The sequence below is a fragment of the Peromyscus eremicus genome, chromosome 5 (assembly GCF_949786415.1).
Source record: "Peromyscus eremicus chromosome 5, PerEre_H2_v1, whole genome shotgun sequence".
In the NCBI taxonomy this organism is placed as follows: Eukaryota; Metazoa; Chordata; class Mammalia; order Rodentia; family Cricetidae; genus Peromyscus; species Peromyscus eremicus.
Window position 1 is genome coordinate 13,415,177 of NC_081420.1, and position 56,427 is coordinate 13,471,603.

At 43.6% G+C, this 56,427-nt stretch overlaps 1 protein-coding gene across 2 annotated transcripts; it reads right to left on the reverse strand.

The window, feature by feature from the left end:
• Nucleotides 1–1,490: 1,490 nt before the first annotated feature.
• Spin1 (spindlin 1) lies at nt 1,491–51,163 on the reverse strand. 2 transcript variants are annotated; one of them, XM_059262952.1, is made up of 6 exons: nt 51,061–51,163; nt 28,185–28,396; nt 22,973–23,021; nt 10,771–11,024; nt 6,436–6,669; nt 1,491–1,768 (listed from the first exon to the last, which is right to left on the reverse strand). In XM_059262952.1, exons 2-6 carry the CDS (start codon nt 28,234–28,236, stop codon nt 1,569–1,571), a joined length of 789 nt encoding a protein of 262 aa, XP_059118935.1. In that variant the 5' UTR covers nt 28,237–28,396; nt 51,061–51,163; the 3' UTR covers nt 1,491–1,568. The 2 variants fall into 2 exon arrangements, with proteins under 2 accessions (XP_059118935.1, XP_059118936.1); XM_059262953.1 differs by lacking the exon at nt 51,061–51,163 and adding an exon at nt 50,544–50,673.
• Nucleotides 51,164–56,427: the final 5,264 nt, after the last annotated feature.

Sequence of the window (56,427 nt, forward strand, 5' to 3'; positions counted from 1 at the left end):
AGCTGACAGGCTGCCAGGGCTCTTCCAAAACCAAGCAGATGTTTGGCTAGTCAACCAAGCACATTTTCAGTTCCATCTTAGCTTTAAACAACCTTACAGAACAAACCACAGCTGCACCCAGTGGCCAAGAGCTGCTAGTCACCCACAAGCCAGACAGCATGACAGCCTTCCACAGTGACACATAATGTACATGCAAAGCCCAGGGCCACGGAGGGAATAAACCCGCATGAACAGCACAGCTGGAGCAAGAACACACTGCCACATCAGGGTCAAGGCAAGAAGCCCTATTTGTTCAACATTCACTGTGGGGGAAAAAGCCAGGAGGAGAGGGAGCAGGTAGGGAAGGGGAGAAGAGGCCTTCTGACCATAATCATTTATCAACAATAATAGTAATAAAAATTAAAAGCCCCAGAGAACATAATCGAAGGCAACAATGCCATACTTAAAACTTACATTTCTAATACCAATGCACTGTTCTTGCAGGAATTTACCACATATACAAACCACTGATATATTGTTGCCTTTTAAATCCATGTACTAAAATCCTGATGACTGGATGCATAAAAATGGACCAATGTGCCATCCAAAAGCACATCTACATTATTCCATGTGAACCAAGGACCTGGGCTTTATTTTAAAAGTACTTAAGATTAAAGAGTAAACAACAACAACCATCAAAAAGAAGAAGAAGAAGAAGAAGAAGAAGAAGAAGAAGAAGAAGAAGAAGAAGAAGAAGAAGAAGAAGAAGAAACAAACAAAACACAGAAAACAAAGCTTAGAATTGAAGGCAGCCTTTTACCCAGATTTCTCAACAGTTTACTAAATTCTACTGTGGGTCGTTGACTGTTTATGGCTAATTTATACCTGGACTCATAACTAAAAGCCTCCAGATTGAAACGGTACTCTGAATTCTGACCTTTGAAACAACCTAAATGTCCCTGTGTGCTTCCCGTGCCCAAATTTAATTTTAAACAAAGAGCAGGCATATTATAAATATGACTGACTTGGGTCAAGCACTCCTGTTGAACTGGAGAAAACATTATTACCCCCCACCCCACTCCATAAGGAAAGGAGTGCCAGTGGTGAGTGCCTGTGTGTGTGTATAATATATACATAGGCACACAGATGCAGATCTAGACAGGTAGCTATAGATACATAATCTCTCAAAAAAGGCAGTAACAAAAATAACAAACTATGCTTGCATTGTGGCAGCAGAATAAGACAGTGTGTCAAAGTGATGGGGAAAATGGTTACAACTTATCCAGATTTAAACGACTATGATACTAGCTTAACTTTTACCACCTTGCTTGTAACCCCCAACAGACAGCCTTCTTGTAAGAGGGAGGACCCCCCCTCACACAGATGCTTTGAAGAGGGAGGACTCCCCTCACAGGTGCCTTGTGTTCGAATCAGTCTGCACTATTCAGAACAACACCAGCTCCGCTGGTGGAGATTGTGGGTTCGCAGGGACATCTAAGCTTTCATTAAACTGGAAAGCAATCAAGTCTTTATGTCTACAAATTATACATTTAACAGTTCCACAAATTTGGCAAAGTTTGTGATGACATCTAGGATGTTTTCACCAAATCGTAGACGTAAATATGGAAGTCATCATCAAACTTGATGAAATAGACAGAGGGTTTGGCCTCTACTTGGTGGATGACCATGCCAGTCCTTTTCGAGCCATCTTCTTTGGCATATTCCACTTGTTTGCCTACCAGGCTGTCCACAACTTCTCCTGGTTCCCTTTCTGCTGGAGGAGAATCATCTGTATTTAAAAGAAAAAAGAAAAAGAAAAAAAAATTAATAAGTCAATATTGAGATATATCACTATCACATTTAGCAGCAAATACAAAGACTTTAAGATATCTTGAGTTGATCATGATCTGGTCAACACTTTCTTAAAGGGCCACTCTAAATATTTCAGACACATGGTCAATGTCCCAATTAGTCATCTATGAGAATGCAGCACCAAAATAGCCAAGGGCAATCCAGAAATTAATAGTCGAGATGTACTTCAGCAAAACAGCACTCACGTGGTTTGCCGAACCTCATCCAGACAGATGTATGAATGACTTAAAAATTATAACCTGAACTTCTAGGGATCACATTAAATTCTAACTGCAATGATCTAAAATTAAGTTTAAATGCCTCTGAAATACTCTTCCTACAGGGCTTCCCGAGAACATGCTGCTCACTTAAAATGCTGAGGCATCACTGGGGTTTACCTGTGAGTCTGAGAGCTCCTCCTCCTCAACTGCAATGTATTCCAACCATCTTCTACCCAGTTTCAGAATAAAAGAAATAAATTCCTCACACTTTACAAGTAAGCACTAGGTGAACTCCACCCAGACCAGGAAACAGATCCCTGAGGAGAGCCCAGGTATCTGTACCATCCATCCACAAGAGCCTCAGGTTGCAGTTACCTCTGGGAAAACACAGAATGACAACAAGCCACCACTAACCAAAACAAAACTAAGTGGGGTGGGGGCACGAAGCAGTCACAAGACTATTTTAAAGCATTCCTTGGAGGTTCAGAAGAGCGCCAAGCTTTAGAGGAACAGATGGCTTCAGGCTGGCCAGATGTCTCAGGTGTACGAACAGCCTCTGTGACCACAGCGTAACTGGAAGCACAGGAGTTTACTAGCACAGCTTCCTAGTGTGGCTCATGTAACATGTCTACATGAACATGTTTGCTCCCAACTATAGCAAGCCTCTAACTGAATGACAATCGGAGACCCACTATAGCGATCTCTGGTACAAACACACAACAGAAACTGAACCCCTGCACATGATCAGTTCTTTTAAACCAGAAAGTGAAAAAAGTACTACTTCTTCCTCAAAAATTCTCTTCCTTCAGGCAGCACTGTCCTATTACACACACTTCCACAGAAACTTCCAAGTTTATCAAGGAATTCCAAAGCATCATGCCAGCTGGTGACAAACTCTGTGAGTCTAAATGTCTACTGGGGCTTAGTCAGCCAGCAAAGGCTCTGGACTCAAACCACAAGTGATGGGGCTGCTTCAGAACGTACCAGAATGCCAGCACTATTCTAATGGGAGATCAACTTCCACACAACTGACAGGAAATTAAGAAGCTTGGAAAGGCATGAGAAGATCAAGGAGTGGCTGGAAAAGTTGCAGCGTTACGTGTGAAGGACTTGCACGTCTATTCTTAGCTCAACAGCACTTGCTTTGATGGACCTTTACCTACAGTTGGGGAATGCTTTTAAAGAATACTCTTTGGAACATAAGCCCTAGAGTATACAAATAATTTTCTTTGTAAAAAATGAACACAAACTTTAAAAAAAAAATTAAGTAGTCATTCCAGGCCAGATAAGCTTATCAGTAAGTTCCTTAACTGGCTTCTTCATAGGAAGAACTTTTAAAAAAAGGTTTTTTAAAAGAAAAAGAAACGACCATCACACCATTAACAGTGTTTGCTAGCCACAATGTCTCAGGCCAGTGTGTTAAATAGCAACACACTGTTTCAAAACAAAACAAAAACTACTTAGCAAATGATTAGGCTTATCCAAAAGTCACACTAAGAAAACAATTCCATTTATAGGAGCTTAAATATTCTTAGGGGCAAAAGAAAGGAAATGTTTACACTCTTAAAATTATAAAACTTGATTGAAAACCATCACAGAGCTCAAAGTTTTAAAAAGCATCCTCACTCACAGACTGGAAGGCTTGCTACTTATTGCGAACATGAGAGGGCAGTATATTCTGCAGACACAACACCAATGCTGTCAGAATCCCAGCAGACACCCAGAACAGCCAGGACATCCTGGGATGCACAAGGGAATGCCTCATACTTCTGATTTCAATACTTCCTACAAAGCAACGGAATGAAGACAGTGTGGGAGCTGCAAGGACAGACACAGAATCGGGTCAACAGAACCGGGGTCCAGACACGTGCACAGATCCACGGCCAACTGACTTCAACAAGGCCAAAACCATTCTAGGGAGCAAAGACCAGTCTTTTCAACAAACGGTGCTTAGTGCAAGCGGGGCTACATGAAAAAGAGTGAGCTGACTCTTCTACACTTACTTCACGCTATACCTTAGCATGTTAATAATAATAAAAAAATCCAATATAAAACCGTAATTCTTAAGACACCAAAAGCACAAGAAACAAAAAAACAGATGAATTGAGTTTAAAACTCAGGTGTCAAAACTCAAAGAAGTGAAAAGACGGATGAAATGGCAGCGCACACCTGTAATCCTAACACCCCAGGGGCCAATGTAGAAAGATGGGAGTTTGAGACCTGTTTGGACTATATAGTAAACTGCAGGTCAGCCTAAGCAAAAAAGCAAGAGTCTGCCGCAACCCCGGCACACTGCCAAGTGAAAAGACAGCCCAGAGAAGAACACCAGTAAATCTGATTTCTAATAAAAGATTAGTATCTAGAATGCTAACTCTAAACAATCACTTCACCAGAGATACACAAATGTCCGGTAGGCACACAAAAAGATCCCTGTGACATCAACAGTCACCAGGGAAACAAAGCAAACCACATGGGAAACTACCTCATCCACACTAGAAGAACTGTAAGACTAAATTTTAAAAACAAGAGAGTGCTGGTGAGGATGTTAGGAAAGCAGAGCCTCACCCATTGCTGAAGGCAATGTAAAGAGGTACAGCAGAACAATACAACCTGGAGTTGCCACCAAGACCCGGCAATTCCACTTCAAGGTACACACCAAGAAAAAAATGAAAACAAACACCCACAGAGAATCTCAGATACATATGCTTATAAAGCATCAATATCCATAGTAACCAAAACATAGTAACAACCCAAATGTGAATAAACAGCTAAACAAATGAAATATGGTATAATCTATACAATGAATTATACCTGAACATTATTTATAAAGGATAAAATCTTAAAGCATGTTCCAACAAGAGGAAACACTGAAATCATGTGAAGCAAAAAGTCACAAAAGGCCCCATGAAATACATTCACATGTAAGTCTACAACAGGAAGATGTATACAGGAAGTAAAATTATTGACTGCTTAGGGCTGTGAGTAAAGGATAGGGAGATCAGAAAAAAAGCTGGGCACAGTAGAAGCAGGGAGATCAGGAATTCAAGGTCATCTTGCAATTAAGAAAAATCAAGATGTACCTCTCAAAAAGCAGGGGTAGGGGTGAGGGGTGGTAAGCAGCATGGGCCTTTCTGATGTAACAGTACTCTGAAGCTAAGTGCCTCAATGAGTACTCATATCTATGAATACAGTAAAGAGCACTGGGTTGACTTTCGGGTACAAAAATGACAGCAAAATGAAACCGCTTTGTTTAAAGCAAAACCTGCCTGGGCACAGGGGTGTACTCCTGTTAATCCCAGAACTCTGGAGCTTGAGGCAGAAGGATTAAGTTCAAGGCCAGTCTGAGTTATAAAGTAAGTTCTGGGCCAACCTCTGCTACATGAGACTTTCTCAAAGAACAAAACCCAAGCTTCATAAAACCAGGTCATGCCCTGCACCACCACCACCATTTTCAACTTTGTGATCTAGCTGCTACTCAAAGATCTCTCCTCAGTTCAGTTGTCTTGTTTGTGGGGCTAGGGATTCAACTCAGGCCCATTCGTGCTCGGCAAGTCCCATCTCTAGCACTGAGTTGTATCTCAAGCTTCCAATTAAGTTTTCTGAAACTAGTATTCTTTGAAGTCCAATTCACAGATTAAATTATCACCATAGATGACCAGCTTCAAAATAAATCAGGAAAAAGTAGGTAAAAGTGTGGTGACATATTGTGTACCCTAGTAAAATCTGCCTGAACATCAGAGAACTCAACAAGCCACTAGATTAAACATAGAGGCCAGGCAGTGGTGGCACACACCTTTAATATCAGTACTGGGAAGTACACATGCCTTTAATCCCAGGAAGTGATATGGTGGGCAGAGAAAGCTATAGAAGGTGTGAGGAGACAGGAACTGAAGTAGGCTGAGGAAGCTCTTTCGGCTGGAGCTCTTTCAGGCTGAGAAGTTGGTGAGGTAAGAAGTGGTGGCTGTGGCTTGCTCTGCTTCTCTGATCTTCAGGCAAATTTTATTAGGGTATACAATATATCACCATATAAAAGCAGACTGACAATGAGAAAACAGCTGCTAAAAACAATGGAATGGACTTACTTTATTCCCTACACAATCACACACTTCCATTTATAAAAAATTCCATTGTAGTATTTCTAAAAATTTAAAATAACCTTTCCTAACCTTTCCAAGTAATCTAACATTTTATCATCTAAAATTCACAAGGAAAAGTTTGACTATGTTTGTACACACACACACACACACACACACACACACACACACACACACACACACACAATACCCCAAAACACACCTGCAAACCCATTACTCAAATACTTTAGTTAAAATACTAATTCCTTTCAAATCACCAAAACCAAAAGCTGCTGATGGGTTAGACTTACTGGAATCGGGCATGATGCGGAGGTCGCCTTCTTTGTAGTCATCTAGGAGCTGGTACATGTACAAGACAGGGTCTTTCTCATAGGTGATGTAAAACCATGTGTTCATGACAGGTGCCCGTGCCAAGACCATGCCCCTCCACTCATCTTTAGAGCCATCCTCTGTTTCAAACATGTGCTCCACTGCTTTGCCAATCATGGTGTCCGCTAAGTGTGCATCGCTGATCCGAGATGTGGCTGGAATTAAAAGAGCAAAGCACTTGAACAAGTGTTTACTAACAGAGACAAGCTTTGCCCATGCAATACATTAGGGAACATGAGAGTGACCAAGAGATCTAAGGCGATCAACTACCAAACCAAATGCCAAGGCTGGCACAGAGGTGAGCTAAAAAGGAAGAAATCCGGCCCAAGGTGAGTAACAATCTGTTTTGTTCTTGTTTTCTAGACTCAGTTGCTCAGTATTACACCTAAACACAGGTCTTCAGTGGTTTTGTTATTGCTTATTTAGCAGTTACTTTAAGCTAAGAGTAGGTATTAGACTCACAAACAGGAAAGAACAGCAGAGTTCTCGCACACAGCACATGGTGCCAGCCCCTTCCTAGTAACATCTGGTGAAGTCCTATGACTCTCCATGAGCCCACCCACCCTCACATAAATAATGCAAAGAAAATAACCTTAACATATGTCTTGTTACTATTTTAAGAGAAACTAGAGTTTTACTTCTCATTCTTTTCATGTTCTGAGAACAATTTTTTTACTCTTATGCCTGCAATCTATTCTCCGAGTGATCACTATCCTATCTTAGAGAAAACTATCATTTAAAATATTCCCACCTCGTCACCATCCTTCAGCCCCATCCCCAACCCCAAGTCCCTCCTCTCTTCAAAGCATGCCCCACCTGCCCAGACAAACTTCCTTCCCTCTGCAGGGGACAGGCTATTTCCACAAGTTCCCCAGAGAGCGCCAGGATAATGGCACCACCAGCCTCATCATGTGCTGTTCTGTTCTTAGTTAACAGTCCTTGTTACCTAAAGCTGTCTTATTTTATGGATTTGAGGACCTTTCCCTGTTTCTAGAACTTAGAGCAGTTTCAGGCTGCCTGTGTGGTGTCAAGAGGCAGCCCATTCGTATAAAAAAAAAAAAACGGGTGAAGAATTGCCAGCCTTTCTGTGTGCTGTGTTTAATACTAGACAGGTTATAAGGAGTCCTACTGACGTTAAGGTCTCTCCAGTCCTCACATTCTAGACAACTGTCTTTCAAAATAATCAGATCTCTTTCTGGTCACTCATCCAGTTTCTCTAGTAATATCAAAAGGAAAAGAAATATAGATTTTCCAGGCAAGTATACTGTTATTCAATTTAATTAGGACACACAACCTGTCTGTGGTGTTACATATGCAACGGCAATCAGAAACAGCACAAAATCTCCCCTGCAGGACACTTAAAACATATAGGAGCACATACTTCTTCAAGCCAGAAATCAACAAAAATTTATTAGAAGTAAAAAAATTTCACATTTTTGCACACCTTAATATCTAGTTCAAATGTTTTTAAAGACATTATATGTGAGCACAAGTATGTTTGAGTATGTACAGAGGCCAGAGAAGGGTGACCCCTTGGAGCTGTTGTGATGGGCATTTGCTGGATGCCTGTCCTGTTCAATGGCTGTGGTCTCTTGAATGCTCAGCAAGCATTCTAAGTGCTAAGCCATCTCCTCTCTAGTTTCCTTAATGTATAGTTTTTAAAAACAATTTCATTCACACTATTGTGTTTCCAGTTATGGGAGATCCAGCCTCACAATGATGTGACAGAGTTTCCCCCCAGATAATTCTAGATACTCCCCTAACACTACAAAGTATACAAGTAGTAGCTCCCTAAAGGTCAGTTGCAACACAGTCTGAAACACTTACCATTAAGTTCTTCAAAGTGTCACACTACAGCAACTCAACAACAACTACCCCACAACCAAACTCTTCCGACTAAAAAATGAAACTTGAAGGAACATTTCTCCAAAGATGACACACAAATGGCAACCAGCATGCAGGGACACACAGCCTTGGTAACTGTCATCCTTACACCTACAGATGGTTACTACCAAAACAGAAATCACCAGGTAATGCTGGCAGAGTTGGAGCGCTGAAGCCCCTGGGCACTGCGGCGGGGACTGTAAGACCTCAACAACACAGGGAACACGGTGGCAGTGCCATTAAGAAAGCGTGAATTAGAAGACCCCAGGGTCAGACAAAACCATTTCGGGGATATCACCCACCATTTCGGGGAGATCACCCAGAAGAACAGGAAGGTTTCAGAGAAGCCACAGACAGCCACATCCACAGCAGCTTCCAACATGAAAGGGGTCATGGATAAACAAAATGGAGTACATATGTATGTACCAGAGTATGACTTCCAGTATTCAAAGGAAAGCACTCTGCTACTCTGTTGAGTACATGACACTAGATGAAATAAGTCACAGAAAAACCAATTCTCTACAACTCCATTTACGGAGTATGTATCCAAAATAGACAAATCCCCAAAGACAGGAAAGGAGATTCCCATGTACAAAATGATCCAGACAATAAATTCTGCAGTCTTTTTCTGTAATGTTTCACACTGTCCATCTTGCCCTCTGAGTGGATCTTTATCTAACTTGGTTCATGTGTGTTTGTGTGTGTGCATGCTGAGTTATGCAGACTTTTCCAATAGAAGAGGGAACTCCACACAGTACTGTGAATAAATGAGGGTGAGGGGAACAAATCTTATCTAAATGTTAGGAAACTAACAGGCGTGGGGACCTTAAGGGTCCACAGACCTTGCCTTGAGAACCACTGACATCACAGGCTCTTCAGCTGGTTTTTTCTCCATTCCCAGATCGCTATAACTAACATTCAATGTACACGCTGAAGTGGGCTAGAAGACTTTCCTCCTACACAGAACACAAAAAGTAAGTAACTTTCTAGATTCTACTCTCATAGTGAACACTAAAGTTAAGAGTTACATGTCTAGCCAAGTATGGCTATCCGTACCTATAATCCCAGCCCTCCAGAGCCTGAGGCAGGACAATGGCAGTGAGCTCCGGGTCAGCCAAAATAAAGAGCACTGAACTACTTACTAAGCATACTGGACGCACAATATCTTGCTGATCTGAACCATCATTTGGACTCCTCTCTTCAAAGTGCTTTAGTTTACAACTATAATCCATGTCCTCTGATGAACTAGACCACACAAAACTATAAAGAACACACGCCACCCTTGATGACGTACTCATGGTGCTTACGAGGTTTGCTCCTGTCCTATGAATATTCAGGTGAGAAGCCTTTGCCCTGGAGAGCAGACAGACTGCAATCCTGATCAGAAGATGCATCCACCATGTTAACACAACGGAAGCATGCAGTTAACTGCTTTCTATGGTGCCAATAAGACATTTAACATCCACATTTCCAGTAGGAGGCCTGACCACAGTCACACTAGGAAGAGTCATCGGCCAGATGTGTGGTACATCCGCCATCCCAGCTAGTTAGTCAGGAGGCCGAGATAGGAGGATTCACTTGAGCTCATGCATTGGAGACCATCCTGGGTAAGGCTCAAGTGAGGTAGTACTTCTGCTCTAGGTGTTATAGCCTTAGATCCTGTCTCAAAAAGTTGAAAACAGAGGATTAAAATGTAAAACTCCGTGAAAATGGAACGGTGCGTCACAGGAATCAGAACACTTTCCATATCTGTGGGGCCTAATTTTCAAATGACGCAAAGCCTTAAAGGCAACTTTGAAAGAATATACATCAGTATTTTAAGACGTGGCAGCAAAACATTTTGAAACATATATTTTAAGTAACATTAACTCGTGAATGTCTGACTTAAAACTGCCATCAATAATCATTACCTTTTTTAAGGGACATTTACAAGGAGAAACTTCAGGACATAGTATCAAAGCTTTCCACTTGCAAAATGTCCTGAAGAATGGACAGAGCGTCATCCTAGATGTTTCCACTACAGTTCCAAGTACAATTACCATTTGTAATAGACAACAAGCTGAAACCACCTATAATCCTGAGGTGTCAATATGCCATGTCAGTGAGCTAATGACAATCACAGACAACAACAAGCAACTGGAAGACCGGAAACCTCTAGAACAAAGATCCATCTTTATATCCTTCATAAGGCCCTCAACTGTGGTTTCAGAACATCTTCTCTGGGTCAGCTTTTGTGTTTGTAAGTGGTAAATGTTTCAGAGGTGCTTGAGGTGTGATATAAGTAAAAAACACTAATAACGAGAATCAAAAAGTATTCAATCCCCACTTTTTAAAATAATAAGGCTTTAAAAATAATAAGTTTAAAAACTTACCAACTCTATCAGGGAGAACTTCAAGTGCAGAAACTCTTTCATCTTTATTAAGTTCTAGTCCATAAACACAGTCAAATCCATCATACTTTATAAGATACAGGGAAGGATTCACAGGCACCTGGTCCAGGACAGTCCCCTTCCACTGGGTGACAGGGCCGTTGCCCTCTCTCCACCCATGCTGAATCCTGCAGCCTACGATGTTCCGCCGGGGCTGGGACACAGGCTTGCTTGGTCCCACACTGGTCCGATGTTTTCTGTATTCACACATACAATGTATTATTCTCACAATTATGCATATCTGGACCCAATACAGTCACTAGCTTGCATATTCTTCATTACACATGACCCTAAGGCATGGGCAAATTCCTACTGATAAGCCAGAATGACTGCAAGTTTTAGGCCAGCCTGGGCTGCATAACAAAATCTGCTTCAAAAACAGAGTAATCTTACAGATGACCTGTTAGCTTTCCAGGACCCATATGGTATTTTGTAACTGCCTGAACTCAGTTAAAACACCCTCTTCTGGACTCCTCAGGCATCAGGCACGCATGGAGTGCACATACATACATGGAGGCACTCACAAACACACGCCTTTAATCCCAGCACTCCGGAGGCAGAGAGAGGCAGGCAGATCTCTCTGAGTTCCAGGACAGGCACCAAACGTACACAGAGAAACCCTGTCTCGATAAAAACCAAAAAAACAAAAAACAAAAAACAAAACCCCCCACAACTTGACATTTTACTCCTCTTTATGCCCTGGTAACCCTGAAAATAAACTAACCTTAAACGAGTTGAACTGTGTGTGTGCATGCAATAGAGTTCTCTCAGAAGCACAATTTCATCACACACTTGAATAACTCACAAGCACTTTTTAACAGTTTGACAAATAATGTAATATTAAAAATATTGTAGCAACATCAAACTAGTGATTTAAATATTTACATGAAATGCTAATACTCTACCTATTCGTGTGTGCACACACATGTACATACAAGAATATACGTGTCCATGTAGAGGCTAGAAGTTGCTATCAAGTGTCTTCCTCTACTGCTCTCCACCTTATTTTCCAAAACAGTCTCTCACTGAATCTAGAACTTGCCATTTAGGCTAGACTAGCTGACCAATGAGTTCCCAGGATCCACCTATCTCTGCCCTGCCCCCAAATACTGGGGTTACAGACATATGCACAACCTGGGGACCCAAACTTAGCTCGTTATGCTTATTCACACAAGCATTTCACACACACAGTCATCTCCCTAGTGCCCATCCTGGCTCCTGATATGGGGGGTGGGAGCAGCCATGACACTCTGAAGTACCAAGACAAAGGACAGACTTGGCTTGGGTGCAACCGGGTCTAAACCAACTTGACAGATGCTGCTGTGTGCCAAGAGCAAAACAGGGCTGAAGAGGTTTCCTTTCCACTTTAAGAGTATACAGGGCATTTCATAATTTCTTAAAAAAGTCCTGTAGCTACAATAGCTAAAGCTGTAATTATATATACATATATAGTATAAATAGAAGGACATTCATTATTTACATGCACTTAGCCTTGTCAGAGGTCCTAGAAACAATGGTCTCTCGCAAACATGAGGAAGGACAGACAGCAAAGCCAGTAAGCACTCAGCTGGGGGGGGGGGGGGGGGGGGACTAAAAGCTGAGGCCAAGTGGTGGAGCAAATGCGGAACCTCAAAGCCAGGTATTCCCACACGCTCCTCAACAGTCTTCTGACCTCAGAACCTTTGGGAAAGCAGCACACCTTCCTCCCAGGGAGGGACAGCCACGTCCCCAGGCCGCTAGAGTACAAAAGCCTAACTAAGCAGGTCTGACTAGAGCCAGCAAATGAAAGCCCAGAGGCAGACAGGGAACAACAGATAGAGGTGGCTAAAGGGAGTCTTGTTTTAAATAAGACACACAGCAGAGCTAAGGAAGCTCGGGAACTCTGAGGTCACCTCCTGTCCAGCCCTGGGATCCTGCTGGACAATATACAAAAGTAGCTTAAAGAGAAAAGAAAGAAATGTTCTTGAGTTTTGATAGGTAGTAGAGGCTGGCCAGGAAAATACATCCACGTAGTAGATAAAATTGTGACTGGCATTAAGCAAATTACACAAGCCAAGTAAGAGAAACTGTCCAGTTGATTGTGCCAAGGGGTGCCCAGATCAGATGCTTGTTTCTGGGTGTTGTCTGAGAATGCTCTGGAGAGAGATCAGTATGTGAACTGCTGGGTGAGGAAAAAGGATGTGTCCTCAGCAATGCAAACAGGCTTCACTCAATCTGCTGAGGCTGAATACAACAGAAGGGCAGGACCATGGCTTTCTCCCACTCCTGGACTAATCTTCCACTAGCGGCTCCTGGTTCTCTGACTTTGCATCAGAACTGTACCAACAGCTACCCTAGGTCTCCAGCTCACAGACTGCAAGTTGAGGGGACTTCCTGTCTCAATACTCAACTTTTCATAATCTTGATGTTCTTCTATCTCCTGCTGGTTCTCTTGCTCCAGACAATCCTAACGAAGGACCATGTATCACAGAATGGAAAAGCTAAGAATGAGACAATGTGAAAAAAGCTAGGCGAGGTCAGAAACAAGACACCCTGAAGGTTTTGGTCACGTAGACAACCACAGAGGATTCTGAGGACACGGCAGCATGGAGCGTACAGCGAAGTGAGCGGTGAAAGGCGGCGGGGTGCAAAGCCTGAGGACTCAGCACATGCTAACAGGGGAGGGACTGCACCACAAGTGGTCTACAGCCTGCAGTCAAAGGCCACGGTACCAAAACCGAAACTCAGAAACTGTCCTAAATCAAAACACCTCAAAAACTATACCCCTGGGGGGTCAGAGAAAGAACGGCTCCTGCTGAGACATACCCCAGTAAAACAGTCTTTGCGCATCCAGGCGAAGGGACCAAACCACGTATAAGGTGAAACAGTTAAATCTGGACAGCAACATGCTAAACCAGAAGACAACATGACAATGAGCTTGGGGATCTTCTGGAAAACAAACCATGAGCCAGAAGGGCAAGCTGACTTCCAAGCAAAAAGACCACAACTGAAAGTTGTAAGCATGTCCAAAGGCAGGGAACACTCTTCTCATATGTATGTGTCCCTTAGATATAGCTCCCAAAGTGTCAAGTCAGCAAAGGCTGACACACAGCTCAACTCAGGACTGACAGGGAGTAGTAGATAGTCACTGTAGAGCAAATGCAGAGGAAGAGACAAACCAGGACCACAGGAGATCCTTGAACAATGAAGGGATGCACATACCAACCATGGCACAGCTGACAATCCCAAAGTCTCACCAACCTTTAATCCTAGCACTCAAAGAAGCTGAGACAGGAGAGTCAGGAGTTCTGGGATAGCCTGGACTCCACAGTGAGATCCTGTCACCAAAAGAACCTTAGCCAGGAATGAAGGCACCCACCTGTAATCCTAGCATCCAGGAGGCCGAGACAGAGGAAGCCAAATCTGAGGCTAGTTTGGAGTACACATGGAGCTCCAGGCTACCCTGGGAGCTAGGCAAAGAAACTCCCACTGACTATGTTTCTAATAACACCAAAATAAACAGCATACATGCACACAAGCATGTGCATACCACAATACATTTATGGAGGTCAGAGCTGCTTCTGTCCTTACACATTACATGGGTTTAGGGACTTGAACTCAGACCACCAGGCTTTCATGGTAAGCCCTTGTTCCCTCTGAGCTACCTTACTAAGAAGTTCCCACAAGATCACTTTTTTACTGATATTGCTAACTCAGTGGAGACAACTACTCTCCCAGGGGTGAGCAGCAACGGACTGTGGTGATTCTAGGAGAACTCACAAGACCTGAGCTCACGCCAAGAGCAAGAGGAAGGAGCTGAGATGACTGCAAGTGGCACTGCAGCTGGTTCCAATGCCATTACGATACGGTGCTGCACCTGCTATGTGTTTACGTCTGTCTGAAAACAGCAATCCTGAAGTCCTTCTGTGCAGTTTTAGTGCTGTAAGATTCATCCACAACCCCACCCCACCCCACCTCATCACCGCCCCAAAAGTTTCCAGCTCAACTTCAGGTGTGACCCACGGGTCAGTCTCAGTATTTGAGAAGACATCAAAACGTGCAACTGTCATCTATTCTGACACAGATTTGGCACAATTCTCAATCTCTCTCTCACAACCAGCACAACAGAAGAGAAGAAAAGCTTCAATAAAGCTATCAAAAGCTTGTAACTACTAAACAACACTCAGACCCAAAAGAGGACCAGTCTAAACATGTGCAGTTTCTAGGAACAAACATCTGTCCCATCCCACTCAATCACCCACCCCCCCCCACCCCCACCAAGGCATTACACTTGCCTTACAACACCAGAATCTTCTCAGTGATACTTTTTACCTTTGTCTTCAGGTAATCAGTCACAAGCCTTTCTTCAGGTAATCAGTCACAAGCCTTCCTTCAATGTTTACAAAGCCCACATCCCAGTGAACTTCCCTGTATAGGACAGGCCCACAACAAAGGCTAAGGGAGGCACCTCACTGAGGCAAGGATGCACAGGACTCTATCACACATACTTCTTCTTAACTTCAAGAAGAGCCACTGTAACTTCCCAAATCCTAAGCAACAGCCACTGTTCTTTCTGTTAGGACTCCTTTGTCTACTCAGGACTCTGGTACTACATGTGAATCTTGAGGGTGTTTTTCCACCCTCAAGGAACATCACTGGGATTTTGATGGGGATTGCTCTGAATCCGTAGACAGCTTTTATTTCTACAGTATGAATTTGTCAGTCCATACTTTAAGCAAATCACTAAATAAAACAGGAAGTCAGTATCTAAAGGTAGGCCTTTTCTATCTTATTCTACTTCACTCCAAATGTTGATATTCTAATTGCAAATCATGGTTGGGTACTAGTTTCTTTTCATTTTCATTAATTTATTTTGTGTGCCCATGTGTGGGTGCATCTGTGCCATAGTTTGTGTGTAGAGGCCAGGGGACAGCTGGCAGCAATCAGTTCTCTCCTTCCACCATGTGAGTCCTGGGAACAAGACTCAAATCATCAGGTTTAGCAACAAGTGTCTCTTCTGGCTGTGCCATCTCACCAGCCCTTTTCATTTTTTGGAGGCAGGAGCTCACTCAATAGCCCAGGCTGACCTTGAACTCACAAAGATCCTCATGCTTCAGAGTCTTGAGTGCTAGAGTACAGGTGTGCAATACAACTCTGTGGTCATCTGAATGAGAACAGCCCTATACACTCATATATTTGAATGTCTGGGTCCCAGTGGATTACTTGGGAAGGATTAGAAGGTGTGGCCTGGTTAAAGGAGAGGTGTCACTGGGAGTGGGCTTTGAGGTTTCAAAAGCCCGTGCCACACCCAGTCTCACTCTTTCTCTGTCTTAGGCATGTGGATAAGATGTAAGTTCTCAGCTACCAGTGACCTCCCTGCCACTACTGTAACATCCTTGTCCACCTGCCACAACATTCCCCACTATGAAAACCATGGACCAATTCTCTGACACTGCAAGCAAGCCTTGAAATAAATGCTTTCATTTTAAGTTGCTTTTGAAATGGTGTCTCTTCACAGCAACAGAACAATAACTAAGACATATGCTGGATTTAGGGTACCATTTTTTATCTGTTTACAGAATAGAAATAATCCTTCTCCTGGACCAGTAAGGCACCACATGCCAAAGCTTCACCATGTAGAACAATTATACCTCAGGGAGTGCATGTCTAGGGCCTTACTGAAAGAAAAAGTTCAGTAATACATCCTACTGACCAAGTAATTAAGATCTATCACTACACTGAAATAACTATATAGCTATTAAAATTATAGGAAAAAAAAGCTGGGATGGAGCTCATTGGTGGAGTGCTTACTGAGCATACCCAAGCCACAGGTTTGATCACCAACTCCATGAAAGAAAAGAAATCTAAAATTAGAAATAAGAATTTAAAGATTTTTTCCCCCATTTGCTTGAATTATCCTTTTTTTTGTCTTTTTAAATTTAAAGATGTTTTAAAAGCGCAAATGTAAGCCAGGCTTCGCTGGTCACTCCAGGGTCTTTCTAGGGAAGGTGGAGATGTGTATGGCTGCTGTAGGCCTTGCTTGAGAGCCACTGCCCTGCTCCAGCACTCCCATGCATCTCTGTGCTTTGTCAGCTACATAATGAACCCCAGACAAAGCAGAAACAAGGGATCCAAGAGGATGTCATGTCCTGTCCCAAGAACTGAGCATGATTTAGCCATCAGATTTATTCAGAAGCCAACAGTGTAAAAGAGGCTATCAATCTGGGAGGGGTCAGAGGGAGATGGGATGGAGAGGAGATGGAAGGGGCTGGAAGAAGAAAAGGAAAAGGGGGAAGTGATGTAACTATATTTTAATTACAACTACATTGTATAAAATCCTCAAGTAATTAATAAAAATAGTTTTAAAAAAGGAAAGACAGAAAAAACAAACAAACAAATAAATAAATAGGAAAGACAGCCAGTCAGTGGTAGTGCATACTTTTAATCCCAGCACTTGGGAGGTGAAGGCAGGTGGATCTCTTGAGTTCGAGGCCAGCCTGGTCTACAGAGTTAATTCCAGAACAGCTGGGGCTATTTCACAAACAAAATAAAAGAGGGGCAGAAAAGAAAAGGGGAAAAAAAAAAAAAAAAAGAGGGGAAAAACAAAGAACTCAAAATTTGGTGTGAGGGTGGAGAAGATAGATCTCTGGGAGGAGTAAATATGATCAAAATACATTGCATGAAATTCTCAAACAATTAATAAAAACTAATAATTTTTAAAAAGTGGGTGAGGAGCCTCCTAAGCAAGCAGGAGGAAAATGTGAGAACTAGTTTCCATCCCCAGCACTCATCCCTGAAGGCATTTGGCCAGACTAACTGAATTGGCAAGCTCTGGGTTCAAGTGAAGAACTCTGTCTCAATATATAATATAAAACACCTGATGTCAATCTCTGGCCTCTACATGTGCGCACGCGCGCGCGCACGCGCACACACACACACACACACACACACACACACACACACGCCCCTCCCACACATGTGACTACACACACACACAGAGCTAAAGGACCCATTAAAGAAAACTCATTTCTCTCAATACTGGAAATAAGTGGCAGAAAAACAGAGGGAAGCTCTATGAAGCTCTTAAAGGAGAAACTTTTGGAGAGAGAGTATCTTTCAAGTGAGACAATGCAATGACATAAAGGGGAAGGAAATACTGGGACAAGAAGGATTAAATGGGGTAAGGGATGGGAGGGCATGATAGAGAAAGGAATGTGGGTGGGAAGGGACAAGTAACATTAAAGGCCTTTAAAAAACATTTATCTTACGTGTCTGTGTGTATGCATGAACCCTCGGGGATCAGAAGAGTAGTCAGACTCCTCAGAAACTGCAGTTAGAAGCGGTTGGTCCTAAGCTGCCATGTGGATGCTGGGAGCTACACCCCATTTTCCTGCAAGAGCATTTAGTGCTCTTAATTGCTGAGCCACCTTTCCAGCCCCCAAACCAAAACTAACTAGGAATAACTAACCCGGCAGGTGAAGACCTCTACAGCAAAAGCTTTACAAGACCAGAGAAAGAAGACACAAAGTGGAATGATCTTCTGTACTCACCAACTGTCAAAAATCACACTGTAAACAAAAGCTGTGTACTTCCCATCAAAATCCCAGTGACATTCCTTACAAAACTATAAAGAGCAATCCCAAAACTGGTATGGAAGCACCAAAGATCCCCAATAAACAGAGCAATACTAAGCAGAAGAGTAAAGGACCCCAGACCACACTCTCTTTCATATGTGGTCCCTAGATTTGAAGTTTTGCATCTCTAAGGTGTACAGCTAATGCTAGGAAGTGGACAGTGAGGGGGCAAAAAAAGGTTTTGAGAGTGGGTTGGGGAGAAGAAAAAACTATACATATGTTATAAAAGCTGAAGGAGGGTTTCTGAGGGGAACGTAGTAGGGAAAGGAGGGAAAGAATCAACAAAATGAAGTGTATATGAAAAACCCACAATGAAACCCATTACTAATTCTAAAAGAAAAACAAAAAAAGAAGTCCAATTGGTAGCCAATATTTAATACACTATGTGTGTACACTAAGCCTGTCAATTATCACAGTTCCACCATTAGTCAGTCGGTCCTACACTGAACTTGGCTGCATGGATTAATTACTGGTGATTCTTCCCAGTCTAGTTGGTACTGTTAACGTCAAAGCGATCCTTTTCCTTTGGATTCTACAAAATTTAGAAGAAAATAGTTAAATAAAAATCTTGGTCTTCTTTGCAAGACACAAACTAACATTAGAAACTTGCTTGGCTGGCAGCTGTTACTTTATAAAATTTCTAGGTGATGCTGTCATTTCCTGGTGTGAAATAGCAACAAAAACCAAGATCAAATAGAACAGTATGTCCATGAAAGTCATCATCAGTTCATCTACACACTGTGGGTGGGTAGATGGTGCCTGAAGGAACACCACAGTACATTAGGGAGTTAATTCATGTTCTGACAGACTTAAGACCTAATACACTGTGGACCTCTCAGATACTTTGGATACCTCTTGGAGACCTGTCCAACCTGAGTAGTTATGACTGAAATAGCCCATTTTCAAGATGAGGCAAGAAAGCATGAAGCTCAGTAGATGTGGTGTGTTAGTTAGCCCACTTCTAGACCTAGGTAAAATTATTGATTAGTTGTCAAACTTCAGGCAAGTTTCTTAATCTCTTTGGGGATCAGTTTTTGCATCTGTAATAAGAGCTCATGGCTCCAACTTGACAAGGGTACCATGAGAATGACGTGAGATCACACCAGAGACCAACAAGGAGGGGGAGAGACACTCTCCATCAGTGACTGGCGTCTCTATCTTATTTACAGTTTACTCTGAAGAGTGTGTACATTCCTGTAGGTGATCTGCCTGTGCATGTACATGAATGTGTAGATGGAGGTCGGAAGCTGACATCTGGTGTCTTCCTCAGTCACTCTCCACCTTAAGTTTTTGAGACAAGGTCTCTCATTGACCCTGGAACTCAGAAGATTCAGTGAGGTGACTGGTCAGGGAGCTCCAAGGATCTACCTGTCTCAGCACTCCCACCACTAACCCAGCACTGGGTTACAGATGTATACTACTGCAGCTGACTTCTAAGTTAAACTAGGGTCCTATGCTTGCATGCAAAGCAAACGTCACAGTCTGTCAATCCCCAGCACTTACTCTTTAAAAGCAAATTAGTGAATTGGGTGTGGTAGTGTGTGCCTTTCATCCCAGCACTTGGGAGGCAGAGGCAAAAGGATCTCTGTTGTAAGTTACATCAGCCTGGTCTGCTTGAGTTCCAGGCTAGCTAAGGATGCATACTAGCGAGACTTTGTATCTTTGAAAGAACAAAACAAACAAAAAAATAAAAATAAAAAGTCCATGCAAATTAATAAAACATACGAAACCCCCCATTTTCAAGATAGTACCTTGAAATGGAGACCTATTCCCCATTCACATGGAGGGGGGTGGGAGAGTTAACATAACATCTAAAAATAAGAACAAACCACTGTACCTAAGTTCACTTAGATGCCGTCTCAACTATATTTTCACTCAAGACATACTTTAATCTTACAGCATCCCAAACAACTTCATGGAACAAAATCCAGAAAGCCCTGTCTTGATGCCAGTCTCCCAAACCCAGCAGGTACCCAGCACACAGCAAGTACACAGATGATTTCCACTAAAAACAAAATGAAGGACATGGCTATAGCACTTGCCTAAACTGTTAAGGCCCTGGACTAGACTCCCAACAGGGACAGTGATCAAAATTAACACATACCATTTCTCTGTGGTAAAGGTAACTCCTGAGTTCTCCTAGCACCTCATAGGGATGGGTGTGTATGCTGACCGCAGCTCTCCTGACTTCACCTCAGCATCTAACTGTAAGGGTCGCCCTGAGCCTACCCACTACTGTGGGCAACAACAGGACAGGTACTGTGGAGGATGGAGGGATGAGAGCTGAGGAGCTGAGGTTCTGTTTTATATTTGGTTTTCATTTAAAAAAAAAAAAATCTGTTGTAGGAAGAACCCTGTGTTGAAAAGCAAAAGCTCACTGATCTGGTCCAACATTTACTTCAGACATGGGCAAGCTGCAACCAGAACACAAAGCAATCTGCAAAGCTCCTTAGCCCTGCTCACTCCATTCAAGACATTAATAGCCAGCACCCAACAAGGGAACTTTGGATTTCTTTCTCCTCAGCCCTCTGTCCACTTCAAATTTGCAGTGAAAATTCTCTCATTTCACCTTCTAGGGCACAGCAATGCACTCAAGACTCCGGACCTTAAACAAGTCTGTGAAAGCAACAGATGGAGTTCCCCACAATGTGGAACAAACAATATGAGCTCTTTTTGTTGCTTTGCCTGTGAACCCTGAACTGCTGGTTGTTTTTGTTTTGTTTTTTTTTTTCATTTATTTTTTGACGATTTCATACATGTTTATTTCTTGTGCCTGAAGGGGTCAAGCCCACGAGACAGTGAATGCTCAACATTACTCAGGAAAGGAAACACGAAATCCCTTGCTCAAAATATATGCATAACACAACTATGGGATCAAATAAATGTAGTTGGACTTTCCTTTGGGCTGCCAGGTCACAAACAGTGACACAGAGACTTATTAATTATGAAAGCTTGGCCTTAGCTTAGATTTGTCTCAACTAGCTCTTATAATATAAATTAGCCCATTTATATTAATCTATGTTCTGCCACATGGCATTTCCTCTCTTTCATCTTGCACCTCCTGTTTTCTATCCTGGCTGGTGACTCCACCCTTTTTTCCCAGTGTCCCCTCTGTCTCCAGAAGTCCTGCCTAACCTCTTTCTAGCTATTGGCCATTCAGCTCTTTATTAAACCAATCACAGCAATTTATCTTCACATAGTACACAAATATCCCACAACAAATGTCTAACTTCTTAAGGCAATGAAATTTTAACCAATGGTAATCATTTAAAAATAGGTTTTTAAAAGGGAGTAGAGTGCTAAAACACTGCACCTTAATATTCTTAACTTCTTTTACATGGCAGAAATCTATTCTGAGTGAGCTGCTTTGGTCTTAGAAAGAAGGTATTTCACTTGTCCCTTACCCACTGTCTAATATCTGTAGTTTGTATTTCTGCCTTACTGTTACTCTCTATTTGAGACAAGAGACAGCTTACCATTCATGCCACACTAATGAGTAGAGGCACCGCATAAATGGATACAGCATCACTGAATACAGCAAAAGCAGGAAGATGATGAAACAAGGTAAGGTTTATTCTGTTCTCAGGGAACAGCACACTTACCTACTTTCAAATTTTTGCTTTCTAGGTCACTTAAGGTGAGTATTATATTTACATTGTACACTCATCTTAATGAGAGACAAGTCTAGTTCAATCATCAACCATTACTGAGGAAACTCTTGTTTACCAACCTTCCATGACCAAAAGACTTCCTATTCTCTTCAGCTCCACTGAGGCAATGAAGAGACTCAAATCTCCCCTGTGAATCACTTGGGAAGAACTGCTGCAGGATGCTTATGCAGTGGCAGGAGGAGGAGAGCCTTCATGGATAACTTCCATCCCTTACATTCTCAAGTCACTGTTAGAGTGGTATACCAATGACACTGGAGTACAGTCACCTCTGCATAGCAACTACAGGACTAGAACACACTTGTCACTTTAAATACATGACTATTGCCAGGCCTGGTGACATGCTTGCACACAGCAGTTTGGAGGCTGAGTCAGGAGAATTACAAGTTTTAGGCAAGCTCAGACAATACAATGAGATGATGTTTCAAAAAAACAAAACAAAACTGTTTAAGTCTATTTTAAATGGGTATGCTTTCTATACATTACAGATACAAAGAGGAGCATGGCAACTGGCTAGGTGGACCTAGCATCAGATATCTCTGTTCAGCACTTGGCTAAGGTTTTAACCTTAGCCCCATCCCCAAACACACACACACACACACACACACACACACACACACACACACACACACAGTTATTTTCCACCATCCAGTGGGCTCCCATTAAGAGAGAGGATAGCCATGACTCAAAGGCTTTTGCCAGCTGAAGTGCATACCTGACACACTTCATTCAGTCCAAGGAGAGGGAATGGACAGGGGGTGACCACACTCAATTACTATGCATTAGTGGAGGTGAGCTAAGCAGCTCTGGCGTGAGAGGTAGTCCTGGTGCTGCTATCTAAAAACAGGGGTGAGCATTGCTTACTTGTGAGATGTCCTCTTCTTCATCATGCTTGCAGAGACTCCAGCATGGCCTACGAGAGAGGCAAGTTACAGTCAGCAAAAAGTGGGTTAAAACAAAACCGTACTTCACATAGCCTGGAATAGGTCATTAACCACCAACATGTTAGAACCACTTGTTTATTTGACTTCTGAAAAGGAGATACTCTGAGCAGACAAAAATGACAGCAAATGGTTCTTTGCTTCCAGATCAGCCATAAAAATAAAACCAGTTACACATACAAAATTAAGTAAGAAACACACCTGACCATAAAGCAGTAAACAGTACAGAACTCAACTAGTCTTCCCCTCATAATCTAGGAAACATGGGGACCATCTAGTTTGAGAGACCAGGAAGCAAAGGAGCTGAAAGCTGCCCAACAAATGAAGCAGCGCCCACCACTGGCCCTGAATTCATTTCTGAAAGTCATTTTTGGAGGATGGTATTTGAAGGGAGCAGGACCTTGCCAGGTGGAGTGTCACACTGGAGTTAGAACTGTTTGTCATTAACATGTAACAGTGCAGTGTATACAGGGAGAGCTACTTAGAAGAGAACTCCAAACCTCAGCGAGCTAGGGGTCAGCAAGGGTCCACACTCTGGCTAAACAGGAATCTGAATGTGAGTAAATTCTGAGAAATCACAAATCAATAAAGCTGTTCAAATTCCATCTAGCCACTTCTTGGACTAGTGAGGCAATCAGAAACAAAACAAAACAAAATCTAAAAAACAACACTCCTCAAGAAATCCACAGCAGCCTACATAAAACATAATACCAAAAACCATCCTCAACACCTGCCTGACAAACTTAACACCTTTTAAAATGGCCAACTACTTCTCTTAAAAATTATTAGACACACTCACACACACACAGAGTAACCCAGCTTTGGTGCCATATGCCAGCATTAGGGGGAGGGGACTGGTTTTGCAGACCAGACACCAATAACCAAGTAGGTTATAATCTAAACAAAATATTTAGCACACAGGGACATTAAAAGGTAAGTAGACACATCCAACTAATCCCTAGACTCAGGAAATATACAAGAAAACAAATCAAACCAGGAAGCAGTAAGTCGCTAGCACTGAAGACCCACTGGGGTGACTAGTAGGCTATGTAGATCAGTAAGGTCAATCCATATCCACATAAACTCCCCAAACCTGCACAAAGACATAAATAACTGAGAATGAAACCAGCCCTAGAGACCCAGAGAGCAGCACCCACAGGCCTAACATGTGGGAAACTAGACTGTAATAAAGAAAGGAGGAGCAAGGGACAGCAACTGCAAGTGGAAGTGTGATGAAGCGCATGAGGCACAGGTTGGTGAAGAAGCACAAGGGCAGCTGTGCACAGTACCCCCTAAACTAACTGCTGAAAACCACGGGTAATGTTTTCACGAGTGCAAAAAAAACCAAAAACCACTTCTAAACACATAGATACAGGGAATCAAGATTTGCTGTAAGGAACAACTTAAACCAGGAGACCGTGATTCAATCTGCTACTCACCTGTTGACATGGTATCTTTCAGTCCAGCTGCACCAAACAAGGACTGAGACAAACTTAACTTCAGGACAAATAATGTCACCATGGATCACAAAATACACTTCAAAATAGTATGGTTAATTAATCAAAAATCCACAATAACCTTAAATACACATAAGCCTAATTACAGAATACCGAAATCCATGAAAACAGGAAAAAAAAAAAAAACACATCTACATTATGCACACTTAGTTACATAAATGCTCTTCTCTTGGCAACTATGGTTAACAGGTGGGTAGAAAACTTTAGAAAAGACACAGATACCTGAGCACCACAACAGACAGCTTGAAACCATGTCAAAACATTATTTCCTCTGGACCCCAGAGTAACACTCACCCAGATGTACCAGCCATATGCTTAGTCATAACATGGGTCTAATAATATACTTAAATATTCTGAAATCATACAAAATGTATTTGCTTACCAGGTCAGCATTTTAAATTGGGCATAGAAACAAGAAAGTTCTCCAAATAGTTAAACAGAATAAAAAACACAACCTATTGAGCTTAGAGGTTACAAAGGAAGCAGCACTTTTACCCACCAGGTATACACATAAAATGGCCAAGAATGAAGAAGTCTTCACCACAGGGCAGAATGGTTCTCTGGGAGGCAACAGGGCTGAGACTGGAAGGCTTCTTCACTGTGTGCAAACTCCCATTCCTTGTCCTTATATTAAGGTGCCTTTACAGCTTCTCAACACTAACTATAGGCACTAATCAGCCACTATAGCTCTCAATCAGAGACAAAGATGGCATGTTGGGGACCTGATTGCCAGGAGAGCCACCTGGACCCACTGAGGGAAGAGCAAAGATAACAAGAAAAGAAGTGTGTGACAGCTACAAGGTCAGCCAGAAGTGGGAGCAGCCATCCCTGATGTGTCCCTAGACAGCTCTGACAGGTGCAAAGGAAGGATTCATCAAGGTATGCTAGAACTACATATAACGTACCAGGTGTTTCCACCCCCTCTCCCATCCCATAGTATCCCACTCCTCACAACCCCCACCCTATAAGCCTACTCTGGGCACACAGCCTGCTAGCTTCTAGAAACAGGTACCTCAATGTAACAAAGCCAGGCCATTGTCTCTGATCCCTGAAGCAAAACTTCTGTAGCAGGCTTTCTTGGACTCCCAGCTCCCAAATCATAACACAAAGACTTATTATTAATTATGAATGGTTGGCCTTAGCTTAGACTTGTTTCTATCTAGCTTTTTTTTTTTAACTTAAATTAACCCATTTCTATTAATCTATGTGCTGCCCTGAGGCTTGTTTACCTATCTATGTGCTATCCATCCTGCTTTCCTGCTTCTTCCGTGTCTGTCTGTCCCCTTTTCATAACACCTTAACATAAACAAGTATTATGCAATACAAATATAAGAAATCTTTATTTAAACAAATATTCTATTCCAGAACACTTCACTGTGTACTATGTATCATGTCAGTGTTGACTTTCTCACTGAGAACCTGTTATTTCACTGGGCAAGAAAAAGTAGGTAAGCATTATGCCAAAGTAACTGTCTAATCCTAGATAAAAAGATAGAATTCAAGCCATACGGTGAGACTGAGGCTCTGGAGACAAGCAACATGGCTGCCTGACATGATCTGAGGAGTCAGTGGTGACTGGGAACACAGTGCAGTCAAGAGACTGATGAGACAGAGGCCATGCAAGGAGTCCCAAAGCTCCAGAAAATTAAACTGTAACCAGACAATCTCCAGTTTCTGGCCCAGCTCGTCAAGAGTTTAAGTTGCTCCTCTGTCCTTATCACAAGCAAAACACTAAAAATCTCCACAGTGCTTCTTAGATTGAGCAGAGAATCAGTCACAAAACAGCAACTGCTCCTAAGTTAGAAAGCTGCAGATGAACAGAGAGGATGGTACTAGGCTGTGAGACCCCATCCAGGAAGCCGTGCAGGAGCCTCAACTAGTGCTGCTGGAGTCCCTAGAGCCCAGTCAGACAGTGGGGTCGAGACATACTCTTAAAAGAGGCCTACACTTTAGTTTACCTGTAAAAGCTGATAATCTGGACAAGTGCTCCTGTGCCCCTAAGGCAGGGTGGCTGAGAATCACACATGATATTCATGCCCAGGAGGTTGAGCCAATCATAGAACCAGAGAATGAGTTAATGGAAAGAGTGAGCAACAAAACCAGACAGGTAGGAGAGGAGATGAAATCATTTCAAACAAAGAAAGAAGCCAGGCATGGATGCACACCTCCAGTCCCAGAAGTGGGAAGCAGGGGCAGGAGGACCACATAAGACCACGGCCAGCACAGTCGACATGGCAAGTTCAAGGCTACCCATGGTGAGACCTAGAAAAGCTGGGCTTCTTTATTTTTCTTTTTTTTTTTTGGTTTTTCGAGACAGGGTTTCTCTGTGTAGCTTTGCGCCTTTCCTGGGACTCACTTGGTAGCCCAGGCTGGCCTCGAACTCACAGAGATCCGCCTGGCTCTGCCTCCCGAGTGCTGGGATTAAAGGCGTGCGCCACCACCGCCCGGCTAAAGCTGGGCTTCTTTAAACAGAAAACACTACACGCTGGCTATGGTGTCTGTGGCAAGAGAACCAAAGGCATAGGGCCAGCGTGGGCAACAAGTTCTGAAACATTAATAACCTCATTTAAACTTTGTCACACACTTTTTTCAATGTTCAAATGCCTAGAAGGTTACGTACTCAAAAGTTTTATTTATCAGTGTAGCTTGTTGGCAAATGCCTTGTGGTGATCCTAACACTGGGAGTCCCAGGCAGGAGGATCAACATGCTCAAGATCCTGTGGCCAAAAAAAAGGGGAAGGAAAGAAAAGACAGGCTGGCTGGCTCATTCACTAATTTTATAAAACATTGTGTAAGGTTATTTGTTTGTTTGGGAGGAGAGGGTTTTAAAAATCAACACTTTTAAGCTGGGCAGTGGTGGTACACACCTTTAATCCCAGCACTTGGGAGGCAGAGAGGCAGATCTCCGAGTTTGGGGCCAGCCTAGTCTATAGAGCGAGTTCCAAGACAGCCAGGGCTACACAGAAAAACCATGTCTTACCCTCCCCCCCACACACACAAAAAAAATCTACACTTTTATTCCTGTTACTTTTAGCCATGTGCCACAAAAAAATCAGAATGGGTTCCTATTTCAGTGGATGGGTTCAGGCTTAGTTTTTGGTTTAGTTTTGTTCCTGAGACAAGACTTCACGTAGCCCAGGCTGGTCTGGAACTTGCTATGTAATGGAAGATGGCCTCGAATTCCTGATCTTCTCGACTCTACTTCGTGTGCTAGAATTACAGGTCCACAAGGCCTCCTTCAGTTCAGATCCATACCAGTAAAGCTGCTTCAAAACTGAGTAAGATCCTCCTTCTGCCCCAAAGCTACTCAATCTCCTAAATCTCTCTAAATCTTACATTCTAACATTTCAGCTTCTTCAAGTAAAAATAAAGCCTTGATTTATTATACTCTTAAACAGATACTTGGAATTCACTTGTTTACCACTTACCTATAAATTGCTAGGTTATACAGAAAACAGTATTTAGCACGGGGGTTCCCTTTTCAAGAAACCAAAGCTCTTCTTTCACATGCAGCACTAGAAATGGAGAAGATCACACTGCCAGGTACTATGTGAAATCGCTGTTCTATGTTCTAAAATGTACGTCACACTGAAATACACGCAGAGCTGCAATGCTTACCTGCATCAGCTCTGGACCGCTGGCCAGGTGTCTTCCCGAATGGGGTCTTCATTCATCTGTATTTATGTGAGCAGCAGAGCTGCTAGACTAGGGTGAAAATCCAATATTTTTAGATATGAAGCTTCCTTCCCACAGGTCAGTGTTCCTGTTAATCCACCATCCAGGTTGTCTCTTTCACAAGTTCAGCAAAAACATGTAGAATCCCAAGCACTCTGTAAATTGAACATCAAGACAACAAAATGCCAGTGAGCCTCTAAAGATGACACAAAATGTAAGCACAATTCTCAGCTAAAAGGCACTGATCCCTACAGCAATGCCGTGGTTCCCAGCAAAGACAACGTCTGACAGTGTGAAAGGGAAGTCTGGGACGGGTGCAGACCCAGTGGAGAGAAGAGGCTATACAGAGACTAGAGAGCCCTTTCCTGTTACAGCCTAAAGCACCCTGCTGCTAAGCACCAGGGCCACGAACGTCGGGATTGGAGAGCACAGCCTTTTTCCTGGGGGGTGGCAATGGTGCAGGTCACTCAGTAAGGGGAGATGCAGTTGGCATACCAAGGCTTTGGAAAAAGATGACATTAATTTTGCTTCTCTCTTTCTGTTCCCAACCTCTCAGAAAAAGATTCCACTAACCCAAGAAAACTCCCAAAGAAACGTGCCCACCCATACAGATGCTAAATTGTTTCACAAAAGCAGAACCATTTATATCAAATTTGGTTCCAGGAACTCTATAGTCCAGGTAATAAAACACATCCATATACATCTCAATCAGACATTTTTCCAACTGCTATAGGGTAATAGTGTTACTGGCTTAGATAACTGCTCCTGTAGCCAGTCTTTTATTTCAGGTGGCCACTTGTAACTGCTAAATAAACAATTACAGAAATCTCTGTACCATCACCCCTCCACGGTTTTACCATCTTCTCCTATTCAGTCTCTACCTAAGATTACAAGGAGGGTTCATCACAGCTCAATGGTCTTCCCCTGGCCCTTTCTGCTGTGCTTAGAGATAAAGCACTAAACACGAAGGTAAAACACGTAAGCTTTTATGTCAAACTTAAGTCTCTTGTAAGCTGAGCAGCATTCAGCACTGCCCCAGTCACAGCTCGGCAGACAGGCTTGCCATGTACACTACAAAGAACTTCCCACCACCCCAAGTGACAGCTGCCCAGGACCCCTTATAAGACAGAATGCAGTGTCAATGGGTCAACCAATTCCAATCTTTCTCTGCATGAATTTTACCACTAGAGTATCAGTATCGGTGGCATACAACAAACATGATAGAGTGGTTCCCAACTTTGAAAGCTAACCCCTGGGGCTACAGAGATGGCTAGGCTCTGAAGAGATCTTGCTTCTTGTACAGAAGAGCCTAAATTTAGATCCCAACACCCACACAGAACCCACAATTCCAAGGGATGACACCCTCTTCTAACCTTGGGCCCCAGGTACACCCATAGTGCACACACAGGAAGGCAAAATAATTCACTACATATAAAATGAAAGCAAATCTTTTTTGTTTGTTTGTTTGAAACAGCATCTTACTGTTGTAAGACAGCCCTGGCTGGATTCAAACTACAAAGCTACCCATAACTCCACCCCTCTTCTGCTGTGAGATGTCTTTCTGTATGCTGTAAATATGTGTTGCTCTGACTGGCTGATAAATAAAGCTGTTTGGCCTATGGCAAGGCAGCTTAGAGGCAGGCGGGAAATCCAGGAGAAAGACAGGAAGAAGAAAGGCAGAAGCAGAGCCACCATCCCACCATCCAGAGCAGCAGGTAATGGCACACAGGTAAAGCCACAGAACACACAGTGACATACAGATTAATAGAAATGGGTTAAGTTATAAGAGTTAGCTAGCAAGAAGCCTGAGCCACTAGGCCATACAGTTTGTAAGTAGTATAAGCCTCTGTGTGTTTAATTGGGTCCCAGCGGCTGCGGGACTGGGCCGGACACAGGAAAACTTCGACTACACTCTTCTCTGCTTTTATTTACAAAACTACGAAAAAACTTGTATACATATCAACGCACTCAAGAGCCTCATTCCTGATTTGAAATTTTAGGTAACTAATATTCTGAAGTGTAGGTGTGTCCTTCTCACTAGGAGGTTTCAACTATCTTGGCAACATTTTCTGTTGCTATTTCAAGTTTAATTTAACAAGCCTTTAAGAAAAGTGAGGAGTTGCAAACTTGGGGTCTTCTGCTTCCCCTTGTAATGTGCATGCATACACACATCACTTGTGAGCATACAGCACCAGTATACAGAGGCCCAAGGACAGCCTGGGGAGTCAGGCTATACTCTGTCCTGTTCCAGTTTGTCTCTGTTGTTCTTCACTTGTGCCTGACCAATGAGCTTCCAGGGATTTTCCTGTCCCCATCTCTCTGTAGGACTGCTGGGATTACAGATACCCATGCTATGTCTGGTTTACATGCCAAGTACTTTTCACCACCGAGTCATTTCCCCAGGTCTACATGGGACTTTTCAAGCAAAATAATGTGCATTAACGTTACTAGAAAAAAGCCACGCCTATTGCTAATTAGAACTTCATGATTGTGGAATTAGCTGGAATGCTACAGATCCAATCTTAGCCTATCTTTAGTCTCTATTAACCCACTGTTTACCTAAGTGTCTGACCTAACACCCTTCTAACTATCAGATAAAACCCTTCTCAGAATGTATAAAACATCTTCATATAGCCTTTAACAGGCTCCTCCGCTTTGCTGTAATCTACCTACCTGATGTTTCTACTAAATATCTTTATGACTTCATTTTGTTCCCAAACTATAAAAATTCCATGAAACCATTTCCACGTTGATTTGGAGCACAACATTCAGAATAGCCTTAATCTCAATTCCTAGGCCAGCCATAAGATCATATTCCCTTTGAGATAAGAGTTGTATTTACTGTTAGTAACAATGCAACCAACATTTCTACATTCTTGAGTTACACTCAGTGAATACAGTCTAATTTCATTCCAATTCTTGTTTAAAACCATCAAGAAATCCAGCTGGCTTCCCAAGACACTGAGTATAGCTTCTGAGCCCTGTTTTTGTCCGAATAGATGCCACAAAGTGCTTTGAAGTCAGGTAAGGAAGAGCATTCTGAAAATGAATTGCTCTTTTGACTAGAACTAATTCAATTCATTCAAGTGTTCTAAAGACACAGATCATCTTTAAGTTACTGTATTATGTGGTTAGTTTAGTAAATAAAAACTGAAGGAAAAATTAAACAAATCTAGTCTTTTCTAGGACAGCAGACACTATATTGGTCTCCTCTCCTACCCCAGTGCTGTAGAAAACAGTCCCCAAGTGGAACTTATAAGCCACTGAAAAAGAAGAGGCTGGAGAGATGGCTCAGTGGTTAAGAGCACTGCTTGCTCTTTCTAGGTTAAATCCACAGTACCCACATCACATACAGCTCACAGTCATCTGTAACTCCAGTTCCACGGGATCTGACTCCCTCTTCTAGTGTCCTCCAGCATGTGGTGCAAAGAAAAGCAAAATACCCATACACATACTAAAGATAAAAGATGAGGAATGGGGAACAGACAATCCTGACACAGACAAGGGAAACGTTCTTAAGAGGTTACCTGCAGTATCTCTCCCTACACACACAAACACACACAGAGGGGTGGGGGTCAGAGAGAGGCTTTATAATGTAGACTGGGCTTTCATTTCTGGGAGACCAAATGATTATCCTTCAATAACATCCCAAAGTCCCCCGTAAGATGTTGAAGAGATTTATAAAAACACACTGTACTGACTGGCCACACAGGGCAAACACTATTGTATGTGCTTTCTGTGGACTCTTTCAAGCCTTCCACACAACATGCTGCAGATACCACACCCCACTACTGCAAACTGAACAGGCCATCAAAGTACAATAACCTTGTCAAGGTCACACAGACTACAGCAGACCTGCTGAAATAAATGCTCTACTATAAAGAAAAAAGAGAAAGAAGCACGCACATAAGCAGGCATGGTGAAGCATGCCTGTGACCCCAGCACTGCGGGTACTGAGGCAGCACGATGTGCCCTCAAGGCAAGCCTGGACTGCACAAGGCAAGCCTGGACTGCACAGCGATCATGTGGGTGGGATGGGCACAACAAAAGCCAAATGACATGTATTCTACCTTGGAGGTTAAGAAATGAGTATTTTCAGGGGAGGCCTTACCCTCTCTAAGGAGTGGATGGGGCGTTGGGGAGGGGGGTGGGAGGAGGGGAGGGAGGGGGAACTGTGGCTGGTATGTAAAATAAAAAAGAAATTTAAATTTAAAAAAAAGAAAGGTATTTCAATTTTTCAGACAGCAGGCATGATGGCTTGTGCCACCTATAATCTGGGCACTCAAGAGGCTGAGGAAGGAAGATCTCAAGTATTAGGCCAATCTGGGTTCAAATTAACAAGCAGTAATAGCCATGTGTGAAGAAGGGACATGAAAAAGACTTCTTCTGCCAGCTGCTGTCACCAACACTATTCATTTATGAGAACTCTGATAATTGCTGAAGTCTTAACACCAGATCCTCTAATGGAGAAGCATACAGGCGTACTAACTGCCCAAAAACACCACATGTCAACTCAAGTTTGAGCAATCAACCACTTGCATTAAAACATGACGTGGTAAAAGCCTTCTCACTAATGAGATAACTAAAGGCTGTAAGGCCTTGGGCAGCCTCAGGATGGGGGCTGGTTCCCAGAATGGCAACTACCAGGATGAGAGGCTTAAACCTTCAACTTCTAACCCAAACCTCCAGAGAGTGGAAAAGGGCTGAAGACTAAGTCAGTCAGCAATGCCCAACAATGTACCCAATCTTGCCTAGATAATGAGGGTTTGCTAAAACTCAATAATCATTTCAGAGAGTTTCCATGTAGGTGAATACATATATCTGAGGCAGGTATCCCCAGGGTCTTTGTAATAAACCAGAAACCTAGCAAATTCACCTTTCCTGAGGCCCAAGCTATTCTAGCAAATTATTAAACTTAGTTAGGTACAGCCTATGGTTAGAAACAATGATGATAACCTAGAAAGGTAACACAACTTGGCACTGTGTGTGGTCTAAGGAATCCGACACTGCATCTCCATGGAGACGGTGTCAGAACTGAGTAAAACTATAAAACCAACCACCAGTCAATGTCCAGAGAACTTGTAGTTATGAAGAAAGAGCACACACTCATTGACAGCACCATTCTATGCTGAGTGACAGAGAAAACACACACACACACACACACACACACACACACACACACACACTTTTCTTTCTAGCATGGTGAGAGGAACATACATTATCAAAAACATTTACATAATAAGGGGCATCTGATTAAAAAATATGAATACAAGATCTACCCGGACAAGAAGGAAGTTATTTTCTTAGGTCTGGCACTCATTAAAATGTCATGATGTCTGCAATCTAAGGCAACTTTCAAAATCTTTGATGAAGGAAGGTAAAGGTCCACAGCAGCAAATGAAATCTTGATTAAGAGTATACAGCTTGGATCACTCATAATAATTCAACTTTTTCTGTGCAGAAAACTTCACTTTGACAGACAGTTCTGAGTTCCAAGCCAGTCAGGGATATAGAGGCCCTACCTTAAACACAAAATCAACACAGGTACTAGTAGGGAAACACATGCTATTATTTTTGCAAAACTGCAAAAGCCTGATGATAATCTGATGACCTTCTAATAGTTGGTGTTAACTTTGGTCAGAAGCTGCTTTTTGCAGTGGACTAGTTACCACAGAGATCCATAACTGGTCAAAGTGCTGAGATTAAGAGTACCAAACACTTACCCCTAAACAGAACATCTTTATCACTCCCTCTGCAGCTGAAAGAATGTAAAAGTGGAAGGGAGGAGTGTTATAGAACACTTCTAGGCATGACATGGGTGGTTCACTCTTGAATTTTAGTAGCTGTCTGCCTAAGATCTGAACAAGACGGAGACAACCAGTTATGTCATAGAGGGGCAGAGGCTCATGAGGCTTGAGACGTGAAGCCTAAGGAATCTGAGTATCTACAGGCAGTTAATGTTGGAGAGGAGAAAACATTCTTCAGTGATACAGCCATTGGTAGGATGCCCATGCTCCTGTAAATAACCCTTCACCTCCTTTAAGTAACTTAACCCTCAATAAACTCAGTGAGCTGGTTTTTTTTTGTTTTTTTTTTTTGTTTTTCGAGACAGGGTTTCTCTGTGTAGCTTTGCACCTTTTCCTGGAACTCACTTGGTAGCCCAGGCTGGCCTCGAACTCACAGAGATCCGCCTGCCTCTGCCTCCCAAGTGCTGGGATTAAAGGCGTGCGCCACCACGGCCCGGCAAACAAGCCGACAGGCGGATCTCTGTGAGTTCGAGGCCAGCCTGGTCTACAAAGCAAGTTCCAGGAAAGGCACAAAGCTACACAGAGAAACCCTGTCTCGAAAAACCAAAAAAAAAAAAAAAAAAAAAAAGACATGAAAGTAGAAACGAAACTAGTTGTGAAAAGGAAGGGGGATTGAACAGAGTGGGAGAGACAAGAGAGGGTGATGGGGATGAATAAGATACCTCATATACAGATATAAAAATGTCATAATGAAGCCCCATTGTGTAGAATTAACATATGCTAATAAACTTTAAATACAAGAAAATTCAGTAAAAGGGGCCAGCAAGCCTGATGAAGAAATTCAGTGGTGGAAGGTTGAACACCCAGCCAAGTTTAGAACTGGCTTCAGCAACACAGGGGCTATGTTTTAAAGTATGTAACTTACTCAGATTTTTTTTTGAGACAGGGTCTCATGTAGCCCAGGATGCCTTTGAACTTTTGATTTTTGATCCTCCTGCCTCCCCATCCAGAGCTGAGATGTACACCATACCTGGTTTCATAATGAGAAGGAAGGAAGCCAGGGCCTCATGCATGCTGTGTGTGTGCGCTCTACTGAGTGAGCTGCATCTCCATTCCATCATTCCTAATATAGTGTTTTAAAACTGGAGCTGGCAAAGCGGCTCAGTGGGTACAGGCATTCGCTGCACAAGCCTGGCAATCTCATGTCCATCCCCACAACCAACATAAATATGGAAGAAGAGAACCAACTGCAAACTTGTCCCCTCACCTCCAGATGTGCACTATGACATGTGCCTCAACAGAATCTGGGGGGAGCATATACAGACATTCACCTGCTCATTTCAGTTTTCCCACATACTTGAACTCTCCCACCATAAAGACAAGTGCTCTGGAGATGGAGTTAAGAGGTCACCTAAGTCCAGGAGACTTGGATGAGAGTCCATCACTTTGGAGAACAGAAAAGTCAAGAGCAAAAGGGGTCAATGGGTCAATGGCTTTAGATTCTGTAATTCTGAGAATGCAATTCAGAACCTTCTTAGGAATTAACACTTACTAGAAAATCCAAGTAAAAATGTTCTGACAGATGCTCCCTAAAGCCAAATAAAAGCCCCTGCACATCAACTTCAAAGTTAACATGAATAGTCAAGGAAGGGATAAAGTACCTCAATGGGAGATCATTTGCATGTGCAAAACCCTGGGTTTGATCCCCAGCACCACCAAAAAAAAAAAAAAAAAAAAAAAAAAAGGTAAAAAGGAGAAAAACGGTTCAATTATTTCAAGTTGCTGGAAAAAATGTCCATACACTTTTAAGTGGTTATCCAAGTTCTTCAAAGTGCAAAACACTCCTACCAATTTAAGACAAAAATCATCATTCAGTCTAAAACCAGACACCAAATTTTAACAATGTAGCTCTTAAACATGAACAAAAATCACAAGGACCAGGAACCCAGATAGGAGAAACTGCTACTCTCATTTTTACCCCACTTCTGAAATGCAACACCTCTTCCATAAGATGACACTGTGCACCTGACTCTCAAAAGAAGCCACAGATTTTACCAACCCTCTCTGCTGTAGACCTCAAAACACCTAAAACCCACAACTGTGACAGCTACCAATCTGCTTCTCCAGACTAGCTCTGTGCCAGAAGCAGCAGGTGCCCAGGCACTGACCACAATCCAACGCTGGGCCTGGTCCCCGGCTACCTTGTAGAAGCAGAACTAGCAATCACACCAGTTTTGCACACCAAAGCACGTAGGTAGTCAGCCTTTGTGTAGTCCTCAAGTACCCTCTACATCCTGAAACCTAACTGTCCTAGAGTCAAGATGAGCTCTCAGCTAATGAACGCTAACAAGATGATTGGGAAGAGAGGCTGACCACACCAGAAAGACCAACCAAGGGGTCAGAGGCTGGAGCTTTGAACCCTAGACAACAGCCAAGCATCTAGGGAAAGGAAATACCAAGTATTCAACCAACCAAGATGACACATGAGCCATCAATAATCTGTGGACACACAGGTTCACGTGAGCTTTGCGGACTGACAGGTCTGTGTCAGGAGTCATCTGACCTGACTCCACAGGATGATGCCCTCACAACCTCACCCTGAAGACCTCCTTTGGCTGTATCCTCTTCAGACACAGAGCTATAATTATGAATGTGCTTTCTCTGTGGCTCCTTTGCGAATCATCAAACACAATGACACAAGGAGCACGGAGGCTGAGGACATTTCAGGACTTCATCAACTTGTGCGGGAGAAAGTTTTACACAACCCTGTGCATAAAGGTATATAAGTACACAAATCACATTTATTAATAAATCAAAGAAATTTACTTTATAACAATTCTGATATACTCTATAATTTTATTAAAAATTAGAACAAATTTTCATACTAATGAGAAGAATGTACTTCATTTTTACTCAAAGAATTAAATCTTAGCTGAAATGTTTGAGATTGCAGAATGAAGAATAGCATCATGTTCTCACCAATCATCACTGCTGAGAATGCAGCATCCCAGGAAAGCACAGTACAAATAGGGCCATTTCAGAAATTTTTGAAGTTCTGTCCTAACCCTAAACCAAAATACGCTTAATGATTTTTCATAAAACAATTCAAACAGCAATTTCAAAAATCAAATGCCAACACAATATAATACAAAGCTACACTGATTTGATACTTGCAAGCTAAAAAATGATAGTAAGAAAATAGCGTTTGTTTTTTGCAAGAGCAGAAAATTTTTTATGTACAGTGAAAACACTGTGTGATTCTTAACCTATAGAATCTCTAATCTGTGTGGGATGACTCAAACCCAAGAGCAAAAAGGCAGTGTTCAGAACCAAGGCCACAGTGAAGCTGCAACACACAAAACAGGTGAGGACTGTCAAAAGCCTCAGATTCACTCACTGTTTCACTCTGAGTAGTTCTGGTCATAACACACTCAGAAACCCTTTGATGCTACTAAATTTTCCCACCCCCGTGTTCAGTTATATGACCCTGTATGAGAAGGAGTCAAACTTCTGGAACAGACGATCTTCAAAACTAATGAAGCATCTACTAGCTACTCTTCTCACAGCTTGAGGGGGTAAAAATCAGGTAAGATGAAGGAAGGAAAGATTCCACCCCTTTTAGTCCACACTTCATGGATGAAGAGGACACTAGGGCTCTGCCCCTGGCTATAGAAGCTGACACCACAGCTTGTTGCATTAAATTTCCACCAATCAGGAAACAGCTGTAACTTCCCAGATTTGCCCTCTAGCAACCAACCCACTTTCCTCTAGCAAGGCCTTGCCTGCATCCTTAAAGATTCCATAGGCCCCCCAAACAGTACCAGCTGTGGACAATGTTCAAATGCATGAGCCTCTGGGGACACTTCATACTCTTATAACCACAGATTCATTAAAAACAAAGAAATACAAGCAAGAAAATTTTTATTTATATGTTTATTTAACTGGGTATAGTGCCATATGCCTGTAATCCAGGTACTGGGGGTAGGTGGGTGGAGATAGGATCAGTTATTCAAGGACAGCCTAGACTATTGTGAGACCTTACCTACACACACACACACACACACACACACACACACACACACACACCATTATAGCCCTAGTTAAGGGCACATACTTCTCTCACAGAGAACTGATTCAGTTCCCAGCATATAGATTGGGTGACAACTGCTAGTAACTCCTGCATCAGGGGATCTAAGTCATGTTTTGGTCTCAGAGGGCAACTGCACACACAACAAGGACCCACACAGAGACACATACATATTCATAATTAAAAATAAAAATCTTGAAATTAAACAAGAGTTCCTGTCCACAGATCAAGTATCAACTGACAGTACACTCACAGAACAGCAGAAACTGGAGATACAATTAATTTCAATGTCTTCTGACACTGCAGAATAATCATCAACATAGAATTCTATACACATCAAGAACATTTTTCAAGCAGAGTGTGGTGTCTCGTGCCTGCAACTCCAGCACTAGTGAGGCTGAGGCAGGAGGAAGGAAAGTTTCAGGCATGAATCTAGCACAGAGAACAGTTCTACAACTTGCTTTTTCTCTATAAATGTTAAGCTTCTCACCCAATACATTGAGTTCTGTGTGGTTGACATTCTGTGTACTGTAATAAACTTATCTGGGAGTCAGAGAACAGAACAGCCACTAGATTGGACATAGAGGCCAGAAAATGATGGCACATACACCTTTAATCCTACCACTTGGGAGGCAGAAATGTCTGGATCTCTGTGAGTTCAAGGCCACACTGAAAACAGAGCCAGGCATGGTGACACACACCTTTAATGCCAGCACTTTAGATCTCTTGTCTTGCTTGGGAAGAACACAACATACGCCTTTAATCCCAGGAAGTGATGGCACGAAGCAGAAAGGTATATAAGGCATGAGGACTAGGAACTAGAGGCTTTTAAGCAGTTCAACTGAGACCCTGAGGGGGGCGGGGGTGAGGATTCAGAGGCTTTCAGTCTGAGGATTGGTGGAAACAGGATCGGCTGAGGAGTTGGCAAGATGAGGTTGGCTGTGGCTTGTCCTATTCTTCTGATCTCAGTTTTCACCCCCATATCTGGCTCTGAGATTTTTTTTTTTTATTTGTAAGACCATTTAAGATTCATGTTACAGTTCTGCACCAACCTCACTTATGTATTTTAGACAGGGTCCCCTATATTCCAACGTCACCTTGAACTCTAAATCCTTCTCACTTCTCCCCAGTACTTGAATTATAGATGTGCACCACCAGACCCAATGTATCCAGTACTGGGGAATCAAACCCAGAGCTTCCCACATGCTGGCCCAGCACACTATCTTCTGAGCTACACTCCAGTCTCAGTCTCAGTCTCAATCTCTCTGTCTCTGTCTCTCTCTGTCTCTGTCTCTCTCTCTCTCTTTTGTTTTTTGTTTTTGTTTTTGTTTTTGTTTTTTTCGAGACAGGGTTTCTCTGTGTAGCTTTGGAGCTTGTCCTGGAACACACTCTGTATACCAGGCTGGCCTCAAACTCACAGAGACCCTCCTGCCTCTGTCTGGGATTAAAGGCATGCACCACCACTGCCTGGCTCCAATCTCTCATTTTTAACAAAGGCAAGAATATAATGGATATAATGACTTTTTCTTTTACTTTAACTCTCTCTACCACTGAACAACTGTCAATAGTCTTCCCTATCAGAAACACCACACTTATCTGTGATCTGTGCAAATGCCCAGGAGTGAGGCAAACAACATACGTGTGTGTCAAACTCGGTGAAGCCATCTTCTAAAAAGATTCTGCACCAAATTAAGATCCCACCAAAGATTTAAAGGCTCTGTAATTTATGTAAGCACTACTTCATGAATTAATATTTTAAATAAAGACTGTAGAGAAGAAAAGAGCCAGTGTTAGAATTCTTTTGGGGGGTGGGGTGGGGGATGTTACTACGAACTGAACCACTGAGCTCTATCACTGGGTTTCTTTTTACTACTTATTTTGAAACAGTATCTGAGTTGCCCAGGTTGGCTCAGAATATAGTTCCTCCTGCTTCACTCTCCCTCCCAGTGGCTGGGATTACAGACCAGCATCACCAAGCCTGGCTTAAAACTATATTTTAATCTTTCGCTGAATCAATTTCAAGGAAAAATATACCATAGCACCAAATAATAATACTGGAGTAAACAAAGGAAAGGACCTGTAGCTTTCAGTCAGAGTAATTTAAAAATAAAGAAAACTTAATAGGCCTTTACCGTTATTTAACAATCTTCCAAGTGGATTTAGGTATTTAAACAATGTTTAACTTTTTAAACTTGAGAATATTAGGAAAGAGAATACTGGAAACACTAATAAGATTTCTGTTCAGAATGCCTTTAGTTAAACATCAACAGCCTTTGCATGCAGATCATTGTTCTATAAAAGAGGCCATCAAGATGGCTCAGAGGGAAAAGCAAGCCTGAGTGAGTGAGTTGAATCCTTGGAACCCAGGGTTAAAGAGCTAACTCCCAAAAGTTTGTCCTCTGACCTCTACACAGGTGCCCAAACTCACAGACCCCTGCACTCTCTCTAGTAATAAATAAAATAAATGCTTAAAGTACCAACCGTTATCAAAAGGGAATAAAGAACTTAAAAACTCAACCTAAGAACTAGATTTAGAGACTGATATTCAAAGGGGAGCATCACCTTGAAGGCAGAGGCAGAAGGAAGGGAGTTAAGGTTATCCCTGTCAACAAGGTACAGGTTGGTTCAAGGCCAGCCTGACTTACACCAGACCTTGTTTCAAAATATTGTAAGATGAAACTGATACTCACTGAGGTTCACCAGTGGGGAAAGAATGGACAGCTATACAATAAAGACATCATCAGTATCTGAAGATCTCAGCTCATTTGGACTTTGTAGATTGATTTCTGCATAAAGCAGCTGAACAAAATATTTCAGATTTAACTAATTTCATCATCGCCACAGTTAAGAATTTTTCAGAAGGACAGATAAATCCAAAGTCAATATTTACAGAGAAAGAGAAAATGAGAGTTCCCACTAAGGCAAAAAAAAAAAAAAAAAAAAAATTGTGCCTCTGAGGGCAGGCATGGCCACACTGGGACACAGGAGAGCAGTCTGACCCCCTGGCTTCCAGTCTGTCTGGTACCTTCTTGCCATACACAAGGAACAATCCTGCTCAATAAGACAGAGCGAGGGCAAGATTCTTTCTCCCCTAAGTAACAGTGACCTGTTAGGACTGAAAGGTATTCAGGCAGCCACATTTAAGCACAGGAAGAGAAAGTGCTTTTACTTAATTTCTGCTTACCTACTCTGCCCTGAAATTGTGCTCAAACTCCCATTCCCCTCAGACAGAGGGACTCCCTCTCTGCACTAGTCCACCAAAATCTGACTTGAAACACCTTGACAATGCCTTTCCTACTACAGAGACCTGGGACTTCACCGGCCACCACTGAGTTTTATTCTTGCACATTAGATGCTGTTTTTAACTATTTTTCATTTCTCCTAGCCAGTAACATTCTCTCCTGGAGAGCTGGTCACAGGACTCAGGAGACACCCTTCCCTCCCAACAACCAGGAAAGAAGTAAACAGATGACCAGGGTGGGAACTCTTGGTAGTGGAGCCGCAGAAGTGACCCACGCTCTTGTAAAGAAACCCAAATAAACTCTGGTTCACAAAATCCTTTCTTTGGTCTGTTGGTATCCTTTCTTAGCTGGGATGAACCCATCTTTATATCTCAGGAAAAGCTGTGTAATACCATCAACATTCCATTTGCACTATCCCATCAGCCACTGGAACTTCTACCTGGGTTGCAAAGAGTTGTGCTTTTGCAGGCCATACACAAGCAAGGTCAGAGACAATCGGAAATGGCATGAACAGTGTTTGCCAGCAGCTTCCAACATGCTCTTGCTCTTCTCATTCACCTACTTCCTTTCCTAAATACCTGCCTTGTGGGCTTCCAACTCCAACCTAAGACACAGAGACCACTGTCTCCCAGAGGCTTCTCTGTTGTCTCCCACACTGTCACCTCAACTTGCTGTAACAAACCCTGGAAACACCCCCTCACCCACCTAGACTAGTGGTGCTTGCTGCTTCTGAATGGCTCCTTACCATGTGATTCTGGAATACCATAGACCAGAGACAGGCTCAGGGGCAGAGTGCTAGGTGTATTGGAAGTTCATAGTCAATCTCCAATATTGAAAAAAATAATAAAAGCTGCAACTGTTTAAACATCACCATATGGTGAATACCTGTACAGCAGACTATGACCTTTAAACTCAGCCTTGATTTTCTTTCATTTAACCCTAGCTACTACACTCAAAACCTACACAGTGAACTACTAGAAAAGTAATTATGGGAAAACTAAAACAATCTCTGCTTTTATAGTGCACAACCATTTTAAGATAAATTTTATCAAGCAAACACTAATTTTGAAGAACCAGGAGTATTTACTTCAGAGAGGCCAAGAACCACAGAAAACTGTTGGTGGCTGTAGTGGGCAAATTAACATCTCCACTCCAATTCATACACAACAATGTGAGGCTTGGGCAGAACACTCAAAGGAAGATGATGAAGAATTTAAAGAGAAAAGTATTCCAAAATACCAAGATCCCCCAACTTCCCCTAAGTAAAGGTAGCAGTAAAGACACACATGCGTCCCACAGATTCAACCATCAATGTAACTGAGGACTAAAAACATACAGTATAAACTCTACACTGCTATGAGCAGCATGATGAAATCCCACCCTAAGATGCCCAGAGCAGTCATTACTCTCTTTCCCACCTACCCCTGCTGCACACTAACTGCCCCACACAAGAATCACTTAGTAAGCACAGGGCTCTCCCATCTACTACTGCAGTACTCCCCTAGAGCTCATGTTCAAATCTTATTTTACTTAGAGTACAAATACAATGATACTTTCTGTTTGAATGTGCCAAAAAAAAAGTCACAGGATACTTCCTTTAGCAAAAAGGTAGAAGTTCTAGGCTTAAGGGGGGTGAGGGGGACAGCTGTATGTCAAAATTGTCAGGATCTGCAGTAAGACTGAATCTTCTGGGGCTGGAGAGATGGCTGAGTACCTAAGAGCCAGTACTGCTCTTGCAGAGGGCCCAAGTTCAGTTCCCAGCACCTACATAGGATAGCTCACAACTGATTGTAACTTCAGCTTCAGGGGATCTGATGCCCTCTCAGGCCTCCACCAGGAACCACACACACATAGACTACACTGTCACACAAACACAGTTATATGGAAATGAAAATAAAATCTTTTTTAAAAAAATCTCCAGTAGCCGGGCAATGTTGGTGCACGCCTTTAATCCCAGTACTCGAGGCAGAGGCAGGTGGCTCTCTATGACTTCGAGGCCAGCCTGGTCTACAAAGCGAGTTCCAGGACAGCCAGGGCTACACAGAGAAACCCTGGGGGGGGGGGGGGGGAGCACCCACAACCCCTTCGGTGAACTAGTAACAGAAAAACAGACTCCTGCTAATTTTGCTGCTGGATCTCAAACTGTACAAGTCAGTCCCAATCATGGGCATGGGAAGCACTGAACCTGTAGCCAGAAGGCTAACAAAAGCAGCATTTCCATCTGCTAACAAGTCAGTGCTCCAGAAGCACCGAAGCCATAAGAAGACTTCACCATGGGTCCCCTGAACTGCTGACATCAAGCAACCACCTACAGTACTGAAAAAAGGAAATTAAAATACATGTATTTCTATTTTCAAAACTCAAACACCCAAGAAGGAACAGAAACATATTACTGGGTCAGGGGGACTGATAAAGGTCCAATGGAAATGACATTATGACTTCTGAAAATTGTCCTGATTCCTGAATTACATAAATGTTCACAAGGATATGTGACACGGACACACACACACACACACACACACAAAAAGCAAACAAAAATACAGCAAGAAAATTACAGCAAGCAGCATGTAGTGGCCCAGTCTGTAATCCCAGAACTTGAGGAGTTGAGCCAAGAGGGTCACAAGACCCTGTCTCAAAAAGCCAACCAAGCCAGGCAGTGGTGGTGCATGCCTTTAATCTCAGCACTTGGGAGGCAGAGCCAGGCAGATCTCTGTGAGTTCGAGGCCAGCCAAGTGAGTTCCAGGAAAGGCACAAAGCTACACAGAGAAACCCTGTCTCGAAAAACCAAAAAAAAAAAAAAAAAAAAAAAAAAAAAAAGCCAACCAAAGGCTAAGAAAGACTATGGATTTAATGCAAATAAGCTATCGAACTGGTAGCACAACTGAAATTTTCTTTTCAAAGCAGCTTTTATTTGTGTGTGTGTGGGGGGGGGGGGTGATTCTCCTTCTACTGTGAGAGCTAGGGATGGAACTCAGGTTGTCAAGTTTACTGAAGAAGTAGTGCTTTTACACTACTGAGTCATCCTACCAGGATGCTAATATTTTTAAGTGGCTTTATGGTTTGGAATATCAACAATACATCCTATGTGGCTAAGTTTTTAAAGACATAAAAAATTGTCAGTCAAACAACCTACAGTTGCACTACTTACTAATTTTATTTTCAAACATCTATGTCTGTATTGCAGATAAAGCAATTGTATTGATATTGCTAAGACCACACATTTTAACATTAGAGAAAAAAGGATAAATTCAATGCAAAACCTTAAAATACTAACCTTGAACTGAAGGATTCCACACAGCATCAAAATGTATATACATCCCACGTCAGCCCAATGGAAGTGGGACAGTGCAAGTAGCACTAAGGACATAACAGAGCAGACAAGCCCTAAACTCCACTCCACCACTGGAGCTAAAACAGCACAGCATTTGGCAGAATACAGCTTGAACGCCACACATCTCATGTCAGGAAGCAAAAACCAAAACCGCCTAAGATTAACATGGCATGTCAAGTAAAAGCCCAATATGGTCAAGTTGGGGCAAACTGAAGAGAAAGAGTGACTATATAATTAAAACATTGGATACAAGGAAAGAGAAAGAAAGAGAACGAGAGTGAGAGGGAGGGAGGGAGGGAAGGGAGGGAGGGAGGGAAAAGATAGATCCATGAGTCTATAATAATCCAGAAGTAAGCAAGTAACCACCCCCGCAAGACTGTTGCAAAGTTTCTTTTCTGTTCCTGTGATAAAATACCCTTACAAAAGCAACATGAGGGAGAAAGGTTTGTTCTGGGTCATAGAGTTCAAGGGAACAAATGCAAACTAAGGTAGAAGGAGCTTGAAGCCCCCCGTTACTTAGATGGTACCTACAATCAAGAAAGAAAAAGATGAATGCATCTCTTTCGGTTCCCTTTCTCCATTTCTACAGTCCAGGATCTCAGTCAGGGACCCATGCCAGCTACAGTGGGTGGGTCTCCCCCACATCAATTAACTTAATTAAGATAATCTTGCACCAAACACAAGCAGCTCAGAAGCCTGTTTCCCAGGTGACTGTAGATTCTGTCATGGTGACAATTCACGGGAACCATCACAAATGGGAAAAAGAGTATTCTTTCCCCATCACCTGTGTCAGGACCCAACTCAAGCTAGTAGTAGCAATTTCAGCATACAATGAGACTGACAAAACCAACATTACAAACATAAAGCCTGGATTTTGCAAGCATGTAACTACAGGCAGAATGCCAGGTGTGGCAGTGCGAACCTGGAATCCCAACACTCTCAGTACTTAGGACAGGGAGGCAGGAGGAACAGAAGTTTGAGACCAACCTGGCTACATGAGATCCTGACTTAAAAAACAAAAACCCAGAGTATTTTTTGAAAACTTGCTAGTCCAACACAAAACCTAATCCTCAGCACTTAGAAAACTAACCTTTGGTCTTCCGCTTACTCTGCCAAAATGTGGCTAAGGCCCACATGGAATGGACCTCCTTTCAGCATGACATGAACATGAGTGAATCCTGACCTCAGCTGGCTTCACCACTTTTCTAAGAGGTCAACCCACCTTCCACTGCTCTAAAATATAAGTCTAGTCCGGCCCTACGTTAAGATGGCTTCTTGACCTAATAAATAAATATCTGGCAATGTGTGGAGACTTGTTCCTTTAACTCCCATACTTACAAGGCATAGGCAGGCAGATCTCTTGTGAGTTCAAGGCCTGCCTGATCTATATAGCAAGTCCCAGGTTAACCAGGGCTGTATAGTGAGTCACTGTCTCAAATAATACCAACTACATTCTACTACAAATAAATAACTACATTCATGTGAAATACAGTATTCAAAATCTGGCCCCAAATTTATTCTCATACAAATCAGCCACATGAAACCACAGGTAATGGATGATACATCACAGTGTCCACTGGAGTTACTATATGCCAGGAATTGCTGCAGGACATTTGATGGCATTGTGAAACTCAGAGATTGTGTTAATAAATTTAACCTCAGGGGGCGGAGCCAGCAACTAGCTGACAGGAATTAGCCATAGACAGGAGGGAGGAGCCAGGAATAGAGAAAGATACACACACAGGAAGGAGAAGGGAGGGACTTTAGAAATTCACTGTCTTTTATTTTGGGACCAGTGGAGAGATGCTTCTCTTGTTGGGTCTCTGACCAAAAAGGAAGGTCCGTTGGTTGCTTCTTGGCTTCTCTGATCTAACAGGTTTTCACCCCAACATCTGACTCCTAAGTCTTTACTGGTAAATGGAATGATAGAGACTTAGTTAAAATCTACATTTGGTGGCAGCTGCTGAGCCAGTGCCGGCAGGACAAGAAATCCCGGCCAGGCCATGGTCTGAGTGGCCAGTTGCTGTCAGCTGACTGTAGACAGTAGTTAAAATATCAGTAGATTCAGATGCAGCCACTAAACTGACAGAAAAACAAGGAATGAACTGTAATGACCCTTGGCCTATTCCTGATAAGGTACTTGTGCCTCCTAAGAGTAAAAGGTAACCTCTTCTAACTTTTAGCTGCAATTCAGAGCCTGGATAGATGGATAAATTTCTCCCACAGAGGACTATTAACTCGTATCAATGTCAACTCTGCTCTTTCTGTCCCCACCCACCGTGTGGACTTCTTTTCTTTCCTACTTAAATACTCTTGGTCCTAGTGTAGCACATCTTTCTCTTCTCAGATACTCATGAGCATGTAAGGCCATCACACTAAGCATATGCACCTTCCCAATAAACTATTAGAGTGGGGGCTGGAGAGATGGCTCAGAGGTTAAGAACATGGGCTGCTCTTCCAAAGGACCCGGGTTCAATTCCCAGCACCCACATGGCAGCTCACAACTCTGTAACTCAAATCCAGGAGATCTGACACTCTCACACAGACAAACATGTAAGCAAAACACCAACGTACATAAAAATAAATTATTTTTAAAAACTATTAGACTGTAAAGACACACCTCTTACCGTGTACTTAAGTCCTACAAGACTCATGAAAAAGACTTAATATTATATTGATTTCTATCTTACATTCATGGATGTTTTACCTCTACATACTTACACATTCCAAGCAGTGCCCATGGAGGCCAGAAGAGGGCAGTGGAGTCCCTGGAACTGGAACTACAAACCTTTTTGAGGGGCCACATGGGTGCTAGATACCAGACAGGAGCCCTCTGCAAGAGCAGCAAGTACTCCTAACAGCTGAGCCACCTCTCCAGCTTTGACTTAGGACTATTCTAAGTTAGGCACCCAATAAGGACTTAACTTAAACTAGACTCAATATTAAGATACTTTGAAGCAAGCTGTTTACTTCATCATAAAGACAAGGCACTAGTAACTGTGGCAAAGCTGGGAAGGAAGGGGAAGACCAACGCTGACTTGTCCAGCTGTGTGTCTGGAACTACACTGGGACAGGCTTCCTCCCAGTCTGCAGCTAAGAACGGAAGGCTTTAAAGTCTCCACTCTAGGTGTTTGACCAGTACTGCAGAGGTGGGTTCAACCCAGAGGGAAAGGTCCTGGCTTCCAGCCACCACACTCCAGAACAATGCTTTTCACAACACCAGGCTTCCAAACTGAACAAAACAGCTAGATAAAAACAGCACCTTGCAGCTTCTCATTTAGAAAGAGGGAAGAATATACATTTAGCTGAGAATATTTGTATTTAAATGTTCCTCAGCAAACTGAGAGTCTCCTAATGGGCATAAAGATATATTTCCAATCTCTACGTACGCCACAATAGGTCTGTGTTGCCTGAAAATTTAATCCTCCTGCCTCTTCCATCCCTTAGTGCTGAGATTACAAGTGTGTGCCATGCCTGGCTCCCTTCATGTATTTCTAACATACTAGAAAAAAATGCTGCAAATAATTAATGACGCAGTTAGTTCAGGTGTAACTGTTTTAGTCACCCCAAAGGTCAAACTCTATAAAAATAAAAAAAAAATAAAAAAAAAAAGTTCTTCCCTAGAGACTGACTCTTATCAAATGGTAAGGGTGAAATTCTGGACCACCCCCAAAACAAAGAGGTACACACAAATCACATCAATACTAACACCACCATTCCCAAGTAATGGGAGGCACTACTACCTAAGATACAGCATAAAGACAATCAAAAAAAAAAAAAAAAAGATGCCATGGTCTTGAAGCTCAATCTTGCATTAGGCTTCAGCAGAGCAGATTACAAATCAAAATGGAGTCACTCCTACTGAAGTTAGCCAAACTGAAACTAAGTTGTTATCTGACCTTCAGAAAAATCAGAAAAAAACAACCCAATTTCCCCAGCAGGCCTTTGCAATCCATATGAAAGTGAAGTATCCTCAGTTTTAATGCTTGGTAAACCCTGTCCTGAAGTGATCTGATGTGGGACTGGCTGTTTCTCTATTGACTTAACCAGTTTTCCACTTTGCAAAGGAACTAACTTTAAATCCACCAATCCCCTTCTTCTTTTGTTTTTCAGCCCTTTTGTGTCCCATAAAAGGAAGTCCCAAGGCCACTATGGCAGTACTTTTCAGAGTTTCCAAAATGAAAATATAAATTGTGACCCCAAGGAGAAAAGGACAGGCAGGGCACCTCATCCTGCAGGACAGAGAGCGGCAAGCACCTCAAGCACACAGATGTCCCCAAGTGTTACTGACATTCTGTATTGTCCTCTTGCTTGGAGCTGGTAATTAAAGGCACTATCTAGTCAGCCTCCTCTCTATCCACCGACTGGAGGCATGCAGGGAGGGGGCATGCAGGGAGGGGGGCAGGTCAACAACAGGAAAGAAACGCCTTCATTCCCTAAGCAATCTAAACAATCTGCAGTATTTGCGGAGAGTTACATGGTAGTCACTCTGTTTTAACAGAGGCTGAACCTGGCGCACAGAATGTGCAGAGGAATTGCTCTACCACTGATCTCTACCTCCAGCCTCCTTCTGACTTCTTGAAACAGGATCTTAATTAAATTACCCAAGATGGCCTTGAATTTCCAACCCCTGCTACCAGCCCTTGGGGTTACACGCCTGTGGTTGCTAGGCCCGGTGATAGTATTGTAAGTAATCTAGGGGTGACCAAGTATAAAGACTAGATGTGGAATGCAGGACAGCAACCTCACACTACTCTCTTGGCTATCCCAGAAAGTTTAGAGTCCATTTCCCTTGAACACTAAAAGTGAAATTAACTAGACAAATTCCAGAAATCAGAAATCAGTAACACCTATTAAAAAAAAAAATCTTAAGCAGGGCTCAGGATTAAGAACACTCACTGGCTGCTCTTCCTAAGTACCCAGGTTTGATTCCCAGCACCCACATGGCACTCACAACTGTCTAACTCCAGTCCCAGGGGATCAGAGCCCTCTCCTGGACTCCTTGGGCACCAGGCATACATGCAGTACACAGACAAACATGTAGACAAAGCACTCATAAACATATATTTCAAAAATTCAAGTATAAAAAGATGGCCCTTCATGATAGTGAGCTTGTACTCCAGGCTGAGACAGGATACTGAGTTCAAGTCCAATCTAGAGTACAAGAGACTTCTTACAAATTAATTTAGACTGAAAGCCCTTTTGCCTGATCCATTTCATATGCATTTTAGTAGGATTTTAAGCTAATTCCACTTTACTTATTGTAAGGAACACTACACATTTTTATAAACGTATCAGGCAACGTTAATACACAATTATCAAATCTGATATGAACATCCTGTAAATAAGTCACCAATTTTTCCCCTATGTTTCCACTAACTAATGCTGAAGGGGTGAAAAGGAAGGCTAAAGATGAGCCTCCTCTCTCTTTCCAAAATTTCGCCACCTCGAAAGTGTGCTCAGGCTGTGTAGGTAAAAATGTCTAAGATCGGGTTTCATTTTCACTGCCTAACAAAAGCTATGCAGAAGGCAATTACTCTCCATCAATCCTTTCAGGCTGCAGTTTCTTCCAGAAAATTCCAAGGAAAGTTACCGAGATATTCGGATTTCGGTACGGATCCCATCTTCCACACTAGTCACACTGAAATCCTTTACTCTTAAACGTACCTTGTATGGCTTTTGGATGCACACGATAAATAAACCTTTAAGCCAGGAGTAAGACTTCAAACAGAAATACCCTTACAAAACCCAAAACCCAATTCACAGATTATAAAAACCAAATCGATATAAAAACAATTGCGTAAACAAACTTTGTGATGCGCATGCAACGACGTGGATGACTGAAGCCATTTCTCAACCCGACACCCCCTCCTCCCGGAAAGGCCCAGAACGCACCATCCGTGCAGGAAGCCACCAGGGACCGCGACCCCCAGCGCTGCGCAGTACCCACACCGCACTTCCATCCCGGCGCATTCCGGGAGGCAAACCCAAGGTCACGCAGGCCCGCGCCCCGAGCCCCCGCAGGCAGGGCGTCACCAGGGTGACCCGCCGCGGGGGTCCCGCCACGCCCCTCCCCCGCCCGGTTACGCAATGCCGCCGCCCCCGCCCCCCGCCCGGCGCGGAACAAAGCGCGCGGGAAGCGGCCGCGGGGCTGGGGCAGGGACCCCGCGAGCGCCATGTTGGCGGGGGCGACGGGGACCGGGCGGGGGCGACGAACAAAGGAACTCCCGCACGCCCCGGCCCCAGCCCGCCGCGCCCCGGCCCCACCGAGCCCGGCCGGCAGGGGGCGCTGAGGGGCGCCGCCCGCGGACAATGCGCCCGGGGCCCGAGGGCTGCGCTCACCTGGGTCCGCGCGCCGTGAGGCCCACCCGCTCTTCCCTCAGTCCTGCGCCCTGCCCCACGCGCGTCTCACCTGCCGGCCGCCGAGGCCGCCCACGGGGCAGCCGTGGCTCGCTCCTGCTCCCCGCCGGCCCAGCCCGAGCCAGACGGCGCCTCCCCACCCCCGCTCCTCGCCGCGGCCGCCGCCCGCCCCCCGGCCGCCACGGCGCACGCGCACTGCGCCCGCCGAACTGCGACGGCCGCGCCGCCCCGGCGCCCGGCGCCGCCGGACGTACTGCGCAGGCGCGGAGAGGAGGCGGAGCCTTGCGGCGAGGGCGGGGCCTGGCGCTGCTCACCTGGAGGGTGGGGCGCGCACCCGTGGCCGCCAGGTGCGCGCTGGGAAACCGCGGGCCGCGCGCAGACCTGGTCTCCCTTAGGAACGAAGCAGGGTCAAGAAGGCGAACGGCGAGCTGCGGGCGCCCGGGCGCCAGCATTTGCACTTGCACAGGAGGACGGGTTTCAGGGACTGTCCTGCCTCTTTGTCCTGGGACGTTACATCCGCTGTCTCGGGGCCTGGCTAGCTGCGGAGAAGCGTGGGGCTGGGTCACGTGACCATGCGCAGCGCAGGTGCGCTCTCGACCCTGCAGAGCAGCCGCTTAGGGCTGCGGGACGCGAGCCCTTTAAAAATATGAATGGGCTCCCCAAGCTCCCTCGAAGACACACCGCCTTGCTGCACGCCGCACTGCGCAGAGGCCGGGAAGCTTGGCTCTGCTGCAAAGCCCAGGGCCTCCTGCAAACACGGCTGAGAGCACCTGCTGCAAACACCTGGCCTGGCCTCTCTGCAGCCACTGCCCTAGAAGTCACCCCCAGCTCCTCGCAAGGCTGCAAGCCGAGACTTCGCACGATCGCACGTGAATCCGTGCGACTTCGGTTCCAGTTAAGACGCCTTTTGAGGATCTGCTTGGCTGTGTGCGAAAGAGGGAGAGAGGAAACATCCAGAATGGTTTGGTTTGGGGGAAGGGGCGGGAGTCGAGTGTCGAACCTGGAGGTTCGTCTGGATCTCATCCAGCCTGGCGCGCTCCTGTCTCTTAACCTCCCCTAGCCCAGTGTCTGGAGCCAGGCGGTCACCGACCTGGTTCCTCGAGTGCTACGGCACTGCCTCATTGTAATAAGCCTCCTGCCAGAGTGTTGTCAGGTCGAATTACGAGACATTATTGGAAAGCCCTTTGCGCACTACAAACCTGCAACACGCTTGTTAGTTCGCAGTGCTCTTTGCACACCTTTTTTTTTCTTCTTCTTCAAAATTGATGTGTGCCTGCTCAAATTAAAGTGCTTGTCTCGGATGACACTCTTGGCAGAAGCAACATTGTCAACTGACCGACAAGAGGGCTAATTTCAGTAGAGACACAGCCAGCCTCGTGAGCATTGAGAGATGATTAGCTTTTGTTGTGTTTAATATTTGGTAGTGGAGGCTGACAGGAACAAGGAAGGGTGTGATGGGAAGGAGACTGGAGTGGTAGTCTGGAACACTTCCGTTTCGTTGGTGAAACGCCTGGGTTTCTCTGCTGTATTAGGGTTCTCTAGAAGAACAGAACATATGTATGTGGGGTTTATTAGAATAGTTTTCAGGCTGTGGTCCAGCTAGTCCAACAATCCAGTAGTTGTTCAGTCCACAAGGCTGAGTGCCTCAGCTGGTCTTCAGTATACTCTGGAATGCGAAAGAAGTAGGATCTAATGTCAGTGAGGCAGTGGGCTTGCTAGTGAGAGCAAGAACAAGCAGGCAAAGACGGCAAGCTTCCTTCCTCCTTTAAATAGGCTGCCAGCAGGTGTGCCCCAGATTAAAGGTTTCTCTTCCTGCCTCAAAAGATCCAGATTAAAGTTGAATCTTCTCACCTCAAAGGTTCCAATCAAATGATTTAATTAAGCAAGAATTCCTCATGGGTGTGCCTAGCCGTTTTTTTGGGTTTTTGTTAGTTCCAGATGTCAAGTTGACCACCAAGAATTGACATCACATCTGCCTAGCAGTATTGATATTTGGGACCTGGTAGTTGGGAGGACTAGAGTTCTGGGTTGTTCTGCTTGAAGCAGGGTCTCACTGTCTAGCTGACCTAGATGTGTTAGGTAAGCCCAGGCAGGCCTTTAACTTAAGATACTCCTGTGTAAGCCTCCCCAATGCCTGGCTGGATGACTGGATTTTAAGGATGATTGCCCTGTGCTCAGTAGGGTGGCATCATTCCTGGTTTCTACCCACCTGAGGTGCCACTAGCAGACACTTTCCTCAATGCTGACCAACCAAACCCTCCAAGCCTTACCTTCTCCCGTCTTCCCAATCCCTGGTTTAAATTTGCCTCTACTGATGGTCTTCAGCAAACTGTCAAAAATATGTAAGCCGCACCCTAGAGCTGTGAATGCCTAAACTGGATCTAGGGGCAAGGTTGGTTTGTTGGTTTTGGTTTGGGGGTTTTGTTTTTGTTTTTTGTTTGTTGGTTGGTTGGTTTTTGAAACAAGGTCATAGCTCTCAGGCTGGCCTGAACTTTTTTATGTTGCCAAAGACCATCTTAAACTCCTTCCTCAGCCACATGCTTCCACCTCTTAAGAGCTGGGATAACAAGCATGTACCACCACATCCAACTCAGAATGGACTTTTGCTGGGTGGTGGTAGCACTCAGGAGGTAGAGGAAACCTGAGTTTGATCTGGAACCCACATGTTGAAAAGCGAAGAACAGCATCTGAGGATTGTCATCTGACCACCACACATCACTGCCACTCACACTGACCCATATCAAATAAAATTAAAAATCTAATAAATTCTAGCTTTGCTTCCTACTGGCTCTTCTTAAGTTTCTTCTCACCAGTGAAGTCAAGGATTCTGCTTTACATTCCTAAGGGCCGTTTTGGGATAAGTGAATTCCTTGGGCTGCTGGCAGCTGTTCTGGGCTGTTTCACCTCCTGACAAGGATTCTCATGGTTAAATGATGACCTACAGTAATATCCCTGCTAGCTCTGTGACTGGCACCAGCAACTATACCCCTCTCACTAGAGGATCTTGATATGACAGTGGTCTCACAGGAACAGAGACAGTTCTGTTGGGCCTGCACAGGTACTAGGGACAGAATTCTTAGAGCCACAACCAATACACTCTTGTTAAACTAGGCATGGCCTATACCCACCTTTATGCTAAGGATAAATAAGTTTGGCCTAAAGCAGCCTAGCTTGATGTGTGAACAAGGTGTAACCTAACCTGAGTATGCTCCTGTTTACAAGCGAATCTCAGTCATTCCCCAGCTGAGCTTCCACTAATTGCAGACTACTAACTGAGCACACCAAGCTCTATAAGGCAAAAGTGGACTCTAAGGTATTCTCTGTATGGCATTGCCTTCTCTCTAGCCACAAGCATAACCTGGATATATGGTAGGGCCAGGCATGCTGAGCCAACTTTGGTTCAGAATGGTGCTTGGTTCTAGACCCTCTGTCTTGCTCATAGGCTGCTTGCTTGATTGCCTTTTCTGACATAGAATCTCATAGTCTAAGGCTGTGCCTCAACTCATATAACCAAGGAGGATCTTGAACTTCTATTGCAAATGCTTCTCTCTACCCTCAGAGTGTTGGGAATACAGGTATACTATACCACACCAAGTTTATTCACTATTGGGGATGGCTCCTGGAACTTCATGAATGCTAGGGAACCTCTCTGTCAACTGAGCTGCTTCCCTAAAGATTTTACCTTTAGCAATTCGGAGTTTCTCTAACACTCATTACAAGGGCAGCATGGGGTCTGTGGAAGTCATTGGGTCTCAGGCCACCATAGCCTGTCCAGGTGATGAAACAGGTCAGAAGGCCGCAGTGGAAGAAACTGGGATCAGACAGAATTGAGCATAGCCAGCGCTAACAGGATCTTCTCCAGGTTCTTGTCACACTTGGTATCATAGGAGGCTGAAGGAGGTTAGGATGTGTGTGTGCCCAAGGCCTTGTGATGGCTAAAGTTATGTGTTAGGTTTAAACTACTGTGCTTAACAGATCTATAAAACAGAAATGCCTCTAACCTGTAAACCCCACTTGCCCAAGGAAAATAACTTCCTGGAATGCTGGGGGCTATTCATGTAAGGTAACAAGCCACCTGTTTTTGCTTCTGTAAAGAAGCTTGGTTGCCCCAACTGCACAGGATGTGCTTGAGCACACATAGGCAGAAAGTATGTCAGGATGTATGCTTGCCACTGATTGGACAAAGGTAGGAAGTATGTAGCCTTAGAGATTTGCCTTTATAAGCCTCTGACTAATGTAATTTAGTGCCATTCTCTGGGAATCCTGGGTATGGACATAGCCAGTATTTATTGTCATGGCTAGTATTTAATAAAGCTTGTTTTAAATTTGGCTCAAAACTGTGGTAGTGGTCTTATTCTTGCCTGATAAGATTAACAGACTATTACCTCAGTCTCCCAGGTCTTTTCCTGTAAAGCACCCTTGTTTCTATCCTCTGGTGTCTACATTGTCCAGATCAAAGCTTTGCTGAGAGAAGGTATTAACCCTGGATTTCCCCCCAGCTGCTTACTTACTTTTCTGTTGCTGTGATAAAATATTCCAACAAAAGCAGTTTAAGGGAGTAAGGGTTTATTTTGGTTCACAGTTTGAGGTACGTTCCATCACAATGGGGAAGTCTGAGTGGAGGGAGCCTGAAGCTGCTGGTCACAGTCAGGAATAGAGAGCAAAGATCCAACCAAGAAATGGTACCACCCACAGAGGACAGATCTTCCCACCTCAGTTAACTTAATGTGTCCAGGGACATGCTCAGAGTCCCATCCCCCAAGATTCCAGAGTCTTGTCAGTTGACAGTAACACTAACCAGCCCGACTTTGTATATCCTTGAGAACAGGATACACTGTGAACCTGAAGTCCCTCTTCAAGTAGGCTGGCTGAAACTAGTTTCAGTCTAAGATGGCTGCCAGGGTGATATCATACAACCTCTAACTTCATTATAACCCCATCTGCATGCAGACAACATACCTCCAAAGTCACAGTAGTTAACAATTGCCATGACAACAAGGAAGGAACTATAAGGAGAGAAAGAACAGGTTCTGAAAATTTCCAGAAAAGATAGATATTCCTCCCTTTACTAGTCTATCGTCCTAAGGGTTGAAAAGTTGATTTGAGAGATATAGACACATTTTTAAACGGTCAGATATAGGGGTGAAAACGTGAGAGATCAGGGAAATGGGAGAAGCCACAGCTAACCTTATCTCACCAACTCTGCAACTTCCAAAAGGTGAGCTACTTCCTGTCTACCCACACCTATATGCCTTGCTGTTCTGCCATCTGATTTTCTCTCTCTGTCCAGCTACATCACTTCCTCTTCCTGCCCAGCTCTTTCACTTCCTGTCTGTCTGTACAGACCTACAGACCTCCATGGTTAACTAGTGTTAGAATTTAAGGCATGTGCCACCATGGCTGGCTCTGTTCCCAATGT

Bases quoted from the DNA above. Each gene is read 5' to 3' on its own strand.
- Spin1 (XM_059262952.1), bottom strand. From the start codon at position 28,236: ATGAAGACCCCATTCGGGAAGACACCTGGCCAGCGGTCCAGAGCTGAT. The intron at 6,670-10,770 runs GTAAGTTTTTAA...TTTTAATTCCAG, and splicing joins AGTTCTCCCTGATAGAGTTG to CCACATCTCGGATCAGCGAT. The intron at 1,769-6,435 runs GTAAGTCTAACC...TTTTAAATACAG, and splicing joins CCGCATCATGCCCGATTCCA to ATGATTCTCCTCCAGCAGAA.